The 72,089-nt window shown below is 25.2% G+C and overlaps 1 protein-coding gene across 1 annotated transcript; it reads left to right on the top strand.

Moving 5' to 3' along the window:
- The first annotated feature begins 19,252 nt into the window (after positions 1 to 19,252).
- LOC145839224 (cyclin-dependent kinase 4-like) lies at positions 19,253 to 45,159 on the top strand. The gene is made up of 10 exons (XM_082946828.1): positions 19,253 to 19,257; positions 25,090 to 25,212; positions 26,656 to 26,776; positions 29,396 to 29,563; positions 31,847 to 31,956; positions 32,947 to 33,003; positions 36,192 to 36,414; positions 38,515 to 38,671; positions 42,385 to 42,472; positions 45,026 to 45,159. The coding sequence occupies exons 1-10, from the start codon at positions 19,253 to 19,255 to the stop codon at positions 45,135 to 45,137; spliced, it is 1,164 nt and encodes a 387-aa protein (XP_082802954.1). The 3' UTR covers positions 45,138 to 45,159.
- The last annotated feature ends 26,930 nt before the right edge of the window (positions 45,160 to 72,089 follow it).

The raw sequence follows: 72,089 nt of genomic DNA, 5'->3' as shown, positions 1-72,089 counted from the left end.
ATACAACCTACCTACAAGGAAAAAGTTTTTATAAAAAATGCTATACGGGCGAGAAAATATGTTATAAACTATCTCTAAATTCAGTTTAGTTATTTTCCTTATTTTTCATACATAACTTAAACTTTTAAACTTCAACTTTAATGCTTAACACCAAATTTTAGTTGTATAAAATATATAAAATTAGAGAATTAAAATTACAGATAGTGCATGGTGTCAAAAATACTAGACTCTTCTGCATTTGCTTTTGTTTCCAGTTTGCAACTTTTTCTCATGTCTTTAAAACTTCAGCTAATTACATAATTTTCTAAATCAACATTTCTTCAACAATTATCCGCTAACAATTCCATATGGGTGGCAAATAATCAGCTACCAACAATTTAGCAGCAACAATTAGCAGAAGTTTGTCGAGTGGTGTCTATTCAGCACAATCCACTAACAGCACAAGTAGATGCGCTAACAGCACAACAAACACAAGGGTTGAATAAAGCAGCTTAATTTGCCTCCCCCAAAGAACCGATCTCACAATAGACAAAAAGAAGCTAATTGCGTCGCTAATTACCTCCAACGCCAGCGTCCAATATAATCCAGCGCGATAATTGCCTCTGAAACAGAAGTTTTTCCCACACTGAAACATATGTTTTCCGTTGAAATTTCCACACACGTTTGAGTGCTTTCGATTAGTTTGAACTTTATTGTATCAGCAGGGGATGATACGTTGATATTGTTGTGTAGCGGCTGTAATTAATTTGCAGGTTTTGCGGAAACCTTTTGATTGTATTTTCGAGTGCCCCCATCACACACAGATTAAAGGGATAAAAATATTTTGTCGCTTTTCAAACTTTTATTGGAATTTCGGCTTTTATATAAAACGATATGATTAAATGTAATTTCATTGTTTGATGTTTTTAAGCACCGTATGATCCATTGTCTGACAAATTGGCTGAAGTTATTAATCTAAATCGTTTTTTAATGATGATTGGATTATGTAAGTAATGAAATAAATGCTTATATTAGCAAAAATCTACAGATGTTAATTTTTACAATTGTTTATAAATTTTACTAATGCCTTGTTTGTTTAAATAAGTTTCTTCTATATAAGCTTTCTCAAAAGCTAAAAACTTTTGGAATAAATGTATAAAGTAATAAGTATGATTAAAGTATATAATAATATTTACAAATAAATTGAGCAAAAAACAATATCTTCCTACTAATATTCTTAGGAATTTTTTCCACTTAAGGTTTCTTCATGTTTGTAACAAACCTGTCAGCTAAAAAAGTTCAATTTTTTTATCCAGCTATTAATAAATACTATCTGATAAAAAATTAAATAAAACTAAATCTTTGATTAAATTAAAAACTATACAAATTGATAATATTCTACAAAAAAAGCTTTAAGAGAGGACATAACTTTTATTTTTAAAAGAATTTTTTCCAAACTACAGTTCAGTTTTCCTTATACTTGCATTAAACGTGTCAATGCAGTGAAAATTTCCAACTTTTTTTTCAACAATTTTCATCACATCCATTGTGCAGGGAAAATTCCAAGCATTCATTCCGAGCAGATAAAGCACATTTTCTCTCATAAATATGCTGATAACGAATTGTTGTTTGGTCGTTTTTGTGATAAAAAACCTTTTAAGGTCAATTTGACATTAAATTTTCACAACGCAGATATCCAATGAATGGCCTTTGCTCTTTTGTAAGTGAAAAAAGTATAAATTTTTAAATAAATTTTTCCAAAGACAATGTTTTTTTTACGAAAATAAAAATATGTTTTGTTGTGTTAGGACTTTTTATAAAATAATATATTTATGAGTTTTTCGAAAAATAAAAAGAATAAATTTACCAAGTAAAATATAATTTGAGTGGTATTATTTTTAATGAAATAACACGAAATCCACATATAAAGTAATTTCTTCGAAGTCTATTTTGCAACTTTCTGGCTTCAAAAGGAAATCATGATTTTTTTGCAATGCAGTGAAACTTTGATGTAAAACAAAGAAAATTTGCTATTATTCAACTTCCCTACCTTTGAAAATTGTACTAAATATGCAAATTTTAATGTTTTATATGCAATTGAACATTAAAAGTGTGAGTGTAATGCGTTGGCGAAATTATTTATGATTATAAGATTATATTATTAAATCTTATATGATTATAAGAAAAAAAGATATAAATTAAGTTTTTAGTTAATACTTTGCCGTTAAAGTTAAAAAAAGTTTTATTAAAAAAAATTGGTTGAAATAGTAAAAACCATATATTTATATGTAATTTTAATTGTATAAAATCTATTTATGTATTTTCAATAATATAGTTCCTTTAAAACAATTTTATATAATATTAAAGTGTCATGTATTAAACTAAAACCTTAGTTAAGTATATAACAAAATGTTATTTATTAAGATGTTTTTATTTTATTTTGATAACCTTATTATTATATTGAATGAAGTCATAAGTTACCATTTTAACTTTGTAATACAATCTGAAATAAACAAAACAAAATATTTCTGTGAACTTAGTTTGAAACAAGAGCTTTTAACAAATTTTTCTTCGTATAGTTTTACTTAACCAAAAATATAATATTAAGCAAAAATTTAAAGAAAATTCTGAATTTTTATTTTAGCTCCTTAAAATTCCTTTAAAAAATGCAAATACAAGTATAATATATCTTTCATTGAAGTACTTATCGAAAATAAGTTAAAATAAATTTAAGTCACAAGATATTCAACGATTAATAAAAATATTGGTACAGTATATTTACAAGAATTTTAAAATATTTAAATTGCAAAGAAGTTGATAACTTTTATAAAATATTTTAAATCATCAAACAAAAACAACACAAAAGAAAAAGAAGCCTATCAGTATATTTCTATCAAATTAATTTAATCTTCTCAGTTTTTTGGGAATTCCCCCGGTTGACAAGTGGCCAATGAGATGTCCGTACAGAATGTCGATGCTGGAGGGTTGCGGCGGCGGTAAAGACGTGAAAAAGGTGATTCCCCGGATAAGAGACGACCACGATGCAGTACACTTGCTGAAGTGGATGTTAGAATTTAGTGGAGAGGACAGACCTTCGGCCAAGCAGGCTTCCAAACACAATTACTTCAATATGCTAAATGTTTGTTTGATAATTAATAATAACAAATTTATATAAGCTTCCAAACATAATTACTTCAATATGTTGAATGTTTGTTTGATAATTAAAAATAATAAATTTATATAAGCTTCCAAACACAATTACTTCAATATACTAAATGTTTGTTTGATAATTAATAACAATAAATGTATATAAGCTTCCAAACACAATTACTTCAATATGCTAAATGTTTGTTTGATAATTAATAATAACAAATTTATATAAGCTTCCAAACACAATTACTTCAATATGCTAAATGTTTGTTTGATAACTAATAATAATAAATTTATATAAGCTTCCAAACACAATTACTTCAATATGCTAAATGTTTGTTTGATAATTAATAATAATAAATTTATATAAGCTTCCAAACACAATTACTTCAATATGCTAAATGTTTGTTTGATAATTAATAATAATAAATTTATATAAGCTTCCAAACATAATTACTTCAATATGCTAAATGTTTGTTTGATAATTAATAATAAATTTATATAAGCTTCCAAACATAATTACTTCAATATGCTAAATGTTTGTTTGATAATTAATAATAACAAATTTATATAAGCTTCCAAACACAATTACTTCAATATGCTAAACGTTTGTTTGATAATTAATAATAAATTTATATAAGCTTCCAAACATAATTACTTCAATATGCTAAATGTTTGTTTGATAATTAATAATAACAAATTTATATAAGCTTCCAAACACAATTACTTCAATATGCTAAATGTTTGTTTGATAATTAATAATAACAAATTTATATAAGCTTCCAAACATAATTACTTCAATATGCTAAATGTTTGTTTGATAATTAATAATAAATTTATATAAGCTTCCAAACATAATTACTTCAATATGCTAAATGTTTGTTTGATAATTAATAATAAATTTATATAAGCTTCCAAACATAATTACTTCAATATGCTAAATGTTTGTTTGATAATTAATAATAATAAATTTATATAAGCTTCCAAACATAATTACTTCAATATGCTATATGTTTGTTTTATAATTAATAATAATAAATTTATATAAGCTTCCAAACACAATTACTTCAATATGCTAAATTTTTGTTTGATAATTAATAATAAATTTATATAAGCTTCCAAACATAATGACTTCAATATTTAAATGTTTATTTGATAATTAATAAAAAAATTATATAAGCTTCCAATCATAATTACTTCAATATGCTAAATGTTTGTTTGATAATTAATAATAACAAATTTGTATAAGGTTCCAAACATAATTACTTCAATATGTTAAATGTTTGTTTGATAATTAATAATAACAAATTTATATAAGCTTCCAAACATAATTACTTCAATATGCTAAATGTTTGTTTGGTAATTAATAATAATAAATTTGTATAAGGTTCCAAACACAATTACTTCAATATGCTAAATGTTTGTTTGATAATTAATAATAAGAAATTTGTATAAGCTTTCAAGCATAATTACTTTAATATGTTAAATGTTAGAAAAATTTAGTTAATAATAGTTCGATATTATTTTTGAGAACTATTTTATGTCTTAGAAAACTGGCAATATGTAAAACCCATCCATATACTTAAATATAGTCTTTTTTTAATAGTGACTAGTTCCTAAAAGCCAATAGAAATTTATTATTCAGTAATAGACATAAAGTTCATTTTTAAATCTTTCATATAAGAACCATTATAATTAAAAATAAAATACCTTGACTCCCTGAGGGAATCAGTTTATTGAATAATCATAAAATAATAGTACTTGTGGGATATAGTAAATTGTGATAATAGTTCTGTTGATAAAAGTTCAATTAATTGTTTATATATACTGAAAATATTGAGGAGTGTTTAAGTTTAGCATTGTAATATATCATAAAAAACTACTAATATAATTTTGCTAGGCAGTATAAAGTGTTAAAGAAGATTTATGTAGTTCTTATACATACAAAAAAAAATCTTTAATGTTCTTGTTTTAAATTAATCATTAGTGTTTTTGACTGGTAAACTAATGCTTTAGTTAATAATATGTTTAATTCTGTTTTACGGATTAAAATTCAAAACACATAATTTTGTTTAAGGTCAATTCTACTAATAAGCGTAAAATTACTTTAAAGACAATTTAAGCTGGTTTTTTGAAGAACAAAAAAATGTTTGATGTGCGAAATGGTTTAGATATGAACATTATTGAAAATACAAAAGTTTCTCATTGAAAGTGCAATAATAACCGATAACAAGCGACCGTATCTTATTAAATCTGACAAAATGTGATAAAAAATAGATTATGCTCTTTGTAAGCCGGGTCAGAACTAGCAATCTGCATTAAACAGTTTGAAAATGTTTTTTGTGAGATATTTTATGCAAAAATTGTTTATAGTGTTTTTTATCTGAAAAATATATTTGAATATTAATACATTACAAAATATTAATGTATGATTTGGAAAGTAAATTATTTTTATATATTTTTTTTCGTTTAAGATTGATTTAAGTTAAAACAAAACTAAAGTATTGCGTGGAAAATTATTTTCTCAAATTCTCATATAATTGACCAAATTTGTTAAGAAAACGAGAAATAGACATATATAAATTTCATTAAAAGTTCTCAATGATATCATGTGTTTTTATATTAAAAAGTAAATTTGCAAAGTATCAAGTTCTTATGAGAATATCCGAATAAAATGTCCATTGCTGATTTAATTTCGCTTTAAAATACAAAGTAAACTTCAATTTGCCTAATGGGTGTTTGAATGGTGTTTTCTTTAATTACTTTTGCTGAAAGCTTTTTAAAATAGAAATAATTCTGTGAGAAAATAATTTGGTTTACACAATGTTTTTAAAATATTTATTTTTGTAATATTGGTAAACTTTTGTTAACAAAAAACACTTTGCCCAGTTTAATTAGATAAAAAACTAGTTTGTTAATATTGGTAAGTGTAAGATTTATAAAAAAACAGTTTAAATACAAGCTACATGTTTTATTTATTAAACTAAAAAATTGAATTTAACGCTGTATAGGGTAATAAAACAAAACTAAGAACATGTTTTGTTAAAAAAAAGCAAATTTTAGTAAATAACCAAACAATATTGCACTGGTTTTAATAAAACAAGAACAGTAAATCTAAAAAAATACAAGTAAGATATGAAAAAATAAATAAAATATTTAGAAAAAAGAGGTAAAAACTTATCATTAAACTAATATATTAAAACTCAGTTAGTTTTTTTTGTAACTTAGTTGACAGAATGAGCCAATATAATAATTTTTTTCAAAACCTGTAAAATAGCGCATTTATTGAAATAAATAAAAACAACACAGCCATTCCACATACCAGTACAGATGGGAGACCCGTGTGTTGACATCCTGCCCAGCAATTTGGTGGAAAATCAGCACAATATGCAGCCTTCTAATAACACCAGGTGCCATCAACTTGTCAACAGAAGACTCAGTTTCTCCAATACTAATAGACCTACCTGTGAGTTGAATATTTTTTAAGTTGTTACACTTGTTTTTTATATGTACTTTTTAGATTTACATTAAATAAAGAAACAATTTAGCTATATTATTTTTTTTCTTACCCAAATGGCAATCTAGACATAACATATACAGTTTAATTATATATTTTATGGTTTTTACTAAAAAACATAGATTGAACAAATTATTAAGTCCAAATAAGTAACTATTATCATGAAAAGCTTGAAGCTCGTAAATAAATAATATTTTAATGATTTTTTAATAATAAAGATTTTTTTAGAAATTGCTTTAAACACCTCACACTTCTAATTATTTCTAATACTATGGAAAAGTTAAAAATCTAAAAATTATGATCTTAGTACTTTGTACCTGTCATTAAAACGTTTGAAGTTTGTGCAAAAGTTGCCAAAACTTTTAATTAGGATTAAAATTATGACATCTTAATTCACTTTCTCATTCATATGTTGCCATTGTCGTATTAAATTATTAAACTGAAACCCTGAGAGCTATATTACATCATTTATTTCACTTTTAATTTATAATGTTTTCTAAAATATGTTTTTTTAGTTACTTAAAATAGTTGAAGTAATCCTTGTCAAGAAAAAAGGTGAAAAAACAAATGTAATACATCAACAAATGGTAGTTATGTTTTAGTATAAAAATGCTACTAATTCAATGAATATTCAATAATAGTCAAGTTCAATCAAGTTAAATATTATTTTATAACCGTTATACAATAAAATATATAACTTATTAACTTTTGAAAAGGCCGTTTAAACTTATTTATTAGCTTTTAATAACCTTTAAACTTTGATAATCTTTGTCAGATTATATAAAACTTATAGTTTTGAATTGAGCCAAAGTTTATGTTATTTTGGTGAATTTAGTTTAATAATAGTTTTCAAAAACATAAAAGATATGTATGTGAAGCTTGTTTTGTAATCTTACACCACCGTACACATTGTTGCAATGCCGAAATTACGTTATTTTTATTCGTTACATGAAATTCTCAATGCCACGAAAAATTCTTGATTAAATTCGCTTGTTCGATTTCTCAATCGCTCACTCACAGCAATACTGCTATTTATAAATTTCAATTACTTATTACGCGCACTGCACATGGTACATGGATTTATAGGCGGGCCAGTTAGCCAAAAATGACGACATTAAACCTTCGATTCGCGTCACTTTTTTTGAAATGTGAGCTGACGGACTTTTTGCAAGTTTTTCTGAGTATTGTTTTTGTGGAAATTGAAAAATAAATGTAATAAAATAGCTGCAAAAATTGCTTGGAATTTTGTTATGTAAGAAAGTGGTTTGTTCTATAAAAAACTTTTGCCGGACTTTTTCAACTTTTTCTAGGTACAATAATGTCATATTAAAGATTCAAGAACTTCAAAAAAAAGGTAAATGATTGTTTAAAAAATTGTTATGCAACCACTTAGTTGAAATAATACAAAAGTATTTGAAAAGGTTACAAAAATAGTTAAGTTATCATTATGTTTTGATGAAATATGTCATGCATAAAAGTATTTTTTTGGAAAATGTATTACTTACTAAAATAAAAATTATTAAAAAAAATTCTACCGAGTAGCCATTATGAAAAAGAATTCAAAAAATAATTTTAAAGAAAGAATTTTTTTTATTTTTAACAACTTGTATTTTTTAATACGTAGTTAAATGAAAAATTTACATAAAATAATTAAAAAGTTAAATATTAAAAGAAAATCTATTAAGTAATAAAGCATTAAAGATGTTTCATTATAAATAATAAATTGTGTGACAATGTTAACAGTATTAACGCAAACTTCCTTGATTTAACAAAATTTCCAAGTTAATAGTTGACTTCCATCATTTCACAACATTTAAGAAATAAAAGCTGAAATCCATTGATTTTTTTCCTAGTATACTTTATTCAAAAAAAAAAAATTAAAAAAAAAATTTAGAAAACTTGAATTTTCTTTTATACAATTTTTTCTACTTAACCTTCTAAGTCTTAGAAAATTTAAAGTTTAAAATTGTGCTTTGATTTGTAACAAAAAAAACTTGTAAAACAAAATTAAAATGAAAAATAGAATTTGAGTTTCCTTGTTGCAATGTTTTCTACTTAACCTTCGAAGTCTTTGAAATTTTTCAATTTTATTTAGTAAACTTTGCAGCGGAAACCCAGGCCATCACTTTGGTTAACCACTTAAAACGAGCATAAAATAAAAAAAAGCTGTTAAAAATGTCCACCAGCAATTTATATTACACTACTCTGCTTTGTTGGGTGGGCATTGTGCTGAAAAGTACTTGCGAATATTTCAGTGTTAGAAAACTTGAATAAACTTTTGCCTTTGTGCTTAAACTTTTCAGCGTTAACTTTTGAACCTGCGAAATAGCAATCAATTGAAAAAGTTTTAGTCTTTTGCGGTGAATAATGTTGCTTTTTATAACTTGAAATAGTTTTGTCTTGTACTTTTTAGGAAGTTCTTCTGTAACTTGAAATATTTTTGTCTTGTAAAAGATAGGAAGTAGATGTTTTGTGCATATGCCCGGATACAAGTGTTTACAAATAAAAACTCTGCTTTCAACTGCTCAAAACTTTTTTTATTAATATTTTTCTTTGTACTTTGAAATTTATTGCTGTGCAAATGTTTGATTTTGAAGAAGAACAAATATCGCTGGGTAAATTTGATTTAATCAAGTTTTTTTTATTACATTGGTAAGTTTAGCAAGTAATCAAATATAAAAAGCAAACAATACATTAATTAAATGAATTTAAATTTTATAGGAAAAATGCTTAAAAACGTAACTTTGGTATTTTAGCTCAATAATTTATGTTTTAGTTTACAAAGCGTTATTTTCAAGCTTTCAAAAAAAAAATAATTTGAATTAACCAAAACAATATACTATAATGTGGGTTGAATAAACTTTTGAAGTGGAGATTAAATTCGAGCAGGTAAAACAATAAACTTTCATCTCAACAGTAAATTGTCCTTATCGCAATCAACAATCTCTTTATATGTTGTGAGATGCAGTTTCATCAGATTAACTTGCTTCGGGGCTACCGTGCAATATCGATAAAATTTCTCTTTTGTAAATATGCACTTGATGAGATGGTTAAGGCTTAATTTGATTAGAGCTCGAGTTATACTTAAGTTGATTTTTAATACTTCCTGGACACAAATAAAAAAGGATCTGTTGAGTATATGAAGTCTCTAATGCGAAAAATTAATTAAAATATTACTAGTAGAGCATTTGTAAGTATTTAAAGTACATTTCCGATTATACTAAATGTTATTATAGATTGTATTACGTAAATTAATGTAAAATTTACAGTAAAGTGTTAAAAAACAAGTTTTTTTCTGAGATAGATTTTAAGTAAAAAACGTAGTGAAAAAAGTATAAATTACAAAGCATAACCTTCACTATTTTTGCAAAATTTATATAAATAAAGCCAAACATCAGTTTTTATAAAACATTTTAACTTGTGTAACATCGGTAAACATTTGGGCGTTGAATATATTTAACACACAAAATGTTAATTGATGTATTTCTTACATAAAAAACTCTCCTATAATAAAATATAAATTAAGTTTAAAATAAAATAAGTATAGCATAAACTCATTTATACTTGAATTTTTTTATTTTACTTAACTTAATTTAAGTAAAAAAAGTATCTGTATTAAAAACACACTAACAAAAAATAGTGTTAAGATTTAGAATAATATCTAAATATTTATTCATCAAATTAAATTGTTTTCTAACTTAATTTTTAAACCATTTTGTATAGAATTATATTTTTCAGCAACAATAGACCACAATGTAGAAGGATGGCAACAAAATAGGAAACAAAACAGAATTATTTCCCCTACAAGTCTTAACTGTGAAGAAAGGTAAAAAGAAGATTATAAAATAAAGTAAATTAAAATTATAACTTTTAGAACATTAATAAGCTTTGTCAAAGCTAAGTTATCTACTTTATTAAAGCATGCAATCATATTTTTATAAAAGTAGGAACTACTTTAATACATTTAGTTAAAAGATAGTTATATATGTTGAATTGATATAATATATAAAGATTTAACATAAATAAATCAACTTTAAAAATAATATTACTTAAATTTTATTAGTATTTAAGGTCGGAGTAAAAGTCTCATGGTAACTTAGTAAAAACTGAAACATTTATGATAATATAAGTAAAAAAAAAACGTTTAATTTAAAAAGAAAAATACGTCATATATTGTTACGTACATTAGTTTCACATCTTAGAGAAAATTTTCTAATTGTGGCAAAAATTTTGCAACATTTTCACCTTTAATTTAACAAGAATTCTTGGTAGAAGGAATATTTTAAGCTGCAAACCACCACATAATAATCTCCGTCATACATTTTTCATGGATGGCTTGCAACAAGACTAAATTCTTTATCATTTGTTTGCTAAAAGTATTCTCTTTACCCTTCTTTGCTTGTAGTTACAAGCCTTTCGTTCGTTTATAAAAATAAATTATAAGGTTTTTTAGTTAAAACATTTATTTTAAGTACCAAAATATAATATTAAATTGTAATTTATTGTTTGAAGTGATAAAAAGTACTTTTTATTGAATATAATTTAAAGGTCATACTGTGTTTTTAAATATATGAAAAAAAAACTAAAAACTAGCGTAGTTTGTATTAAATTGATTAAATTATATTCAATTAAAAATTGCAATAAAAGTTTATTACATACAATTACCTGTTTAAAACTTTATTGATGTGAAGTTGTTTTTTAAACTAATTAAGAAATAAAATTACTCTCAATTAAAAATTTATCAGTCGAAAACATCAAACAAGTCTTATGACTTAAAGCTTATTTAACAATAACACGGTTTCAAAATATTAAACATTATACAAAACAACGTCGTTTATTCTTTTAACAGTATTTAATTTTATTCTTCTCATGAGAAAATTGCTTATTATATTTATACTCAAAACAGAAAAATAAAATTAAATTTTCCTATATAATGGGAAGTAATATGAGCTTAAGTAAATTTATTTCGAAGATAATGTAGGCCAGTATTTCTTACAATCTACTTTATTTTTATTGTTTAAAGTATTACTTTGATTAAAACAAACTTGAATAAAATAGTAAACTATATTTTATGGACTTAAGTATTAAGAATATACTTAATCTATAGATTTTTATAGAAAAACACTGGTTATAAAAGTACTTTCATATAAATAATATTTGTTTTGATACCACACACTAAGGATAACTCAGGATAGTTTAAAAATTAAAAGAAATCTTAGACCAGTTATTTTATGGATCTTAAAAATTATTTAGTTGATCCAGTTTCAATATTTTGAAATTTTATAACCAATTTAGTTGAACAACTAGATTTTTGATAATTTTGAAAGGAGTTAAAAATAGTTAGCTGTGTATAAAGGCATAAATACACAGCTTTTATTTTTATTGTTTATAGGAAAAATGATTATGAGGTACAAGTAGTTAAAAGTATTTTTTTAAATAACTTTAGAAAATTTTAGGGCAATAGTTTTAGGTCACTCAGAATAGTTTTTTTTTAAATTAAATGAGATAACTCTGTAAAACTATGTACAATTTATGCAAAATCTCGCATTTAAAATATAACAGTAAATAAGGCTTTTATCGTAGAATTTTAAGTATTAAAGTAATAAATTATAAAATACTTGCAAACAGTTTATTTTCGAATACTTTATAGAGTTGTGCTTATCTGATTTTAAACATTAGTTATATATTTAACCCTGTAAAATGTCTTAAAAAAATAAAACTGAGTACTTAACTCAGTGTTCTATTTTACTTAAACATTGATTTAAAACAAAAATATTAAAGCACACATCATAACAACTCAATATTATTTTCCATAGCAACCACCTCAGCTACCTTGACAACCAGAAATACAACCAGATCGAGCAACCAGTGTTGCCTGGCAACCAGCACGAGCGCTCAACCAGCGAGGCCAGCAACGTTTCCAGGTGATTACGTCATACAAATACCTCCTACGTCATATCGCCTCCTACAAATAATGACGTCACAATTATGCTAATGGTCGGCTGCTAACCCTCAAAAGTTAATTAATTTTTCATTCAACTATTTTTCTTCTATCTCAGCGAAAAGCAGCTTTTTCTGGTTATTGATTTTTTTTTTTTGAACATACCTGTAGTACATTCAGATTTATGTGAAGAAAAATGTACGATCTTCTGGATATTTGTTTTAAAAAATGTGTCGTTGTCAGTTATTTGTTTTGTTTATGTTTGTTGAAAGTAGAAAAAAATTGTTTATTTTTGGTTTAATGTCATTTATACGTCGTTGTGTTTTTTTTCCTCCTGACCTTTACTTTTATAACTAATTGAGGCATTATAAATAAATTACTATTAAAAGTTGAATAATCTTTATCAGTATTGAATAAACTTAAAATTTTAGATTAATAAGCACATTTTCTTAGTTAATGAAGTTTTGCACATGTTAAATCAAAACTAGATAAAAAAATTTACACAAAAAAAAAACTTAGCCAAAGAATTTTTCGCTTTGAACACCTAAGATACCTTGTCAAACTCATTTTAGCATTTTATTCTTTTATTAAAATTATTTTTAAGAGACAATCACTTAGCCATCAGTTGTTTTGAAAGCTCCCTATACTATATTTTACTATTTTACAGACCAACTATATCGTATGTTGAGTGTCGTGACTTTTACTCTAGATAATTTCAAACATTTTAGATCATGCATTTTAAATTTAGCCTTATTCTTAGTTATTTGTTTGCCTTATACTTACTTTATTGAAAAAGTTCTTTCTTTAAAATAGTCTGCCTTCTATATCTAGTATCATTATTATTAGTTCTTTTCCTCTTACTAGTTTGTTTGGCTTGCATTACAAAGCTGTTATAAAAAGCTTTTCAAATTGTTATTGAACTACATATATAGTTAGCTGCCCCGCAATGCCGTTATGACCCTTTTACACAAAAGTTGTTGAAAAGTTCTTCTTTGAGGAGTTTTTGACTTTTAGCTGCTTCTAGAAGAGAGAGCAGAGCTCGTTTAAAACATTTTCCCTTTTATAATAGCACGCTTTTGATTGGGGTGTTTTTTTGAGGGTTTGAACTAATACATTTATTTTCCCCCTAATATGATTGTCATGCTTCAAATTAAATGTTATCAAACTCTTTGCTTTGAAAAAGTTTTATAAAGCTTCACTTTTTAATGAGTTCTTTTAGTACTCATGTGTTTTAGTTTTGAGTATCTCAATTTAACAATCAAACTTTCAACTCAAAGTAGTAGGTCTTGAAAAAGAATAAGTTCTACATGGCGTAGACCCTACTACTGAGAAGTTGATTTGAAATTTATTTCTACAATTCGTTATTTCTACATTTTTCGTTATTTCTACAATTCGTTCAGCTTTTATTTTCAGTTCTTTTACTTTCGCCGAAAACTGCTGGTTTAGTTTGTTGTAAAATAGCTTCTTTATACAATAAATTGTAAAATATATTCTTTTCTTACCTTATCAATTATAACTTAGAGATTTCTACTTTTTTACAGCAAGCTAGCTACATACTCTTTACTCTTTTTGTTTCTATTGACAGTAACTCAGATAAAAAGTTAAATAATCATTTAAATAATATTAGTTTTGACTAAAATGTATTTTTTAGACGTTTTCAAATACCACAATAGCCTTGTTCAAAATATCGTTGTACAGTTTTGATGCACAGAAATTTTTATTTTTCGTGCCAAAAAGTAGTTTTTATAAAAAAGCCTTTTTATTTTACAAGATATATACAATATTTTTATACCTCCCTAGATAAAATTAACAAATTGTGTTTCTTTCATTGTTATATGCTACTACATAAAAAGTTTTCACCAAAATATGGTGCTAGAAAAATACAAAATTTTATCAAATTAATTTAAAAAGTTGTTATGCTTCTTTTATCAATTTCGTTTCTTGTTTTTTTTCGGTGCTTTTGACGAAGTTTGAATATAGTTCTTTTATTTGTTGTTGTTTTTTTTTTCAATCTTAATAAATTTTAACTAGCTCCGCAAAAAAAGTTATTTGTATTTATTTTCGTAAATTTATTTAGCTCAGCATAAATAATCCAGTAAACTTTCCTTATTTTTTTTCATTGGTCTACATAGATTATCTATAAAAAATATTTCTATAATTCATTGATAATAAATCAGTTACTAAGGACTTTTGTAATAAAACTGTTTGTACCTACAGTTTTTAATTTGAAAAATGAATCTAAATAAATTGGTATGTAAGTTAAGAAATTTTACAGTTTTATAGGTTTAAGAAAAACTAAGTTTTATGTAATATATTTCTAAGTAATCGTGAACTTGTTACTTAAAAAATAAAAAAATAAATATGTGGTCATTTAGATCAGGATCTTAAATTTCATAATAAACAACTTAGCAGAAATTAAAAAAAAAACATTTTGTTTCTATGTTAGATATCGCCCCCTACTAACTAAATACCCTAAAAAACGAATCAGCTCCCGAAAAGCAATAAAGTCGACTTTAGAAAGCCCTATTTAAGAAATTAAATACACATTTTATTCATGTAAAAAATGTGAGAAACAAGGTGCTGGGTAAAATAAGTTTTATGTTGTGGCGTAAAACTGCTGCTATTCAGTATTGCATACATATAAGATAGACTTTTTATAAGATAAAGCTTAATAATAACTAGACGCCTTGCTGAAAAAAATTAGAACTCTCAGGTGTTTGGGAGAAATTGGCCAGGTATACTAAAATAAGTTCTCAGCAAGTCATAGTTTTTAAAGTTTTACATTAAAATGAAAAACAAATGTAATTAAGAGCAATTTTGTAACTAATTAAAAATGAACTTGGTAGTTGAGTTAACTCAGTTGAAAAAAGTTCACTATAATTATGAAATTGTTTAGTTTTTCTTCTATATTAAGTTGTTTCTAGCTAAGCGACGAAGTACTTCAACCTCTTATTGAAACAAAGTTTTATAAGTGTAATATAAAATTTAAATATTTTAATTTTTAGCAGGGATTTTAAAAACGTCTTTCAGGGTTTTAAAAGTCGATTTTTTTTTGTATGAAATTAATTTTACGGTTAAAAGTTGTATATAAATGTATAAACTACCATCTACCACTAAAAGGCTTTTTTCTAAGCTATCAAAATACAATTTAATTATGACTCAATTTCAAAATTTAATGGTAAAAGCTATTCTATCATAGCTTAAAGTTCTATAATTAGATAGACTTGTCACTTAATCTTTAAACATAAATGAAGTTTTAATTAAAATTTAACATAAACGCAGTTCGAATAACTGAATGTCATGTATGCCTTAGCTGATTTGAATATTATAAAGTATTTAAGCATATATATGATATCCTAGGCTTAAAAAACTAAACACAAAAGTATCAAAAAATAATAAACTTGTTTATTAAAAGCAATATGAAGTATATAGTATTTTACTTTAACTACAATGGACACATGTATGTATAGTTTAAAATGTAATAAAAAATGAAACGTAACTACTAATTAACAACATTTAAGTTTATAAGTTATGTCTTATTGTTAAACTTAATTACTCAAATGAAAAAACATACAGGTTTCATTTAACATACACGTTAAATAGTCAGTTTTTCAATGAAAACTAGCTTTATTTTATTATAGAGGTTTTAATAAATCAATAACTTAAAAGGGTGCACGACTATTCAAATTCGGACAATTCAAATTCCGACAGTTCAAATTCAAAAAATAAATTGAAACGGCAACAAATAAAAAATAATGCATGTTTGTCAAATATAAAAATTACACACTTAGGTTCTTTGAACATCTACAAAATATGTTTTTATTTTTGCGAAACATTAAATATTTTTCGAGATATGTCTTAAATAAAGTGAAAAACATATTTATTTTAAGTAATTTAGAAAAATCTTAAACAATATTTAATAACTTGCAAGAAAGAAAAAAATGGCTCGTAGATATTAGTAGAACCTACATATGTACTTTTTATAATAGACAAATATAAATTACTTTTTTATTAATGGCTGTTTCAATTTTTTTTCAAGAATTTAAATTTTCGGAATTAGAACTGTCCGTACTTGAATAGTCATGTAACCAAGTTAAAGTCCATGGGAAAATTTTAATTTTATTAAAGTTGGTTGCAAAACAATAGTTTTTATTTTAAATCATAATTAAAAAAATAAATAAATATACTTCGATCACAAATAATATGTGTACACTTGTGTACATATTATTATATAGGTTATCTAAAGTGGGTGACATCAGCCCCTTAAGAGTTGTTTAGACTGTTATTGGGCAATAGTTATCAAAAAACCAAAAAGTAAATGGGTAAATAAAAGTTAGAAAGGGGTATATAACATCATTATTATATTACTGCGTTATTAAGCAAAGTATTTGTAAATAGGAGACAAACTATTTAAAATTCCAGAAATATATTATCGAAACAAAATTTATATTTTTTAATAATGCTGCAGTCGAAAAGATACAGTGATTCTTGGATATATACAACAGTTAACAATTCTTGTTCAATTTTGAGAGACTATTTTTATAATGTTTGAAAATATAAAAAAGTTAAAAAGTTTTTATTCCTAAGTTAACGTCTTTTAGAAGATTCAAAGCATAGAGTGTCTAGTGTATAGTTTTATTGTTTTTACAGTAAATTTACGAAACGCCTTCAAAATAGAAAAACAAATCACTTGATTTGAATTATCTAACAAAACTAGTGATAACAAATTTATCCAAACTTAATATAAAATATTCATGGCAAAAGTACCTATTTAAAGTTTTGTGTTCAACCCAGACATCAATAGCTGTGTTATGATGTTGTACTAAGGTTTAAACTTTTTATTAGATGTGTGTATTTTAGATCAAAAACTTCTTTACTTTTCATTACGTACTTATTTATGGCCTGTTATATTAATGAATAAAACATTTTCACCAGTGTTAATTTCCTTTTTAATAAACTTAAACAAACACAAATGTAGCTAATTTTTTAGTTCTTTTATTAAAATTTAAAATAAGGTTTTTGCACTTGTAGTAGTGTAAATTTGTTGGTAAACAAAATCTAAACTGAGCCAATTCAAAATAATTTGTAAATGGCAAAAATAAGGCTTATTGACTAGGGTGCATCTGTTGTCCCTCAAAATAGAAAGTTTTGGAATTTTGTTTAGTCAATTTTTTGTATTATCGCAAATCACATAGTTAGACAACGCAAAAAAATTAGCTTCCTAGCTATAAGCCTGTTAGAGCTAAACACTTTTGAAAATTTTGCTTTATATTTGTAAATTAAAAACAGCGAAATGAAACTATTTCACTAAAAATCTATCTTCGGCCACATTTTTTGAGATAATACTTCAAACTTTTAAGAAATGTTCATTGGAGTGTTTAGAAAACTCTGTCGAAATAAAATTTATAAAAATCAAATAATAAAAAAATATAAAAAAAAATCTTTATTACAGAAAAATCTTTAAAAAGAGTTTTATTACATCAGATAAAGAAAACAACGATGAATTGGCTTTTCTTGACGTTTTAGTTAAAGGACACAAGAACAAAATTTCGACATCTGTTTAAAGATAGACAAACTTTACTGGGAACTATTTAAACTTTAATTCATTTTGTAGTATAAAATGAAAGACAAATGTGATAAGAACGCTCTGCCATCGAGCACATAAAATCAGTTTAAAAGAATTATTTGTTGATGAAATAAATCACATATAACTAATACTTAAAAAGTTGCTATTCACAAGAACTTGTAATAGAATAATTAATTTAAAGCTTAAATCTTTAAACAAAGTAAAGCAAGCAGACCAGAGAAATCTTCGATAACTTTATTTTTACCTATTGCCAATAAAAAATCAAGAGTTATGGAGAAAAAATCAAGTAATTAATAAGTAAATCTTTTCACTTAACAAAATCGAGAGTTATTTTCTTATCTAGATTCATTGATTAGACCTGGGGACAAAGATCCGACGTCAGAATATAAAGAAATTATGGTAGTTTACCATTTTGTTTACTTCTGTGAAGATAGATATGTCGGTATGACTTCAAAGCAATTTGGTATAAGAAATAGAGAGCATATTCCAAAAAGTATTGATGATTTTTGTAAAATGAGTAAAAATAAAACAAATTTTAATGAGTAGTAAATGCTTTAAAAAGATATGCTTTTGTAGAACACCTAGTTAATAACCTTGATTGTGCAAATAATTATAATTAGAAAAGATTTAAAATTATCAATAATTGTTTCAATATTTTAATTAGTTAAAATTGAGGCTATGTGTATTTAAATAAGAAAACAGAAGCTGTGTAAACATAAATATTGTTATTATACATTTATATTTTTATCAATAGTTTTAAAGGTTGTTACCTTAATTTATTTATTTTTTAGTTGCATTGTAATTAAAGGTTTATATGTATTGTTAATTACCCTTTGCTCAACTATTATTTTTTTACATTGATTACCTTTTGACTATATAGCTAGATTTGAACAATTGCTGAGAAAAGAACTGAAGAGTTAAGCACTAAGTATATATTGTTATAAAATACAAGTAATGTGTATTGTTTTGATATAAAAAAACACTTAGAAATTAATATAAAGAAAATAAAATTGATCAGAACAACTAAATATGCAGCAAATTTAAAGATTATTTTCACGTTAAAACAACTAATAACACCATGTGGTAAAGATCTGGTATATAAAAAAAAACTAATTGACCATTTTATTCGCTTTTTAAAAGCCAGCTAGATCGGATTGAGAACAATACAACTAATAAAAAAGGTAAAAAACATGTCCAGAAAAGCACAATGAGCTACTGCTGTTCAAAAAAAAAAGTTTAGTATACCGGTAAAAGTTTTAAATGCTTCAAAAGGTTCGTTTGTTGTAGAACATTTGTATACAACCTAACGTGTGCATACAGTTAAAATTTAAACAGACCTTTAGTATTAGAAAAACAATATATATATATATTTATTTAAACCTGAACATATTTGTACACTTCGTCTTTTATTACTCTTTAAATTACTTTACGAGTATTTTGTTACTATAAAAATTTAAATAATCTTATCTCCTGCTAGCTTTGTCATTTTCTGATCAGAATAGCTTTAAGTAAATATTGTTTATTAAATTGTGTTTCCTTTTATTCTTTTAATAGTATTATATTGCGTCAGAAATGGTTTCAGGAATGATCAGGAAATGTATCTGATTTATAACAGGAGGCACATTTACGTTTAGTCATAGCTGAGCAAGCTATCGATTTAAAAGTAAAAGTATTTTTTATACAAATCAAGCCTAGCGTATCAAGATAAGGTACGTTTATATCAGTATAATATATTTGATTTTTTTATTATTTAAGTTAGCTATCAAGTTAAGATGAGTAACACTGTCAATATATTTAGTTGTTTTTTTATTCACTAGATATTAGAACAACAAATATATGAAGAAAGTACTTTATAGTAATTGTGCATTGAAAATTTTACTTGAAGATCAAAAAATGTAGCTACAATACAGGGTATTTTAAATATTTAATGCATATTTTTATATGATTTCTCAAATGCAAACATTCCGAAATTGAATATAATTTGTTTTTTACTTGGTTATAATAAAAAGTATAATGTTAAATTATAGTTTATTGAACGATAAAAAAGACGCTCAAAATATTAAGTCTTAGAACCTGGTGCACGAAGAACCTAAAATTGCATTAGAAATTGTTCCAAGAAAAAGCCTAGTAAACCAACTGTTTCATTTTAGAAGGCTTTTATTAAACTCAATTATTGCGTTAGTTATACCATTCTCGGTACTTTCTAGAACTTTTTAACAGAATTAAAACCTTAAAAAAAAATTTAACTAAAAACTAGTTAAAACGTCTTAAAACACCATTAAGAGTGTGATTATCTTCTTCTATCAGCTATTTAATGAAATAAAATTTTAGTATAAGAAGAATTAGTTATATTGTTATAAATTAATTAAAGACCTTAACAACTATATAAAACTTAAGAAAACTTTAAGTTATTTAAGTTAACACCTTCAGTGTGTTAATTTTAGAGTATAAAATTTGTCATTCAGATTTAAAAATTAAAATAAATTTCAAAAATTTCATGTTACTTTTAATGTAGTTAGAACCTTAATGAGTAAATTAAGTTTAAGACAACCTAAAATATAAAACAGAGAGTAAGAATTATTTAAATTGGAAGTTTTTTGTTTAAAAAGAAAACTTTGAGTTTTATAATTTTTAAATGCTTCTAAACCTGAGTTTTACTCTTTACAATATTTTGGCAAAGTATAACCTATCTATACGATCAGATTATGAAACTCTTAATTCTCTCGAAATACTGAGTAGGCAAGGTGCCCACTAGTGATGTCTCGCCAATTATGTAATCACGCCACAAACGTTCACTCACAAGAACGTTTATATACGTAGAGCTGTTTTATTAGGAAGCATTCATTCCATTGATAAACGTATCACGTTAGGAAGTAAGTCATCTTTTATAATCTCATGCGGAACATCATACTGGAAAGTAAATGTACTTCAAGCTGTGAATTTTAAGCGTTTTACTTTTAATATACCATTCATATTTGCCACTCAAGTTTCATAACATGCACAAAAAAGTGTCGGGTTCTACTTTAAATATATAGTTATTGCTTACTTTTCCTATATAGTTTATAATTATTTATAAGAGTTGTGGTTTATTTTAAATGAGATTAGCTGATGCGTTTTTATGAGGTAATGATACTTTTGTTTAATTTCTAAATATCATTATGTAAACACTGCTAATAAGACTGTTAAAACTTTAATTTTCATTCTGGTTGTTGCAAAACAGTAGGTTAGTTTGATGTAATTAATTGAATAAACATTTTTTTATTTTCTATCTCAGAATCTTTGATTACTTGTAATAAAGAAAAGAAAAATTCTACTCTAAAATTAAAATAATTCAAATAAGAATTAATGTTTTTTTTTGTAATATGATTTTATACTTGTAGATTAAACTTTCACATGCTAGAACATCTTTTAATTTACAACCTTAATTTAATGTCACCATGCAATAATTAAGTTCCCCAGAGACAAAAGTTAATTAAAATCTTAGAATCAAGCTGAGTTTACACATTAAAACACTTTCAGTCTTCGTATGTTGAATGCTTGATTAAAGTTGAAAGACAAAAGTAAAAACGATAACTTCCTAGATTTACACAAAAACTGCTATCAAAACAATTTTGTCTATACAAACATTAAAATAATTGCTTTTGGTTTTTTTAATAACCTATTTGATTGTGTTGAATAAAAATTCAAGGCCTTTTGTAATGAAAGCTTATTTATTCAATGACAAAAATTTACTGATAAGTATGACATAGTGTTATATCAAGTAATTTCTTGATTTTCATCCACTGAAAACGTCATACTTAAGCTTACATAAAAGCTATTAATAACTTTTAAATGTTGACAAGTGCACACAAAAGTATAAATATACAAAGTCAATAAAGTGTGAAAACAACCTCACAAAGATTATAACTTCTATGTTAAACTCAACACAAAGAAGATAATATAAAAAATAAAAAGTTTACACAAAAAAAAAAAAATATCCTCAGTTTTTTAAATGATCAAAGACAAAATTTTATATGTTAATAATACAAGAGTTTACACGAAAAATAACAATTCATCAAAATCAAAAAAACCATAAAACATCAAACAAACAAAATTTATTAAGAATTTAATTTTTATTTGATTTTAAAATGTTAATTGAAAAATTGATCATAAAATTTACTACACAAAATAACACAACTTACATAAAATCATTTATAGCTATAAAATATTAAGCACACAAAAAAAAAATTAGGAAATAAGGTAAACTAAAAAATTTAATTAAAAATATTCTTTTTGATTATTGTTAAAAAGTTTACCTAAAATATATCAGAAAACAACACCACTTGTAAAAACACAACTTACACCCAAAAGTTATTAATAACTAATAAAATATTAAGCACACACGAAAATATTCTAGTTAAAAAACCACGCAACATTTCAAACATCAAATATTTGAAAGCCTTCTTCTTCTACTTATATGAAGCGAGAATGTTTGCATTACACAGCGCACAGAGCTCGCTGAGAAAACAACCCCTGCTCGTATGTACCTTCTCGTAGTGTGTTTGCCTTGAGAGAGGAGCATCCTGTGTTCAAACTTTGATATCAACATCCGCTGCAGTTCTAAGTAGCTAAGCTGTTTGGTTTTGTTCGGTAAATTCTCACTGTGTGCTAATTAGCTTTTAGATTATATCAAAGCAAAAAGTAGCTGAGCTGTAAAAGGCTCAAGAGCTTATTTGGTCATGTAAAATTTAAACGTGTTATTAAATTTATATTTTATTACATACATTTATTTTTCCAATATAACTTACCACAAAAAATATATATCACACAAATTTCGCTTTGATCACGAGTTTGGAAAAAAAAAATCAAAAATGCGATACATCAGCCAGTTTCACTTATAACACAAAAAATGCTGTGTGGCCGGGTTTTTGTGTAAGTAACAAAACGTGTACGTCCAACACGAAATAAGCTTTAAAATAAAATCAAGAGATAAGTTGCCTTGATAATTTCTTTATGCTTTGTCAGTGCAGTGCGCGCTGCTTAAGTTAGATAAATGACTAATCTGCTCGAATAGAGCGTTTAGAAAAAGTTAATTTCATCATGCTATGATCTGGCTAATTTATTTTGTACCGATGATTAGCGGGTTTTAAAATTTGGTTGTGGGCAGTTTAAGTTTTTTGATATTTATTAACTTGTAAAAAGTATTTTGTTTGCTTTCAACTCAAGTTCATGTATTACATTCTCACGCCCAAACGTTAACATTTTAAAATCAAATAAAACCTTTAAACAAATACTTGAAAAAACGAACCTAGCGAAAATGTGTAATGAGTAACGGTATTTTGTAAATATATCACTGTTTTATTTTGATACATCTTATAAGCAGAACCCGGGTCAGAAGTCGTAAGTTAAATCTGTAGACACGCTAAATATTTACACCTCAACACGGTTGAAACTTGCAGCAGACGTTTATAATCCACCGACGCGAAGTATTTGAAGCGTATTTCGCTTGCTAGCTCGCTTGTTCGCATGCGTTGTCGGACTTCCAGGAAAAAGTTTTTGTGCTTCTATTGTGTGCGCGTAGGCGTTTATGTTGAAAATTATTTACATTCGCAAACATTGCACGAAACTTGGTATACTTTGTGCTGTAATTTTTGTAAACCTTCCTGTGTGTGTGGAGTAACCATTTACCTTTTGTCTAGAGGATTTATTGGCTTCCTTTTGTGCAGGTCGAAACCGTCGATTAGGTTATGACTCAACCAAATTAAGAAATTATATCATCATAAACAGGGAAGTAAGATAGATACTCGGGTATCTCTTTTGCTGAACAAAGTGCTTGATTGAACACTATTTTAAAACTTTAGTGAGTAAAGTTATGACTGCAAACTTAGCCAAATAAAAATTAAAATATTTTAAATAGAATAATGTATTTTAATTTTAAAGAATGAGTGTATATAAATCAAGTATATGAAAACGTTTTAAACAGTTTTGTCTAATTTAAGTAACTTTTTAACTATTTCGTTTTTGATTTAAAAAAACTAGTTATTATAATTGAGCTCATTTAACAAATAAATTGTATATTTCTTTAAGGAAATAAAATATTTAGCTAGTTGTCAAACAATAATCTTACTGTTAAAGTAAAAAATTCAAGTAGTATAAGCATAAACTTCTAACTAGCAGCATTTCAAACTACATGCATTGAAAGTTGGCACTGCTTGGTACAACGCATGTGTATTAGTGCTGAAAAATTTAAAATTTACTGTAAATAATGAAACTATAACTTGTACACGTATACACAAATATGGTGCAATGCTAAATAGAAAACTTCGATAAATTTTTGTTAGACATATTTGACTATTTTTAAACCAGAAAATAAAAAATGCTGTTTAACTGTTTTGACTAAACTTTATTAATTTGTTTATTACCTGTCATCTTATAATAAAAATGTAATCCAAAAAATTCATGTTTAATCCCCAATACCAAAGTATTCATGTTTAGTTCAACAACATAATTCTAGCTGCATTTATAACTAGCTTATATTAAAAAAAAGCAGTTAATTATGTTTTTTAACCATATGCTTAAGTTTTATCTGTAAATAAGATCTTAAATGTTACTTGTAATCATAAAAATTTGAATCAAATATTCTAGTTTATTCATGTTTATTTCAACGTTTCAACAGCACAATTTTAACTACATTCATAACTAGTATCTTGTTTATTTTAGCTTGTATACAAAAGCTTTTTCTAAGTATTAAGTGTCAGCTTATATATATATATATATATATTTTAATGGTATTAATGTTTATTTATTCAATATTTAATACAGCACAGTTGCACTGAAGCATTTGAAAAAACAACTCAAATTGTGTAAGATGTAACAATTAAATAATTTAACGTTTACTACTTATTTAAAATATTTATGATTATTTAAACCTTTTAGCACGGTCGCACTGAAGCATTTGAACAACGTCTCAACCGCTCAAAACGGAATCTCACTGGCCATCATGAGGGAAATATTCCTGCTGAAAAGACTGGCTCACTTCGATCACGAGAACGTCATGAGGTGAGCTATGACGTCATAAAACGTTTTCCGGAACCCATGAGTTATAGATCAGATAAAAAATTTGAAGTTTCAAGTGATAATTTGATTTGGTTAGGCGAGGAATAACATGTGTAAGATCATGTGGGAATTACACATATTTTGACATTTAATGACTTATATGGTCAGCCGAACAAAGGTTTTCTTTAATTAAATATTAGATTGGGAGGGGAAATATTAGTTTTGTGGTGAAATAACGTTTTCAAAACGTAATAATCATGCTAGAGATCTAATTTTTACCAAATTCAGTACTTGTTTCGTAACTTAAATTTTTCAAAGCTTACGTACACTAAGTCTGTAAGTATATGGCAATGTTAAGGCTAAAAAATTTGAATTTAAATACAATATTTAAATACAAGGCGTTTCAAAATGACATATTACGGAATACTGTATAAAGTATGTGGGAGGGACAAAATAATTGATGTGTACTTTTCTGGTAATATTTCCCTGTGACCTTTCAACAAAAGACGTATTTAGATGTGTGTTCAGTTAAACTTTGCGTGAAAATATAAGTTATTTTAAGCTTTGCACGGTTTTGCTCATGCCTACAAGTTTAATTACGTGAAAAAGAACTATAAATGTCTGCGAGATCGATCGAAATTTCAAATTACGACATTTTTAAGTTTTTATTTCTATTTTTGATCTTCTTAAAAGCTACTAGTCTTTTATATACGTAATTTCTTTTGAAATTTTCTTAAGCCTTGAAAAAGTTTTTGTGTGAAAATATTAAATAGGTAAGAATGTTACGTCTACAAAATATCAATTTAATTTTGAGACAACAAGTTCTTATGAAATATGAATTTTTGTTTTATTATTTAGATTAAAGTTTAATTTAACAGATTCTGAGTTGAAAACAAGTCTAGTTGTTTAATTTCATAACTTCAAAGGTGCTAAAATGTCTGGAAAATTGAATAATCTATTCTAGGTAAAATGCAAAAATCATGTAATAAAAATTATGACAAAGTAACCTTTTGTTCTTAAAACCGGTAGCTTTTAATCAAAGGAATTCAGCACTTGATAATCTTGTTGAAACTTGATAAATTTAATTAAACTCCTTGAAAATTACTTGAATAAATGTCACTTTACATCAATGTTAAAACCAGTGATGTCACAATTATCTTCAAATTCAAGTTGTTTTGAAACAGCAAACTTCGCACTTCACTTTATTGCTTTATTATGCATTTAATCAGTAACATACTGATTAGTGTATTTAAAATATATTCATTATTAAAAGTTTCATTATTTTTAAGAAAAATGGTTCAAAATTTACTTATTATCAAAAAGTTTCCAAACCCCAACTTATGATAAAGTTTTGTTACCTATAACTTACCAAACTTTTGAATTTAATAAATAATCTTAAAACTATCACTAAATTAACCTATGCAACAACTTATGACGTCACAACAGGTTACGAGACGTGATATGGGGGGACAACTGCATGGTGATGGTATTCCCTTTTCTCGAATTCGATCTTTCAACTTACATGGATCAGCACAGACCCCACGGCATTGGTGCAAGAAGAATTAGGGTATTTATTTGTTTATAAATTAATTACAAAAAATATAAATAAAAATAATTAATGTGAATTTTTATAGTTATTGTTAGTTACTCTTTTATATAGTTACTATAGGTTTAAATATCGTTTAATTTAAAAACAGTAATTTAAGTATTATATTTGTAAGCTTGTTTATTGTGGCATTTGATGGGAGAGTTATAAATTAAAAAAGTTTATGCTTATTAAACGGACTAACAATAAGTGTAATGTTTAAATCACTAAATATGCTTGTGTAGTTGAATTATTAATATCAGTATTTAAAAAATACCTTTGCCCTTTACAAAAATAGGCCATTTATCTTGATGATTTATAAGTTAAGAATTTGAAAATGTGCAATATTGCAATTTTACAACTTATGATTTGTGAGAGCAAAGCCGTAAGTTTTTATATTCATTTAACGAAAAATACACTGAAAATGTTATACACCAGACCACCTAATGTTTCAATTGTAAATTGCAATAACACCCACATATTTACTTTTATTCAAACATTTCTAAAATTTTTTGAGCTTGGAAAGTTTCAAGGCGTTCGAACACATAAGAAGTGAATTTTTCAGTTTCGTAATTATACGAGCCAATAAACCATAAAATACATCGGGCTTAAACACCATGAAAGTTTATACACAGAAAAATCATATGTACAAATAAAAAACCAACAACTAAATGTCAAGCCATTGTTTTTGCTAGTAGGCTAAAAATAAACAAGTTTTAGTGGAACAGTTTTAGTGAACAGTAGTTTTAAGCAGCATGATGAGTAATTCCATTATTACAAGGATATTTTCTCAAACGAAGTAAAACAATGAGGGTTCCACTGGCAAGTTTAAATCACAATGACTTATGACTCACCGACTCTGTTTACGTTTGAAAAGCCTTTCAACGTGCCATCAACTCTTTTAACTTTTCCCCTGATTTTATCTGCGGATTTTGTTTACAACTCTTCTCTGTTTGGACTCGTGATTTTTTTGACTTTTTCGAAATTCTTTCCTGTTGAGTGGATAGAGCGATTCTTATTGTACATTTTCAAACTCCCTTGAAAGCTTTTTTGTTGAGTTTTAAAGAGACTTGTTGAGATTAGAGTGTTTTAAGAGTTCGCATCCTAATCACACATGAAGTTTTCAAGTGCTAGTAAAAAGTTTTTTATTACTTTGTAAGTTTTTGTCAGAATTTGTTATGAGTTGTATCGAAAATATTTTTTAATTCCATTAGCAATGAAACAAGTTGTTGTTAAATTTAAAAACACCTAATTGTTTATAATAATAAACTTACTTATTGTTTAAAAACTAATTAATTTAATTTTTTAAAGATTGTTGATAGCTTCTAACTGAACATATTTTTATTACTTTAAGTTTCTCAATAGTTTCAATTAAAAACATTAAACAATATGTCTATCATCAACTGAAAGTATAAAGAGAGTATTTTTAAGTTTATTTTATAATTAGCTACAATTAAGCTGCAAAGCTCAACTTAAAATCCAATTAAGTAAAAAATAACCAGATTTACCAACCATAAAACTTTTAGAAACTGATAATGTATTGTACATATATTGTGAAATAATATATCGGTTATAATGAGATCTGAATTCAAAATTTGCAAAATAAGTAAATTTGTAATTTGGCTGTTTATAATTTTTGTGGATTTATTATAACCAATTGTGGTTTTCAATAATTTAAAGATTGTGTATTTAAAAAAATGATGTTGTAAAAGTATGAATTAATTTAAATTACATGAATTTATTATTACATTGTAAAACAGAATAAGGTGTTAAATTTACACATAGTAACTAAATGGACAACTAAATTTACAAGTTTTTTTTAAGTAACATAATATTAAATCTGGCTCATTAGTTTACAAACAAAGACTGAAATACATAATACAATAAAATATAACAATATAGGAATTACTTGGGTTGGACTTCTTGCACATTAAATATAATTAATTAAATATTAATCAGTTATCATTGAAACAAATGTATTTGGGTTGGATTTCTTGCACATTAAATATAGATAATTAAATACTAATCAGGAATTATTGAAACAAATGTTGTTTAAGTTGGACTTCTTGCACATTAAATAAAAATAATTAAATATTAATCAGGAATTATTGAAACAAATGTTGCTCGGGTTGGATTTCTTGCACATTAAATATAAATAATTAAATATTAATCAGGAATTATTGAAACAAATGTTGCTCGGGTTGGATTTCTTGCATATTAAATATAATTAAATATTAATCAGGAATTATTGAAACAAATGTTGCTCGGGTTGGATTTCTTGCACATTAAATATAAATAATTAAATATTAATCAGGAATTATTGAAACAAATGTTGCTCGGGTTGGATTTCTTGCACATTAAATAAAAATAATTAAATATTAATCAGGAATTATTGAAACAAATGTTGCTCGGGTTGGATTTCTTGCACATTAAATATAAATAATTAAATATTAATCAGGAATTATTGAAACAAATGTTGCTCGGGTTGGATTTCTTGCACATTAAAATAATTAATTAAATATTAATCAAGAATTATTGAAACAAATGTTGCTCGGGTTGGATTTCTTGCACATTAAATATAAATAATTAAATATTAATCAGGAACTATTGAAACAAATGTTGCTCGGGTTGGATTTCTTGCACATGCACAAAGTGGTTCATCGCGATATCAAGCCGCAGAACATACTGGTCAGTAAGAACCACAAGGTTAAGATTGCTGATTTCGGATTATCGAGGATCGTCACTTCTACCAATGTCCTCACACCAGTGGTTTGTTGTTTGTATATATATATATTGAAATATAATAAAAAATTGATAAAATTTTTCTAATGAGATTATATCAACTTAAATTTTACAAAAACATTGAAAACAGTTTCTATGAAGTTGATTGTATGGTACTAGTAAGGTGTCTTAAATTTAGTTTACAACAAATTAATAAAAAGTACAAATTTTTTCCTCAACTGTTGTACTTTATATTAAAATAGAAACTTATAAATTTTAATAAAGAGAATGTGATAAACTTTTGGTTGATTGAATTAGATTGGTAAAATGAAATTTTCTTCATTATAAAAAATTAAAATAAGAACAGTAATTTAACTCATCAAGAAATATTAAACACATAATAAGATTATATTAAAATAAAGTTAGATCTTTAAAATAGTTTCTTAAAGATGATTATTTTAACAAACGTAAAATTTTTATTATGTAGTTACCATCAGCTATACTACGAATATCACTGAACAACTTTGATTTAACCTTTTTTAATTTTAAGGTTTTTTACTAAATTTTAGATATACATATAGTCAGAAGTATTTATTTTTATATACTAATTATAAAATTATACTTGAATTGAGAAAGGTATTATACTAAAAGATTCCAAATATTTAATGCTTGTTTAATTTATTATAATATGTTATTTATGATTTTTTTAAGCCGTTTTTAATTAAATCTGTTACCATTTAGCAGTGAAATAAACATTATAAAAATATAATTAATAAAATAAAATAGACAATAATTTTGGTGTTTAGTTATTTCCTATTGAAATTAAGTAATTTCAAGTAATATTTTATTTAACAAAGTATGTGTGCTAATTACACGTAAACAACATTTTCCTTCCTACGCTCTTATCTTTGTTTGTATCCACAACTATGGTGTTTATAACATAAATAATATACCACTAATTACTTGTTTGTGCAAGCTTATTGCTTTTCTTAGAGTAGTTTTACAAGTAAATAGTAAAGTTTTTTAAAGCGTCACATTTATTTTTTGAACTGTGGAAAATAAAATTAATAAGTAAGCTTACATTTAGTATTTTTAGATAGCGTAGAAACACTAGAAATAGTTTGATAAATGTTAATTTTTGATAAAACTAACGCTAACTATTTTATATATCCAAGAAATAACCAGCTAAATCTTTTTTTTACTAACAAATGTAAAGTCAAATAATGGTTATGTAAAGCGTAAATTTAAACGCAGCATTCAATAAAGTACATCAAAAAGCTTTCAAATTCTAATGGCAGTTTTTATATATCTAGTTTGTAGGTCACGAACCTTTTTTTTTTGTAAATTATCCTAGCTTTGGCTTCTATTCAACTCATGAAATATTCATTATTCACATTTAGTTTTTGAACTGTGGAAAATAAAACTATTAAGTTAAGCTTACATTTAGTACTTTTGGAAACACTAGAAGTAGTTTAATAAATATTAATTTCTATTTTAACTAACACTAACTCTTTTATATATCCAAGAAATAACCAGCTAAATATTTTTTTTACTAACAAATTCTTTTAGTTAAGTATTGGTTATGTAAAGCACAAATTTAAACGCAACATTCCAATTCCATATAGAACATCAAAAAGCTTTCAAATTCTCATGGCAGTTTTTATATAACTAGTGTAAATGTTACGTGCCAGTTTTCTGTAAATTATCCTGGCTTTAGCTTCTATTCAACTCATGAAATGTTCATTATTCCATAGTCAATGCCTTACAATACTCTTTAAGCTTTTTTTAAACAAATTAAATTTTTCACCCAGATACTTGAGCTTAAGTAAATAAAGGAAACATTGCCACATGTATTATATATAAACTGTGAAATTTACACGAATATAAACGTGTGTTAACACTATCTGTACATATATATGTAGGTTGATATGTAAATTCCTGGGGTTCTTTAAACAAATTTAATTTTTCACCCACAAATAAAATTTTAAGTAAATTAAAAAGACAAAGTTTCGTATCGAGTGCAATATTTTCTTCAAATAATTATTTTGGTGATAACAGTTAAGTAACATTTTATTCAAATGTAAAAGTTGGTACTATTTGTAGTGTAAACTTTAAGTGTAAACAGACCAGTATTAAAAAAAAATATTTTCAGGTGATGGTAGTTTAATAATATGTTTTTTTACTTAAGTGTTATTAAGGTTAGTAATATTCTTTATACTTCATTTTCAGGTAGTAAATGTGAGGTAAAACAAATTTTAATATTTTGAGGTTGTAATATTTAATTAGTATTTTAAATGGTAACATTTAGTTATATTTTTTGAAATGTCATAGGTAGTAACAGTGTGGTACAGGGGTCCTGAGGTGTTACTTGAGCAGGAATACGACTCAAAAGTTGATATTTGGAGTATTGGTTGCATCATGGCTGAAATGTACAGACTTGAGTTAGTTTTTTGTTATGATGTGATTTATTTGAATTAAGGAAATGTTTTTAACATAAAGCTATGAACGTTTATACATAAGTTAGGTTTTAGCAAAAAGTCTTCAAGTACATATTAATAAAATAATAAAATGTACTATCATTGTATTTTTCTATTAAGTGAAATCTCTACTTTAAATTTTTATTCTATTCATAGTTTAATATCCATGTATAAACAGTTGCGTAAAAATAGCTTTATATCATATTTAGAATATTAAGACTCATACTTAAAAGCTTCACCTACTCTATGCTAAATTGACAATCAAAAGCCATCTATTCATTATAAAAGAACCATCTATTTTTGAGTTTATTAAACAAAAGAAATGATTGATGCGTTTGTAGGAGTTAAGTTAAAGGGATTATATTTTTATCAGATATATAGAAGTTTTTATCAATTAATTACATTCAATAGCTAACGTGTGGTTTTTTAAATAATTTGTTTAACCACAGTATGGGTGGTATTTTCCTATAATAAGAAGATTACTAATTTTATTTTAATTATCTGTAGGTCAAAAGGTTATTATGTATAAACAGAAAAAAATTAAGATTATCTTTAAAACTCTATAAATTTCAAAATTAGAACATTAAAACTGATCTTAAAACGTCACTAAAGTATATTTAGTTCTAAAATACACTTCAGTTGAATATTTAGAATTTGTTGAGGTAGAACTTTAACTTTGCAGTTAGGTGTGTTAATTGTTGTGCAAATTACTCCCTAAATAATTGGATTTAAATTCATACAAGTTAAACTCACCTTTTGAGTTAACATTTTTTATTTTCATCTAACTTAATACATATGATATGATTACATTTTACACTCTAAGTTTTATTAAAACAAGAAAAAAAAGCCTAAATATAACTTTGTTGTTAGTTAAAACAAAGTTATGCCTTATAAAATTATGAAAAATTGTTTCAATATATTAGTTGTAAAAATATAAATTTAATAAATTTTCAGGCCACTTTTTCAAATCCATGGAAACAGTGATGCCAACCAACTGAGAGCCATTTTCTCGTAAGTTATTAGTATTTTTTTATTTAAAATAAATTTTAAATATTTTAAATATTTAAATTAAATAAGTAATGGTTCCTAACGCACATATGTGGGAAAATACAACAAAGTGTAAACAGATATTTTGAAATATTTGAGGTATATAAGTTGTTATGAAACCTGCGAAACTAAAATTTTCAAATTTTCTCTATTCAGATAAAGATTATAATACCAAAGTCTATTTTTGGGTTAAAATTCTTTATAGATCATTAGTTTTTAACGCGATACAACCTAAATAAAGGAAAAATTTTATATAGAAAAATGCTAGATGGGTCAGAAAATATGTTATAAACTATCTCTAAGTTCAGTTTAGTTTTTTTACTTAATTTTCATACACTACTTGAACTTTTAAATTTCATCTTTAATGCTAAAACCAACTTTTTTTATGTAAAATATGTAAAAATAGAGATTTAAAATTACATTTATTGCATGGTGTCAAAAATACTAGAGTCTTCTGCATTTGCTTTTATTTCCAGTTTAAAACTTTTTCTCACGTCTTTAAAGCTTCAACTAATTACATAATTTTCTAAATCAACATTTCTTCAACAATTATCCGCTAACAATTCCATATGGGTGGCAAATAATCAGCTACCAACAATTTAGCAGCAACAATTAGCAGAAGTTTGTCGAGTGGTGTCTATTCAGCACAATCCACTAACAGCACAAGTAGATGCGCTAACAGCAGAACAAACACAAGGGTTGAATAAAGCAGCTTAATTTGCCTCCCCCAAACAACCGATCTCGCGACACAATAGACAAAAAGAAGCTAATTGCGTCGCTAATTACCTCCAACGCCAGCGTCCAATATAATCTAGCGCGATAATTGCCTCTGAAACAGAAGTTTTTCCCACACTGAAACATATGTTTTCCGTTGAAATTTCCACACACGTTTGAGTGCTTTCGATTAGTTTGAACTTTATTGTATCAGCAGGGGATGATACGTTGATATTGTTATGTAGCGGCTGTAATTAATTTGCAGGTTTGGCGGAAATCTTTTGATTGTATTTTCGAGTGCCCCCATCACACACAGATTAAAGGGATAAAAAATATTTTGTCGCTTTTCAAACTTTTATTGGAATTTCGGCTTTTTTGTTAAACGAGTTGATTAAATGTAATTTCATTGTTTGATGTTTTTAAGCACCGTATGATCCATTGTCTGACAAATTGGCTGAAATTATTAATCTAAATCGTTTTTTAATGATGATTGGATTATGTAAGTAATAAAATAAATGCTTAAATTAAGAGCAGAAATCTACAGATGTTAATTTTTACAGTTGTTTATGATTTTTTTTAATGCTTTGTTTGTTTAAATAACATTCTTCTATATAAGTTTTCTCAAAAGCCTCGCTCTCTTAGCGTTAATATTTTAAAATAATAAGTGTGATAAAAGTAGATCAATAATGTTCACAAATAAATTCAACAAAAAACAATATTTTCCTACTAATATTCTTGAGAATTTTATTTCCACTAAAATTTTGTTCATGTTTGTAACAAACCTGTCAGCTAAAAAAGTTTAATTTTTTTTCCAACAATAAATAAATACTATCTATCTAATAACAAATTAATTAAAACTAAATATAGAATTAATAGTTTTAATCATTAAAAACTTTACAAATTGATAATATTCTACAAAAAAAGCTTTAAGAGAGGACATAACTTTGGTTTTTTAAAGAATTTTTTCCAAACTACAGTTCAGTTTTCCTTATACTTGCGTTGAACGTGTCAATGCAGTGAAAAATTTCCAACTTTTTTTCCAACAATTTTCATCACATCCATTGTGCAGGGAAAATTCCAAGCATTCATTCCGAGCAGATAAAGCACATTTTCTCTCATAAAATAAGCTGATAACGAAATGTTGTTTGGTCGTTTTTGTGATAAAAAAACCTTTTAAGGTCAATTTGACATTAAATTTTCACAACGCAGATATCCAATGAATGGTCTTTGCTCTTTTGTAAGTGAAAAAAGGATAAATTTTTAAATAAAAGTTTTCAAAGATAATGTTTTTTTATACGAAAATAGAAACATGATTTGTTGTGTTAGGAAATTTTATTAAAGAACGTATTTATAAGACTTTGCAAAAAATAAAAAAATAAATTTAAAAAGTAAAATAAAAATTTAGTGGTATTATTTTTAATGAAATTACACGAAATCTACATATAAAGTAATTTCTTTGAAGTCTATTGTGCAACTTTCTTGCGTCAAAAGGAAATCATGATTTTTTTGCAATGCAGTGAAACTTTGATGTAAAACAAAGAAAATTTGCATTTATTCAACTTCCCTACCTTTGAAAATTGTACTAAATATGCAAATTTATATATTTTATATGCAATTGAACATCAAAAGTGTGAGTGTAATGCGTTGGCGAAAATAAGTTTGTATGATTATAAGAAAAAATAAAATATAAAATAAGTTTTTATCTAATACTTAGCCGTTAAAGTTAAAAATAGTTTTATTAAAAAAAATTGGTTGAAATAGTAAAAACCATATAATTATATGAAATTTTCTTTGTTAAAAATCTATTTATGTATTTTCAATAATATAGTTGCTTTAGAACGATATCATATAATAATAAAGTATCCTGTATTAAACTAAAACCTTAGTTTAGTATATAACAAAATGTTATTTATTAAGATGTTTTTATTTTATTTTGATAACCTTATTATTATATTGAATGAAGTCCTAAGTTATTATTTTAACTTTGTAATACAATCGGAAATAAACAAAACAGAATATTTCTGTGAACTTCGTTTGAAACAAGAGCTTAAACTAATTTTTTCTTCGTATAGTTTTACTTACTGAAAATATAATATTAAGCAGAAATTGAAAGAAAATTCTAAATTTTGTTTTTCAGCTCCTTAGTGTTCCTTTAAAAATTACCAATTCAAGTATAACATATCTTTCATTGAAGTATTTATAGAAAATAAGTTTAAATAAATTTAAGTCACTAGAGTGAAAATACTAGAAAAAAACTAATCAAATGTTCAACCATTTATGTAAATATTGGTACAGTATATTTATTAGAATTTTTAAATAACTAAACTGCAAAGAAACTTGTAAGTTTTATAATATCTGTCGATTCATCAAACAAATACAACACAAAAGAAAAAGAAGGCTATCAATATATTTTTATAAAATTAATTTAATCTTTTCAGTTTTTTGGGAATTCCCCCGGTTGACAAGTGGCCAATGAGATGTCCGTACAGAATGTCGATGCTGGAGGGTTGCGGCGGCGGTAAAGACGTGAAAAAGGTGATTCCCCGGATAAGAGACGATCACGATGCAGTACACTTGTTGAAGTGGATGTTAGAATTCAGTGGGGAGGACAGACCTTCAGCCAAGCAGGCTTCCAAACATAATTACTTCAATATGCTGAATGTTTGTTTAATAATTAATAATAACAAATTTATATAAGCTTCCAAACACAATTACTTCAATATGCTAAATGTTTGCTTGATAATTAATAATAATAAATTTATATAAGCTTCCAAACACAATTACTTCAATATGCTAAATGTTTGTTTGATAATTAATAATAACAAATTTGTATAAGGTTCCAAACATACTTACTTCAATATGTTAAATGTTTGTTTGATAATTAATAATAATATTAAATTTATATAAGCTTCCAAACACAATTACTTCAATATGCTAAATGTAAGAAATATTTAATTAATAATAGTTCGATATTATTTTAGATAATTTTTTAAAGAAAATAGCAATAAATAAAAACATATCCATAATATTTTTATGATGGTGACTAGTTCCTAAAAGTCAATTGAATATTTTATTTAGAAATAGACATAAAGTTCATTTTTAAATTTTTCATATAAGAACCGTTATAATAAAAAATAAAATACCTTGACTCCCTGAGGGATTAAGTTTATTGAATAATCATAAAATAATGGTACTTGTGGGATATAGTAAATTGTGATAATAGTTCTGTTGATAAAAGTTTAATTAATTGTTTATATATTACTGAAAATATTGAGGAGTGTCTAAGTTTAGCATTGTAATATATCATAAAAAACTACTAATATAATTTTGCTAGGCAGTAAAACGTGTTTAAGAAGATTTATGTAGTTCTTATACATACATAAAAAATCTATATGAGTTCTTGTTTTAAATTAATCATTAGTGTTTTTGACTTGTAAACTAATGTTTTAGTTAATAATACGTTTTAATTCTGTTTTACGGATTAAATTTCAAAACACATAATTTTGTTCAAGGTAAATTCTTCTAATAAGCGTAAAATGACTTTAAAGACAATTTAAGCTGTTTTTTTGAAGAACAAAAATATCTTGTATGTGCGAAATGGTTCAGATATGAACATTATCGAAAATACAAAAGTTTCTCATTGAAAGTGCAATAATAGCAGATAACAAGCGACCGTATCTTATTAAATCTGACAAAATGTGATAAAAAATAGATTATGCTCTTTGTAAGCCGGGTCAGACTAGCAATCTGCAATAAACAGTTTGAAAATGTTTTTTGTGAGATATTTAATGCGTGAACTAAAAATATAATGTTTATAGTGTTTTTATCTGAAAAATACATTTGAATATTACTATATAACAAAGTGTTAGTATATGATTTAGAAAATGATTTATTTTTGTACAATTTTTTTATTGTAATATTAATTTAAGTTTTATTTAAAACACAACTAAAGTATTGCGTGCAAAATTATTTTCTCAAATTCTCATATAATTGACCAAATTTGTTAAGAGAACGAAAAATAGACAAATATAAATTTCATTAAAAGTTCTCAATGATATCATGTGTTTTTATATTAAAAAGTAAGTTTGCAAAGTATCAAGTTCTTATGAGAATATCCGAATAAAATGTCCATTGCTGATTTAATTTCGCTTTAAAATACAAAGTAAACTTCAATTTGCCTAATGGGTGTTTGAATGGTGTTTTCTTTAATTACTTTTGCTGAAAGCTTTTTAAAATAGAATTAATTCTGTGAGAAAATTATTTGGTTTACACAATGTTTTTAAAGTATTTCATTTTGTAATATTGGTAAACTTTTGTTAACAAAAAACACTTTGCCCAGTTTAATTATATAGAAAACTAGTTTGTTAATATTGGTAAGTGTAAGATTTATAAAAAAACAGTTTAAATACAAGCTACATGTTTTATTTTTTAAACTAAAAATATCTTTTAACGCTGTATAGAGTGATAAAACAAAACTATATACATATTTTAATAAAAAAAGTAAGTTTTAGTAAATAAGCAAACAATATTGCACTAGCTTTAATAAAACAAGAACAGTAAATCTAAAAAAATACAAGTAAGATATGAAAAAATAAATAAAATATTTAGAAAAAAGAGGTAAAAACTTATCATTAAACTAATATATAAAAACTCAGTTAGTTTTTTGTGTAACTTAGTTGATACAATGAGCCAATGTAATCACTTTTTTGCAAACCTGTAAAATGGTGAATTTATTAAAATAAATAAAAACAATTCACACAGCCATTCCACATACCAGTACAGATGGGAGACCCGTGTGTTGACATCCTGCCCAGCAATTTGGTGGAAAATCAGCACAATATGCAGCCTTCTAATAACACCAGGTGCCATCAACTTGTCAACAGAAGACTCAGTTTCTCCAATACTAATAGACCTACCTGTGAGTTGAATATTTATTAAGTTGTTATACTTGTTTTCTATATGTACTTTTAGATTTAGATTCAATAAAGAAACAATTTAGATATAGTAATTTTTTCTTACCCAAATGGCAATTTAGACATAACATATACAGTTTAATTATATATTTTATGGTTTTTACTAAAAAACATAGATTGAACAAATTATTAAGTCCAAATAAGTAACTGTTATCATGAAAAGCTTGAAACTTGTAAATGAATAGCATTTTAATGATTTTTTAATAATAAAGATTTTTTTAGAAATTGCTTTAAACACCTTAAACTACTAATAATTTCTAACACTATGGAAAAGTTAAAAATATAAAAATTATGAGCTTAGTACTTTGTACCTGTCATTAAAACGTTTGAAGTTTCTGCAAAAGTTGCCAAAAACTTTAAATTAGGATTAAAGTTATGACATCTTAAATCACTTTCTCATTCATACGTTGCCATTGTCGTATTAAATTATAAAGCTGAAACCCTGAGAACTGCATTACATCATTTATTTCACTTTTAATTTATAATGCTTTCTAAAATAAATTTTTTTATTTAATTAAAATAGTTGAAGTAACCCTGTCAAGAAAAAAGGTGAAAAAACAAATGTTATACATCAACAAATGGTAGTTATGTTTTAGTATAAAAATGATACTAATTCAGTGAATATTCAATAATAGTCAAGTTTAATCAAGTTAAATATTATTTTATAACCTTTATACAATAAAATAATAAAATATATAACATATTAACTTTTGAAAATGCCGTTTAAACTTATTTATTAGCTTTTAATAACCTTTAAACTTTGATAATCTTTGTCAGATCATATAAAACTTAAAGTTTTGAATTGAGCCAAAGTTTATGTTATTTTGGTGAACTTAGTTTAATAATAGTTTTCAAAAACATAAAAGATTTACATGTGAAGCTTGTTTGGTAATCTTACAGCAACCGTACACATTGTTGCAATGCCGAAATTACGTTATTTTCTCACTCACAGCAATACTGCTATTTATAAATTTCAATTACTTATTACGCGCACATGGTACACGGATTTATAGGCGGGCCAATTAGCCAAAAATGACGACATTAAACCCTCGATTCGCGTCACTTTGATTGAAATGTGAGTTGACGGACTTTTTGCAAGTTTTTCTGAGTATTGTTTTTGTGGAAATTGAAAAATAAATGTAATAAAATAGCTGCAAAAATTTTGCTTAGAAATTTATTATGTAAGAAAGTGGTTTGTTCTATAAAAAACTTTTGCTGGACTTTTTCAACTTTTTCTAGGTACAATAATGTCATATTAAAGTTTCAAGAGCTTCAAAAAAAAGTTAATGTTTGTTTAAGAAATTGTTATGCAACCACATAGTTAAAATGATAAAAAGGTGTTTGAATACATCTAGGTGTTAAATATTAAAAAAATAATCTTCTTTGTTTTGATAAAATTTATCATACATAAAAGTACTTTGATGAAAAATTTATTACTTATTAAAATAAAAATTAATTAAAAGTTATGTATGAGTAGCTATTGAAAAAAAAAACTCAAAAATCAATCAAAGGAAGAAATCTTTTTAAAATTAACTGCGTTTGTTTTTTTAATACAAAGCTAAATGATAAATATACATAAAATATTTAAAAAGTTAGATATTGCAAAAAATCTATTAAGTTGTACATTATTAAAGATGTTTCCTTTGAAATAATAAATTGTGTGAAAATGTTAACAGTATTAACGCGAACTTCCTTGATTTAACAAAATTTCCAAGTAAATAGTTTACTTCCATCATTTCACAACATTTAAGAAATAAAAGCTGAAATCTATTGAATTTTTCCTGGTATATTTTATTAAAAAAAAATCATAAAAAGTAAATTTAGAAAACTTGAATTTTCTTTTATACAGTTTTTTCTACTTAACTTTCTAAGTCTTAGAAAATTAAGAAAACTTTAAATTGTGCTTTGATTTGTAAAGTATACTTTCAAAAAAAAAAAAGTAAAACAAAATTAAAATGAAAAATAGAATTTGAGTTTCCTTGTTGCAATGTTTTCTACTTAGTATTCGAAGTCTTTGAAATTTTTCAATTTTATTTAGTAAACTTTGCAGCGGAAACCCAGGCCATCACTTTGGTTAACCACTTAAAACGAGCATAAAATAAAAAAAAGCTGTTAAAAATGTTCGCCAGCAATTTATATTACACTACTCTGCTTTGTTGGGTGGGCATTGTGCTGAAAAGTACTTGCGAATATTTCAGTGTTAGAAAACTTGAATAAAGTTTTGCCTTTGTGTTTAAACTTTTCAGCGTTAACTTTTGAACCTGCGAAATAGCAATCGATTGAAAAAGTTTTAGCCTTTTGCGGTGAATAATGTTGCTTTTTATAACTTGAAATAGTTTTGTCTTGTACTTTTTAGGAAGTTCTTCTACAACTTGAAATAGTTTTATCTTGTAAAAGATAGGAAGTAGATGTTTTGTGCATATGCCCGGATACAAGTGTTTACAAATAAAAACTCTACTTTTAACTACTCAAAACTTTTTTTATTAATATTTTTCTTTGTACTTTGAAATTTATTGCTGTGCAAATGTTTGATTTTGAAGAAGAACAAATATCGCTGGGTAAATTTGATTTAATCAAGTTTTTTTATTACATTGGTAAGTTTAGCAAGTAATCAAAAATAAAAAGCAAACAATAAATTAATTAAATTATATTAATTTTTTTAGGAAAAAAAACTTAAAAATGTTACTTGGGTATTATAACTCAATAGCTTATGTTTTAGGTAACCAAACGTAATTTTTAAACTTTCAAAAAAGTTAAAAAAAAAAAAAAGTAAGTTGAATTAACCAAAACAATATACTATAATGTGGGTTGAATAAACTTTTGAAGTGAGATTAAAAGCGAACAGGTAAAACAATAAACTTTCATCTCAACAGTAAAATGTCCTTATCGCAATCAACAATCTCTTTATATGTTGATGCAGTTTCATCAGATTAACTTGCTTCGGGGCTACCGTGCAATATCGATAAAATTTCACTTTTGTAAATATGCAGTTGATGAGATGGTTAAGGCTTAATTTGATTAGAGCCCTAGTTATACTTAAGTTGATTTTTAATACTTCCTGGACATAAGTATAAAAGGGTCTGTTGAATATATTAGTACTCTATTATGAGAAATTAATTAAAGTATTGTTTGTTAGTATTTGAAATACATTTTAGATTATATTACGTAAAATATTTTAGATTTACAGTAAACAATTTAGTAAAACATTTTTTTTTCTGAGATATATTTAAAATAAAAAATGTAGTGAAGTGTAATGTAAATTACAAAGCATAACCTTCACTATTTTTACAAAATTTATATAAATAAAGCCAAACATCAGTTTTTATAAAACATTTTAACTTGTGTAACATCAGTAAACATTTGGGCGTTGAATATATTTAACACACAAAATGTTGATTGATGTATTTCTTACATAAAAATCTCTCCTATAATAAAATATAAATTAAGTTTAAAATAAAATAAGTGTAGCATAAACTCATTTATACTTGAATTTTTTTATTTTAGTTAAGTTAATTTAAGTAAAAAAAGTATCTGTATTAAAAACACACTAACAAAAACAGTGTTAAGATTTAGAATAATATCTAAATATTTATTCATCAAATTAAATTGTTTTCGAACTTAATTTTTAAACCATTTTGTATAAAATTATATTTTTCAGCAACAATAGACCACAATGTAGAAGGATGGCAACAAAATAGGAAACAAAACAGAATTATTTCCCCTACCAGTCTTAACTGTGAAGAAAGGTAAAAAGAAAATTAAACATTAAAGTAAATTAATATTATAACTTTTAGAACATTAATAAGCTTTGTCAAAGCTAAGTTATCTACTTTATTAAAGCATGCAATCATATTTTTATAAAAGTAGGAACTACTTTAATACATTTAGTTAAAAGATAGTTATATATGTTGAACTGATATAATATATAAAGATTTAACATAAATAAATCAACTTTAAAATTAATTTACTTAAATTTTATTAGTATTTAAGGTCGGAGTAAAAGTCTCATGGTAACTTAGTAAAAAATGAAACATTTATGATAATATGAGTAAAAAAAAACGTTTAATTTAAAAAGAAAAATACGTCATATATTGTTACGTACATTAATTTCACATCTTAGAGAAAATGTTTTAATTGTGACAAAAGTTTTGCAACATTTTCACGTTTAAATTAACAAGAATTCTTGGTACAAGGAATATTTTAAGCTGCAAACCACCACATAATAATCTCCGTCATACATTTTTCATGGATGGCTTGCAACAAGACTAAATTCTTTATCATTTGTTTGCTAAAAGTATTCTCTTTACCCTTTTATACTTGTTGTTACAAGCATTTCGTTTATTTTGAACAAGCTAAAAATTGTTTAATTAAAACATTTATTTCAAGAACAAAATATAATATTTTAATGTATTTTTTTGTTTCAAGTTGTAATAAAATATTTTTTTATTCGATATAATTAAAGGTCATACTGTGTTTTTTTATAAAAACAAAAAACCAAAATCTAGCGTTATTTGTATTAGATTAATTAAAATATATTCATTTAAAAAGTGCAATAAAAGTTTATTACATACAATTACCTGTTTAAAACTTTATTGATGTGAAGTTGTTTTCTAAACTAATTAAGAAATAAAACAATTCTCAATTAGAAATATATCAGTCTAAAACATCAAACAGGTCTCATGACTTAAAGCTTATTTATAACAATAACACGGTTTCGAAATATTAAACATTATACAAAACAACGTCGTTTATTCTTTTAAGAGTATTTAATTTTATACTACTCATGAGAAAATTGCTTATTAAATTTATACTCAAAACAGAAATATAAAATTAAATTTTCCTATATAATGGGAAGTAATATGAGCTTAATTAAATTTATTTCGAAGATAATGTAGGTCAGTTCTTCTTACAACTTTAAATTTATTTTGTATTAATTGTTTAAAGTATTACTTTATTAAAACAAATCTTAATTAAATTGTAAATGATATTTTATGGACTATGGTATTAAGCATATACTTAATGATGAAAAACAATGTTTATAACAGTACTTTTATACAAATAATATTTGTTTTGATACCACACACTAAGGATAACTCAGGATAGTTTAAAAATTTAAAATAATTTCAGACCAGTTTTTTTTGCTGGATCTTGAAAAGTATTTAGTTGATCCAGTTTCAGTATTTTGAAATTTTATAACCAATTTAGTTCAAGAAATAGTTTTTTATAGATTTTAAAAAGTTTTTTTAAAACTTTTATTCAGTCTTGCTGGTAATGCTTGAGAACTTGAAGCATTGTAGCTTTTTTGAGAAATTAAAAATTAGTATTCTTCATGATTTGAATTAATGTTAAAATGAAGCAGTTTAAAGATATATCAGTTTAAATAGGCGTTATAAAGCTTTATCACAACTCACTAATTTTAGTCATAACTAGAAATTATTATATAAATTTTTTTTAATGTCTTTAATTCATAGATATAGTTGTTTGTTATAACATAGATTGTTTCTCATAGTATTAGCGAATTCATTAAGCTCTCTGGTTTTTTCAGATGTTTTTTAGAATTATGTTAATATTTTGAGTTTAATTCTGTTACTGCATTTAGGACAAAGAACATTTGTTAAGAAAAACATTGAAGTTAGTATGCATTCAAGTGAGTACTTAATATGGTTATATTAAAGTTATTCAAAAAAAAAAGAAAGTTTAAACTACTCTCTTAAAAATAAAGCAACATGGTTACTTTTAATTATACACATACTTTTTATAAGGATAATAATTAATTTAAAGGTTGAATATTTTATTTATATATACTAACTTCTTAGATGTTAGTAGATATTAATTGCTTTGAACGTAAATATACAGCTTTTCATTTTTATTGTTTAAAAGAAAGATGATTATGAGATACAAGTAGTTTAAAAGTATTTTTCTAAAGGAATAAAAATAAAATAGGATAATAGTTTTAGCTCACTCAGGATAGTTTTTTTGAATTAAATGAGATAACTCTGTAAAATTGTGTTAAGTTTATGCAAAACCTCGCATTTACTTTATAACTGTAAATAAGGCTTATATCGTAGAATTTTAAGTATTAAAGTAATAAATTATAAAAGAATTGCAAACAGTTTATTTTCGAATTGTAAATAGAGTTGTGCTTATCTGTTTTAAAATATTAGTTATATATTTAACCCTGTATAACATCTTATAAAAATAAAATGTGAATATTTTTCTCAGTGTTTAATTTTACTTAAACATTGATTTATAAAAAATAAAAAAGCACACATCATAAAACTCAATATTGTTTTCCATAGCAACCACCTCAGCTACCTTGACAACCAGAAATACAACCAGATCGAGCAACCAGTGTTGCCTGGCAACCAGCACGAGCGCTCAACCAGCGAGGCCAGCAACGTTTCCAGGTGATTACGTCATACAAATACCTCCTACGTCATATCGCCTCCTACAAATAATGACGTCACAATTATGCTAATGGCCGGCTGCTAACCCCTCAAAAGTTAATTAATTTTCAACTATTTTTCTTCTATCTCAGCGAAAAGCAGCTTTTTCTGGTTATTAATTTTTTTTGTTATTTTTTTTGAACATACCTGTAGTACATTCAGATTTATGTGAAGAAAAATGTACGGTATTCTGGATATTTGTTTTAAAAAATGTGTCGTTGTCAGTTATTTGTTTTGTTTATGTTTGTTGAAAGTAGAAAAAAATTGTTGATTTTTGGTTTAATGTCATTTATACGTCGTTGTGTTTTTTTTTTCCTGACCTTTACTTTTATAAATAATTGAGGCATTATAAATAAATTACTATTAAAAGTTGAATAATGATCTTTATTAGTATTTAATAAACTTAAACTTTTAGATTAATAAGCACATTTTCTTAGTTAATGAAGTTTTGCACATGTCAAATCAAAACTAGATAAAAAATTTACACAAAATAAAAACTTAGCCAAAGAATTTTTTGCTTTGAACACCTAAGATACCTTGTCAAGCTCATTTTACCATTTTATTCTTTTATTAAAATTATTTTAAGAGACAATCACTTAGCCATCAGTTGTTTTAAAAGCTCCCTATACTATATTTTACCATATTGTTTTACAGACCAACTATATCGTATGTTGAGTGTCGCGACTTTTACTCTAGATAATTTCAAACATTTTAGATCATGCATTTTAAATTTAGCCTTATTCTTAGTTATTTGTTTGCCTTATACTTACTTTGTTGAAAAAGTTCTTTCTTCTTTAAAATAGTCTGCCTTCTATATCTAGTATCATTATTATTAGTTCTTTTCCTCTCACTAGTTTGTTTGGCTTGCATTACAAAGCTGTTATAAAAAGCTTTTCAAATTGTTATTGAACTACATATATAGTTAGCTGCCCCGCAATGCCGTTATGACCCTTTTACACAAAAGTTGTTGAAAAGTTCTTCTTTGAGGAGTTTTCGACTTTTAGCTGCTTCTAGAAGAGAGAGCAGAGCTCGTTTAAAATATTATCCCTTTTATAATAACACGCTTTTGATTGGGGTGTTTATTTGAGGGTTTGAACTAATGCATTTATTTTTCCCCTAATATGATTGTCATGCTTCAAATTAAAGGTTATCAAACTCTTAGCTTTGAAAAAGTCTTATAAAGCTTCACTTTTTATGAGTTCTTTTAGTACTCATGTGTTTTAGTTTTGAGTATCTCAATTTAACAATCAAACTGTTCAACTCAAAGTAGTAGGTCTTGAAAAAGAATAAGTTCTACATGGCGTAGACCCTACTACTGAGAAGAATAGTTTGAAATTTATTTTTACAATTCGTTATTTCTACATTTTCGTTCAGCTTTTATTTTCAGTTCTTTTACTTTCGCCGAAAACTGCTGGTTTAGTTTGTTGTAAAATAGCTTCTTTATATAATAAATTGTAAAATATATTCTTTTCTTCCCTTATCAATTATAACTTAGAGATTTCTACTTTTTTACAGCAAGCTAGCTACATACTCTTTACTCTTTTTGTTTCTATTGACAGTAACTCAAATAAAAAGTTAAATAATCATTTAAATAGTATTAGTTTTGACAAAAATGTATTTTTTTAGACGTTTTCAAATACCACAAAAGCCTTGTTCAAAATATCGTTGTACAGTTTTGATGCACAGAAATTTTTATTTTTCGTGCCAAAAAGTAGTTTTTATAAAAAAGCCTTTTCATTTTACAAGATATATACAATATTTTTATACCTCCCTAGATAAAATTAACAAATTGTGTTTCTTTCATTGTTATATGCTACTACATAAAAAGTTTTCACCAAAATATGGTGCTAGAAAAATACAAAATTTTATCAAATTAAATAAAAAAGTTGTTATGCTTCTTTTATCAATTTCGTTTCTTGTTTTTTTTTTCGGTGCTTTTAACGAAGTTTGAATATAGTTCTTTTATTTGTTGTTGTTTTTTTTTCAATCTTAATAAATTTTAACTAGCTCAGCAAAAAAAGTTATTTGTATTTATTTTCGTGAATTTATTTAGCTCAGCATAAATAATCCAGTAAACTTTCCTTATTTTTTTTCGTTGGTCTACAAAGATTATCTATAAAAAATATTTTTATAAAACATTGATAATAAATCAGTTATAAAGTACTTTGGTAATAAAACTGTTTGTACCTACATTTTTTAACTTGAAAAATAAATCTAAATAAATTGGTATGTAAGTTAAGAAATTTTAAAGTTTACAGTCTTATAGATTTAAGAAAAACAAAGTTTTATGTAATATATTTCAAAGTAATCGTGAACTTGTTATTTAAAAATTAAAAAATAAATATGTGGCCACTTAGATCAGGTTCTAAAAATTCATAATAAACAACTTAGCAGAAATTAAAAAAAAAAAACATTTTTTTCCTATGTTAAATAGCGCCCGCTACTAGCTAAATACCCTAAAAGACAAATCAGCTCCCGAAAAGCAATAAAGTCGGCTTTAGAAAACCCTGTTTAAGAAATTAAATACACATTTTATTCATGTAAAAAATGTGAGAAACAATGTGCTGGGTAAAATAAGTTTTATGTTGTGGCGTAAAACTGCTACTATTCAGTATTGCATACATATAAGATAGACTTTTTATAAGATGAAGCCTAATAATAACTAGACGCCTTGCTGAAAAAAATTAGAACTCTCAGGTGTTTGGGAGAAATTGGCCAGGTATACTAAAATAAGTTCTCAGCAAGTCATAATTTTTTAAATTTTTACATTAAAATGAAAAACAAATGTAATTAAAAGCAATTTTGAAACTAATTAAAAATAAACTTGGTAGTTGAGTTAACTCAGTTGAAAAAATTTCACTATAATTATAAAATTGTTTAGTCTTTCTTCTATATTAAGTTGTTTCTAGCTAAGCGACGAAGTACTTCAACCTCTTGCTGAAACAAAGTTTTATAAATGTAACTTAAAATTAAAATATTTAAATTTATAGCAGGGATTTTAAAAACGTCATTCAGGTTTTTCAAAGTCGATTTGTTTTTTTTATTAAATTAATTTTACGGTTAAAAGTTGTATATAAATATATAAACTACCATCTACCACTAAAATGTTTTTTTCTAAACTATCAAAATACAATTAATTTATGTCTAAACTTCAAAATTTAATGGTAATAGCTATTCTATTATAGCCTAAAGTTCTATAATTAGATAGACTTGTGACTTAATCTTTAACTATAAATGAAGTTTTAATAAAAATTTAACATAAACGCAGTTCGAAGAACTGAATGTCATGTATGCTTTAGCTGATTTGAATATTATAAAGTATTTAAGCATACATATGATATCCTAGGCTCCCTTGAACTAAAAAACTAAACACAAAAGTATCAAAAAATAATAAACTTCTTTATTAAAAGCAATATGATTTATATAGTATTTTACTTAAACTACAATGGACACATGTATGTATAGTTCAAAATGTAATAAAAAATAAAACGTAACTACTAATTAGCAACATTTAAGTTTATAAGTTATGTCTTATTGTTAAACTTATGTTCTCAAATGAAAAACATACATGTTTTATTTAACATACACGTAAAATAGTCAGTTTTTCAATGAAAATTAGTTTTATTACAGAGGTTTCAATAAATCAATAACTTCAAAGGGTGCACGAATATTCAAATTCGGACAATTCAAATTCCGACAATTCAAGTTCCGACAGTTCAAATTCAAAAAAAAAGAATAAATTGAAACGGCAACAAATAAAAAGTAATGCATATTTGTCAAATATAAAAATTACACACGTAGGTTCTTTGAACATCTACAAAATATTTTTTTTTACTTTTGCGAAACATTAAATAATTTTAGAGATATATCTTAAATAAAGTAAAAAACGTATTTATTTTAAGTAATTTAAAAAATCTTAAACAATATTTAGGAACTTGCAAAAAAGAAAAAAATGACTTGTAGATATTATTAGAACCTACATATGTACTTTTTTTAATAGACAAATATAAATTACTTTTTTTCTTACAGCGGTTTCAATTTATTTTTAAGAATTTAAATTGTCGGAATTAGAACTGTCCGTACTTGAATAGTCATGTAACCAAATTAAAGTCCATAGATAAGTTTTAATTTTACTAAAGTTGGTTGCAAAACAATAGTTTTTATTTTAAATCATAATTTTTAAGAAAAAATAAATACACTTCGATCACAAATAATATGTGTACACTTGTGTACATATTATTATATAGGTTATCCTAAAGTGGGTGACATCAGCCCCTTAAGAGTTATTGGGCCTAATAGTTATCAGAAATGCAAAAAGTAAATCGGTAAATAAAAGTTAGACAGGGGTATATAACATCATTATTATATTACTGCGTTATTAAGCAAAGTATTTGTAAACAGGAGAAAAACTATTTAAAATTCCAGAAGTATATTATCGAATGAAAATTTATGTTTTTTTAATAATACTGCAGTCGAAAAGATACAGTGATTCTTGGATATATATAATGGTTAACAATTCCTGTTCAATTTTGAGAGACTATTTTTATAATGTTTGAAAATATAAAAAAGTTAAACAGTTTTTATTTCTAAGTTGACGTCTTTTAGAAGATTCAAAGTATAGAGTGTCTAGTATATAGTTTTATTGTTTTTACAGTAAATTTACGAAACGCCTTCAAAATAGAAAAACAAATCACTTCATTTGAATTCTCTAACAAAACTAGTGGTAACAAATTTATCCAAACTTAACATAAAATATTCATGGCAAAAGTACCTATTTAAAGTTTTGTGTCTAACCCAGACATCAGTAGCTGTGTTATGATGTTGTACTAAGATTTAAACTTTTAATTAGATGTGTGTATTTTTAGATAAATTGGCTTTTCTTGACGTTTTAGTTAAAGGACACAAGAACAAACTTTTGACATCTGTTTAAAGATAGACAAACTTTACTGGGATGGGAACTATTTAAACTTTCATTTATTTTGCAGTATAAAAAGAAAGACAAACTTGATAAGAACGCTCTACCATCGAGCACATAAAATCTGTTTAAAAGAATTATTTGTTGATGAAATAAATCACATAAAATTAATACTTAAAAAGTTGCTATTCACAAGAAATTGTAATAGAACAATTAATTTAAAGCTTAAAACTTTAAACAAAGTAAAGCAAGCAGAATAGAGAAATGTTTGATAACTTTATTTTTACCTTATGCCAATAAAAACTCAAGAATTATGGAGAAAAAAATCAACTAATTAATAAGTAAATCTTTTCACTTAACAAAATCGAGAATTATTTTCTTATCTAGATCCTTGATTAGACCAGGGGGCAAAGATCCGATGTCAGAATATAAAGAAAGTATGGTAGTTACCATTTTGTTTGCTTCTGTGAAGATAGATATTTCGGTATGACTTCAAAGTAACTTGGTATAAGAAATAAAGAGCACATTCCAAAAAGTATTGATGATTTTTGTAAAATGAGTAAAAAGAAAACAAATTTTAATGAGTAGTAAATGCTTTAAAAAGATCTACTTTTGTAGAACACCTAGTTAATAACCTTGATTGTGCAAATAATTATAATAAGAAAATATTTAAAATTGTCAAAAATTGTTTCAATATTTTTAATTTAGTTAAAATTGAGGCTATATGTATTTTAATATGAAAACAGAAGCTGTGTAAACATAAATATTATTGTTATACATTTATACTTCATCAATAGTTTTAAAGGTTGTTACGTTATTTTATTTACTTTTTAGTTGCATTGTAATTAAAAGTGTAAATGTATTGTTAATTACCCTTTGCTCAACTATTATTTTTTTTTACATTGATTACCCTTTGACTATATCAGCTAGATTTAAATAATTGCTGAGAAAAGAACTGAAGAGTTAAGCACTAAGTATATATTGTTATAAAATTTAAGTAATGTGTATTATTTTGATATAAATAAACACTTTGAAATTAATAAAAAGAAAATTAAATTGATCAGAACAACTAAATATGCAGCAAATCTAAATATTATTTTCACGTCAAAACCACTAACAACACCAGGTGGTAAAGATCTGGTATACATCTAAAAAAAGTAATCGCCCATTTTATTCGCTTTTTAAAAGCCAGCTAGATCGGATTGACAACAAAACAACTAAGAAAAAAAGTAAATAAACATGTCAAGAAAAGCATAAAGAACTACTGCTGTTTAATTTAAAATGTTTAGTATACCGGTAAAAGTTTTAAATGCTTCAAAAGGTTCGTTTATTGTACAACATTGGTATACAATCTAACGTGTGCATACAGTTATAATTTAAACAGACCTTAAGTATTAAACCTGAATATATTTCTACACTTCGTCTTTTATTACTCTTTAAATTACTTTATGAGTATTTTGTTGTTATATAAGTTTAAATAATCTGATCTGCTGCTAGCTTTGTCATCATCTGATGAGAATAGCCCTAATTAAATAATTTTGATTAAATTGTGTTTCATTTTTTTTCTTTTAATAGTATGATATTGTGTCAGAAATGGTTTCAGGTATGATCAGGAAATGTAACTGTTTTATAAAAGGAGGCACATTTACTTTTAGTCATTGCTGAGAAAGCTATCGATTTAAAAGTAAAAATATTTTTATACAACTCAAGTCAGCGTATCAAGATAAGGTACGTTTATATCAGTATAATACAATTGATTTTTATCATTTAAGTTAGCTACCAAGTTGAGTAAATCTTTCAATATGTTCAGTTGTTTTTTAATACACTTGATCTTAGATAACAAAAACATGAAGAAAGTACTTTATAGTAATTGTGTATTGAAAATTTTACTTGAAGATCAAAAAATGTAGCTATAATACAGAAAAGGTTATTTTTAATATTTAATGCATATTTTTGTATGATTTATCAAATGCAAACATTCCAAAGTTGGATATAATTTGATTTTTGCTTGCTTCAAATGCTTATCAAGACTTTTGGTAAATAAAATAAAAAGTATAACGTAAAATTATTGTTTATTGAACGATAAAAAAGACGCTAAAAATATTTAGTCATAGAACCTGGTGCACGAAGAACCTTAAATTGCACTAGAAATTGTTCCTGGAAAAAACCTGGAAAAACAACTGTATCATTTTAGAAGGCTTAAATTAAACTCAATTATAGCACTAGTTATACCATTTCTCGGTACTTTCTACAATTTTTTAACAGAATTAGAACCTTTAAAAATAACTTAACTAAAAACTAGTTAAAATGACTTAAAACACCATTAAGAGTGTGATTATCTTCTTCTATCCTTTATTTAATAAACTAAAACCTTACTTAGAATTTAGTCGTATTGTTTTAAATTAATTTACAACTATATTAGACTTAAGAAAACTTTAAATTAGTTAAGTTAACACCTTCAGATTGTTAATTTTGGAGTATAAAATCTGTCATTCTGATTTAAAAAATAAAAATAAATTTTAAAATCAATTATGATACTTTAAATGTAGTTAAAACCTTAATGAGTGAATTAAGTTTAAGACAACCTAAAATATAAAACAGTGAATAAAAATTATTTATATTGGAAGTTTCTTGTTTAAAAAGAAACTTAAACCTAAAAGTTTTACTTTTTACAATATTTTAACAAAGTATAACCTATCTGTACGATCAGGTTATGAAACTCTAAATTCTCTCGAAATGCTGAGTAGGCAAGGCGCCCACTAGCGATGTCTCGACAATTATGTAATCACGCCACAAACGTTCACTCACAAGAACAATTATATAGATTGAGCTGTTTTATCAGGAAGCATTCATTCCATTGATAAACCTAAGTATCACGTTATGAAGTAAGTCATCTTTTACAATCTCATGCAGAACACCATACTGGAAAGTAAATTATTTTAAGCTGAAAATTTTAAGCACTTTGATTTTCATTTACCATTCATATTTGCGACTCTAGTTTCATAACATGCACACAAAAGTGTCGGGTTCTACTTTAAATATATAGTTATTGCTTACTTTTCCTATATAAATTTATAACTATTTACAAGAGTTGTGGTTTATTTTAAATGAGATTAGCTGATGCGTTTTTATGAGGTAATGGTACTTTTGTTTAGTTTCTAAATATTATTATTTAAACATTGCTAATAAGACTGTTAAAACTCTAATTTTTATTCTGGTTGTTGTGAAACAACAGGCTAGTTTGATGTAATTGAATAGAATAAACCTTTTTTTATTTTCTATTTCAGAATGATTACTTGTAATAAAGAAAAATGTTGTTATATATATTTTATTTTTATAGTCTCAAATTAAAAAAATTCTAGCAAAAAATAATTTTTTTTCTGTAATATGATTTTACATTTGTAAATTAAACTTAATTAGTGTAAAATGAAAACTTGTTAGAATATCTTTTAATTTACAACCTTAATTTAATGTCACCATGCAATAATTAAGTTCCCAGGAGATAAAAGTTAATAAAAATATCAGAATCAAGCTAAGTTTACACAATAAAACACTTTCAGTCTTCGTATGTTGAATGCTTGATTAAAGTTGAACGACAAAAGTAAAAATGATAACTTCCTAGATTTACACAAAAACTGCTATCAAAACAATTTTGTCTATACAAACATTAAAATGATTGCTTTTGGTTTTAATAACCTATTGATTGTGTTGAATAAAATTTTAAGGCCTTTTGTAATGAAAGCTTAGTTATTCAATGAAAAATTTTTACTGAAAAGTATGACATAGTGTTATATCGAGTAATTTCTTGATTTTCATCCACTGAAAACGTCATACTTAAGCTAACATAAAAGTTATTAATAACTTTTAAATGTTGACAAGTGAACACAAAAGTATAAATACACAAAGTCAATAAAGTGTGAAAACAACCTCACAAAGAATATAACTTCTATACTCAACACAAAGAAAATAATATAAAAAATAAAGAGTTCAAACAAAAAAACTACAATTTTTACCCTCAGTTTTTTAAATTATCAAAGACAAAATTTTATATCTTGATTATACAACAGTTTACACGAAATATAACAATTTATCAAAATCAAAAAAGCCATAAAATATCAAACAAGCAAAATTTATTTAGAATTTAATTTTTAAATTGTTATTAAAATGTTAATTGAAAAATTGGTCATAAAATTTACTACTTAAAACAATACAACTTACATAAAATCATTTATAGCTATGAAATATTAAGCACACAAAAAAAAAAGAAGGAAATAAGGTAAACTAAAAAATTTAATTAAAAATAATTTTTTTTGATTATTGTTAAAGAGTTAACATGAAATATATCAGAAAACAACACCACTTATAAAAACACAACTTACACCCAAAAGTAATTAATAACTAATAAAATATTAAGCACAAACGAAAATATCCTAGTCAAAAAACCACGCAACATTTCAAACATCAAATATTTGAAAGCCTTCTTCTTCTACTTATTTGAAGCGAGAATGTTTGCATTACACAGCGCACAGAGCTCGCTGAGAAAACAACCCCTGCTCGTATGTACCTTCTCGTAGTGTGTTTGCCTTGAGAGAGGAGCATCCTGTGTTCAAACTTTGATATCAACATCCGCTGCAGTTCTAAGTAGCTAAGCTATTTGGTTTTGTTCGGTAAATTCTCACTGTGCGCTAATTAGCTTTGAGATTATATCAAAGCAAAAAGTAGCTGAGCTGTAAAAAGCTCAAGAGCTTATTTGGTCATGTAAAATTTAAACGTTTTATTAAATTTATATTTTATTACATACATTTATTTTTCCAATATAACCTACCACAAGAAAAAATATATCACACAAATTTCGCTTTGATCACGAGTTTGGAAAAAAAAATCCAAAAATGCGATACATCAGCCAGTTTCACTTATAACACAAAAAATGCTGTGTGGCCGGGTTTTTGTGTAAGTAACAAAACGTGTACGTCCAACACGAAATAAGCTTTAAAATAAAATCAAGAGATAAGTTGCCTTGATAATTTCTTTATGCTTTGTCAGTGCAGTGCGCGCCGCTTAAGTTAGATAAATGACTAATCTGCTCGAATAGAGCGTTTAGAAAAAGTTAATTTCATCATGCTATGATCTGACTAATTTATTTTGTACCGATGATTAGCGGTTTTTAAAACTTGGTTGTGGGCAGTTTAAGTTTTTTGATATTTATTAACTTGTGAAAAATATTTTGTTTGCTTTCAACTCAAGTTCATGTTTTACATTCTCACGCCCAAACGTTAACATTTTAAAATGAAATAAAACCTTTAAACAAATACTTGAAAAAACGAACCTAGCGAAAATGTGTAATGAGTAACGGTATTTTGTAAATATATCACTGTTTTATTTTGATACATCTTATAAGCAGAACCCGGGTCAGAAGTCGTAAGTTAAATCTGTAGACACGCTAAATATTTACACCTCAACACGGTTGAAACTTGCAGCAGACGTTTATAATCCACCGACGCGAAGTATTTGAAGCGTATTTCGCTTGCTAGCTCGCTTGTTCGCATGCGTTGTCGGACTTCCAGGAAAAAGTTTTTGTGCTTCTATTGTGTGCGCGTAGGCGTTTATATTGAAAATTATTTACATTCGCAAACATTGCACGAAACTTGGTATACTTTGTGCTGTAATTTTTGTAAACCTTCCTGTGTGTGTGGAGTAACCATTTACCTTTTGTCTAGAGGATTTATTGGCTTCCTTTTGTGCAGGTCGAAACCGTCGATTAGGTTATGACTCAACCAAATTAAGAAATTATATCATCATAAACAGGGAAGTAAGATAGATACTCGGGTATCTCTTTTGCTGAACAAAGTGCTTGATTGAACACTATTTTAAAACTTTAGTGAGTAAAGTTATGACTGCAAACTTAGCCAAATAAAAATTAAAATATTTTAAATAGAATAATGTATTTTAATTTTAAAGAATGAGTGTATATAAATCAAGTATATGAAAACGTTTTAAACAGTTTTGTCTAATTTAAGTAACTTTTTAACTATTTCGTTTTTGATTTAAAAAAACTAGTTATTATAATTGAGCTCATTTAACAAATAAATTGTATATTTCTTTAAGGAAATAAAATATTTAGCTAGTTGTCAAACAATAATCTTACTGTTAAAGTAAAAAATTCAAGTAGTATAAGCATAAACTTCTAACTAGCAGCATTTCAAACTACATGTATTGAAAGTTGGCACTGCTTGGTACAACGCATGTGTATTAGTGCTGAAAAATTTAAAATTTACTGTAAATAATGAAACTATAACTTGTACACGTATACACAAATATGGTGCAATGCTAAATAGAAAACTTCGATAAATTTTTGTTAGACATATTTGACTATTTTTAAACCAGAAAATAAAAAATGCTGTTTAACTGTTTTGACTAAACTTTATTAATTTGTTTATTACCTGTCATCTTATAATAAAAATGTAATCCAAAAAATTCATGTTTAATCCCCAATACTAAAGTATTCATGTTTAGTTCAACAACATAATTCTAGCTGCATTTATAACTAGCTTATATTAAAAAAAAGCAGTTAATTATGTTTTTTAACCATATGCTTAAGTTTTATCTGTAAATAAGATCTTAAATGTTACTTGTAATCATAAAAATTTGAACCAAATATTCTAGTTTATTCATGTTTATTTCAACGTTTCAACAGCACAATTTTAACTACATTCATAACTAGTATCTTGTTTATTTTAGCTTTTATACAAAAGCTTTTTCTAAGTATTAAGTGTCAGCTTATATATATATTTTAATGGTATTAATGTTTATTTATTCAATATTTAATACAGCACAGTTGCACTGAAGCATTTGAAAAAACAACTCAAATTGTGTAAGATGTAACAATTAAATAATTTAACGTTTACTACTTATTTAAAATATTTATGATTATTTAAACCTTTTAGCACGGTCGCACTGAAGCATTTGAACAACGTCTCAACCGCTCAAAACGGAATCTCACTGGCCATCATGAGGGAAATATTCCTGCTGAAAAGACTGGCTCACTTCGATCACGAGAACGTCATGAGGTGAGCTATGACGTCATAAAACGTTTTCCGGAACCCATGAGTTATAGATCAGATAAAAAATTTGAAGTTTCAAGTGATAATTTGATTTGGTTAGGCGAGGAATAACATGTGTAAGATCATGTGGGAATTACACATATTTTGACATTTAATGACTTATATGGTCAGCCGAACAAAGGTTTTCTTTAATTAAATATTAGATTGGGAGGGGAAATATTAGTTTTGTGGTGAAATAACGTTTTCAAAACGTAATAATCATGCTAGAGATCTAATTTTTACCAAATTCAGTACTTGTTTCGTAACTTAAATTTTTCAAAGCTTACGTACACTAAGTCTGTAAATATATGGCAATGTTAAGGCTAAAAATTTGAATTTAAATACAATATTTAAATACAAGGCGTTTCAAAATGACATATTACGGAATACTGTATAAAGTATGTGGGAGGGACAAAATAATTGATGTGTACTTTTCTGGTAATATTTCCCTGTGACCTTTCAACAAAAGACGTATTTAGATGTGTGTTCAGTTAAACTTTGCGTGAAAATATAAGTTATTTTAAGCTTTGCACGGTTTTGCTCATGCCTACAAGTTTAATTACGTGAAAAAGAACTATAAATGTCTGCGAGATCGATCGAAATTTCAAATTACGACATTTTTAAGTTTTTATTTCTATTTTTGATCTTCTTAAAAGCTACTAGTCTTTTATATACGTAATTTCTTTTGAAATTTTCTTAAGCCTTGAAAAAGTTTTTGTGTGAAAATATTAAATAGGTAAGAATGTTACGTCTACAAAATATCAATTTAATTTTGAGACAACAAGTTCTTATGAAATATGAATTTTTGTTTTATTATTTAGATTAAAGTTTAATTTAACAGATTCTGAGTTGAAAACAAGTCTAGTTGTTTAATTTCATAACTTCAAAGGTGCTAAAATGTCTGGAAAATTGAATAATCTATTCTAGGTAAAATGCAAAAATCATGTAATAAAAATTATGACAAAGTAACCTTTTGTTCTTAAAACCGGTAGCTTTTAATCAAAGGAATTCAGCACTTGATAATCTTGTTGAAACTTGATAAATTTAATTAAACTCCTTGAAAATTACTTGAATAAATGTCACTTTACATCAATGTTAAAACCAGTGATGTCACAATTATCTTCAAATTCAAATTGTTTTGAAACAGCAAACTTCGCACTTCACTTTATTGCTTTATTATGCATTTAATCAGTAACATACTGATTAGTGTATTTAAAATATATTCATTATTAAAAGTTTCATTATTTTTAAGAAAAATGGTTCAAAATTTACTTATTATCAAAAAATTTCCAAACCCCAACTTATGATAAAGTTTTGTTACCTATAACTTACCAAACTTTTGAATTTAATAAATAATCTTAAAACTATCACTAAATTAACCTATGCAACAACTTATGACGTCACAACAGGTTACGAGACGTGATATGGGGGGACAACTGCATGGTGATGGTATTCCTTTTTCTCGAATTCGATCTTTCAACTTACATGGATCAGCACAGACCCCACGGCATTGGTGCAAGAAGAATTAGGGTATTTATTTGTTTATAAATTAATTACAAAAAATATAAATAAAAATAATTAATGTGAATTTTTATAGTTATTGTTAGTTACTCTTTTATATAGTTACTATAGGTTTAAATATCGTTTAATTTAAAAACAGTAATTTAAGTATTATATTTGTAAGCTTGTTTATTGTGGCATTTGATGGGAGAGTTATAAATTAAAAAAGTTTATGCTTATTAAACGGACTAACAATAAGTGTAATGTTTAAATCACTAAATATGCTTGTGTAGTTGAATTATTAATATCAGTATTTAAAAAATACCATTGCCCTTTACAAAAATAGGCCATTTATCTTGATGATTTATAAGTTAAGAATTTGAAAATGTGCAATATTGCAATTTTACAACTTATGATTTGTGAGAGCAAAGCCGTAAGTTTTTATATTCATTTAACGAAAAATACACTGAAAATGTTATACACCAGACCACCTAATGTTTCAATTGTAAATTGCAATAACACCCACATATTTACTTTTATTCAAACATTTCTAAAATTTTTTGAGCTTGGAAAGTTTCAAGGCGTTCGAACACATAAGAAGTGAATTTTTCAGTTTCGTAATTATACGAGCCAATAAACCATAAAATACATCGGGCTTAAACACCATGAAAGTTTATACACAGAAAAATCATATGTACAAATAAAAAACCAACAACTAAATGTCAAGCCATTGTTTTTGCTAGTAGGCTAAAAATAAACAAGTTTTAGTGGAACAGTTTTAGTGAACAGTAGTTTTAAGCAGCATGATGAGTAATTCCATTATTACAAGGATATTTTCTCAAACGAAGTAAAACAATGAGGGTTCCACTGGCAAGTTTAAATCACAATGACTTATGACTCACCGACTCTGTTTACGTTTGAAAAGCCTTTCAACGTGCCATCAACTCTTTTAACTTTTCCCCTGATTTTATCTGCGGTTTTTGTTTACAACTCTTCTCTGTTTGGACTCGTGATTTTTTTGACTTTTTCGAAATTCTTTCCTGTTGAGTGGATAGAGCGATTCTTATTGTACATTTTCAAACTCCCTTGAAAGCTTTTTTGTTGAGTTTTAAAGAGACTTGTTGAGATTAGAGTGTTTTAAGAGTTCGCATCCTAATCACACATGAAGTTTTTAAGTGCTAGTAAAAAGTTTTTTATTACTTTGTAAGTTTTTGTCAGAATTTGTTATGAGTTGTATCGAAAATATTTTTTAATTCCATTAGCAATGAAACAAGTTGTTGTTAAATTTAAAAACACCTAATTGTTTATAATAATAAACTTACTTATTGTTTAAAAACTAATTAATTTAATTTTTTAAAGATTGTTGATAGCTTCTAACTGAACATATTTTTATTACTTTAAGTTTCTCAATAGTTTCAATTAAAAACATTAAACAATATGTCTATCATCAACTGAAAGTATAAAGAGAGTATTTTTAAGTTTATTTTATAATTAGCTACAATTAAGCTGCAAAGCTCAACTTAAAATCCAATTAAGTAAAAAATAACCAGATTTACCAACCATAAAACTTTTAGAAACTGATAATGTATTGTACATATATTGTGAAATAATATATCGGTTATAATGAGATCTGAATTCAAAATTTGCAAAATAAGTAAATTTGTAATTTGGCTGTTTATAATTTTTGTGGATTTATTATAACCAATTGTGGTTTTCAATAATTTAAAGATTGTGTATTTAAAAAAATGATGTTGTAAAAGTATGAATTAATTTAAATTACATGAATTTATTATTACATTGTAAAACAGAATAAGGTGTTAAATTTACACATAGTAACTAAATGGACAACTAAATTTACAAGTTTTTTTAAGTAACATAATATTAAATCTGGCTCATTAGTTTACAAACAAAGACTGAAATACATAATACAATAAAATATAACAATATAGGAATTACTTGGGTTGGACTTCTTGCACATTAAATATAATTAATTAAATATTAATCAGTTATCATTGAAACAAATGTATTTGGGTTGGATTTCTTGCACATTAAATATAGATAATTAAATACTAATCAGGAATTATTGAAACAAATGTTGTTTAAGTTGGACTTCTTGCACATTAAATAAAAATAATTAAAAATTAATAAGGAATTATTGAAACAAATGTTGCTCGGGTTGGATTTCTTGCACATTAAATATTATTAAATATTAATCAGGAATTATTGAAACAAATGTTGCTCGGGTTGGATTTCTTGCACATTAAATATAATTAAATATTAATCAGGAATTATTGAAACAAATGTTGCTCGGATTGGATTTCTTGCACATTAAATAAAAATAATTAAATATTAATCAGGAATTGTTGAAACAAATGTTTCTCGGGTTGGATTTCTTGCACATTAAATAAAAATAATTAAAAATTAATAAGGAATTATTGAAACAAATGTTGCTCGGGTTGGATTTCTTGCACATTAAATATTATTAAATATTAATCAGGAATTATTGAAACAAATGTTGCTCGGGTTGGATTTCTTGCACATTAAATATAATTAAATATTAATCAGGAATTATTGAAACAAATGTTGCTCGGATTGGATTTCTTGCACATTAAATAAAAATAATTAAATATTAATCAGGAATTGTTGAAACAAATGTTTCTCGGGTTGGATTTCTTGCACATTAAATAAAAATAATTAAATATTAATCAGGAATTATTGAAACAAATGTCGCTTGGGTTGGATTTCTTGCACATTAAATATAAATAATTAAACATTAATCAGGAATTATTGAAACAAATGTTGCTTGGGTTGGATTTCTTGCACATTAAATAAAAATAATTAAATATTAATCAGGAATTATTGAAACAAATGTTGCTCGGGTTGGATTTCTTGCACATTAAATATAAATAATTAAATATTAATCAGGAATTATTGAAACAAATGTTGCTCGGGTTGGATTTCTTGCACATTAAATATAAATAATTAAATATTAATCAGGAATTATTGAAACAAATGTTGCTCGGGTTGGATTTCTTGCACATGCACAAAGTGGTTCATCGCGATATCAAGCCGCAGAACATACTGGTCAGTAAGAACCACAAGGTTAAGATTGCTGATTTCGGATTATCGAGGATCGTCACTTCTACCAATGTCCTCACACCAGTGGTTTGTTGTTTGTATATATATATATTGAAATATAATAAAAAATTGATAAAATTTTTCTAATGAGATTATATCAACTTAAATTTTACAAAAACATTGAAAACAGTTTCTATGAAGTTGATTGTATGGTACTAGTAAGGTGTCTTAAATTTAGTTTACAACAAATTAATATAAAGTACAAATTTTTTCCTCAACTGTTGTACTTTATATTAAAATAGAAACTTATAAATTTTAATAAAGAGAATGTGATAAACTTTTAGTTGATTGAATTAGATTGGTAAAATGAAATTTTCTTCATTATAAAAAATTAAAATAAGAACAGTAATTTAACTCTTCAAGAAATATTAAACACATAATAAGATTATATTAAAATAAAGTTAGATCTTTAAAATAGTTTCTTAAAGATGATTATTTTAACAAACGTAAAATTTTTATTATGTAGTTACCATCAGTTATACTACGAATATCACTGAACAACTTTGATTTAACCTTTTTTAATTTTAAGGTTTTTTACTAAATTTTAGATATACATATAGTCAGAAGTATTTATTTTTATATACTAATTATAAAATTATACTTGAAAAGAGAAAGGTATTATACTAAAAGATTCCAAATATTTAATGCTTGTTTAATTTATTATAATATGTTATTTATGATTTTTTTAAGCCGTTTTTAATTAAATCTGTTACCATTTAGCAGTGAAATAAACATAATAAAAATATAATTAATAAAATAAAATAGACAATAATTTTGGTGTTTAGTTATTTCCTATTGAAATTAAGTAATTTCAAGTAATATTTTATTTAACAAAGGATGTGTGCTAATTACACGTAAACAACATTTTCCTTCCTACGCTCTTATCTTTGTTTGTATCCACAACTATGGTGTTTATAACATAAATAATATACCACTAATTACTTGTTTGTGCAAGCTTATTGCTTTTCTTAGAGTAGTTTTACAAGTAAATAGTAAAGTTTTTTAAAGCGTCACATTTATTTTTTGAACTGTGGAAAATAAAATTAATAAGTAAGCTTACATTTAGTATTTTTAGATAGCGTAGAAACACTAGAAATATTTTAATAAATATTAATTTGTATACAAACTAACACTAATTCTTTGATATATCCAAAAAATAACCAGCTAAATAGTTTTTTTACTATAAAAAGTTTAAAGTCAAATAATGGTTATGTAAAGCGCAAATTTAAACGCAGCATTCAATAAAGTACATCAAAAAGCTTTCAAATTCTCACTGGCTACTTTTATATATCTAGTTTGTAGGTCACGAACCTTTTTTTTTTGTAAATTATCCTAGCTTTGGCTTCTATTCAACTCATGAAATGTTCATTATTCACATTTAGTTTTTGAACTGTGGAAAATAAAACTATTAAGTTAAGCTTACATTTAGTACTTTTGGAAACACTAGAAGTAGTTTAATAAATATTAATTTCTATTTTAACTAACACTAACTCTTTTATATATCCAAGAAATAACCAGCTAAATATTTTTTTTACTAACAAATTCTTTTAGTTAAGTATTGGTTATGTAAAGCACAAATTTAAACGCAGCATTCCATATAGAACATCAAAAAGCTTTCAAATTCTCATGGCAGTTTTTATATAACTAGTGTAAATGTTACGTGCCAGTTTTCTGTAAATTATCCTGGCTTTAGCTTCTATTCAACTCATGAAATGTTCATTATTCCATAGTCAATGCCTTACAATACTCTTTAAGCTTTTTTTAAACAAATTAAATTTTTCACCCAGATACTTGAGCTTAAGTGAATAAAGGAAACATTGCCACATGTATTATATATAAACTGTGAAATTTACACGAATATAAACGTGTGTTAACACTATCTGTACATATATATGTAGGTTGATATGTAAATTCCTGGGGTTCTTTAAACAAATTTAATTTTTCACCCACAAATAAAATTTTAAGTAAATTAAAAAGACAAAGTTTCGTATCGAGTGCAATATTTTCTTCAAATAATTATTTTGGTGATAACAGTTAAGTAACATTTTATTCAAATGTAAAAGTTGGTACTATTTTTAAGTGTAAACAGACTAGTATCTAAAAAAAATATTTTCAGGTGATGGTAGTTTAATAATATGTTTTTTTTACTTAAGTGTTATTAAGGTTAGTAATATTCTTTATACTTCATTTTCAGGTAGTAAATGTGAGGTAAAACAAATTTTAATATTTTGAGGTTGTAATATTTAATTAGTATTTTAAATGGTAACATTTAGTTATATTTTTTGAAATGTCATAGGTAGTAACAGTGTGGTACAGGGGTCCTGAGGTGTTACTTGAGCAGGAATACGACTCAAAAGTTGATATTTGGAGTATTGGTTGCATCATGGCTGAAATGTACAGACTTGAGTTAGTTTTTTGTTATGATGTGATTTATTTGAATTAAGGAAATGTTTTTAACATAAAGCTATGAACGTTTATACATAAGTTAGGTTTTAGCAAAAAGTCTTCAAGTACATATTAATAAAATAATAAAATGTACTATCATTGTATTTTTCTATAAAGTGAAATCTCTACTTTAAATTTTCATTCTATTCATAGTTTAATATCCATGTATAAACAGTTGCGTAAAAATAGCTTTATATCATATTTAGAATATTAAGACTCATACTTAAAAGCTTCACCTACTCTATGCTAAATTGACAATCAAAAGCCATCTATTCATTATAAAAGAACCATCTATTTTTGAGTTTATTAAACAAAAGAAATGATTGATGCGTTTGTAGGAGTTAAGTTAAAGGGATTATATTTTTATCAGATATATAGAAGTTTTTATCAATTAATTACATTCAATAGCTAACGTGTGGTTTTTTAAATAATTTGTTTAACCACAGTATGGGTGGTAATTTCCTATAATAAGAAGATTACTAATTTTATTTTAATTATCTGTAGGTCAAAAGGTTATTATGTATAAACAGAAAAAAATTAAGATTATCCTTAAAACTCTATAAATTTCAAAATTAGAACATTAAAACTGATCTTAAAACGTCACTAAAGTATATTTAGTTCTAAAATACACTTCAGTTGAATATTTAGAATTTGTTGAGGTAGAACTTTAACTTTGCAGTTAGGTGTGTTAATTGTTGTGCAAATTACTCCCTAAATAATTGGATTTAAATTCATACAAGTTAAACTCACCTTTTGAGTTAACATTTTTTATTTTCATCTAACTTAATACATATGATATGATTACATTTTACACTCTAAGTTTTATTAAAACAAGAAAAAAAAAGCCTAAATATAACTTTGTTGTTAGTTAAAACAAAGTTATGCCTTATAAAATTATGAAAAATTGTTTTAATATATTAGTTGTAAAAATGTAACTTTAATAAATTTTCAGGCCACTTTTTCAAATCCATGGAAACAGTGATGCCAACCAACTGAGAGCCATTTTCTCGTAAGTTATTAGTATTTTTTTATTTAAAATAAATTTTAAATATTTTAAATATTTAAATTAAATAAGTAATGGTTCCTAACGCACATATGTGGGAAAATACAACAAAGTGTAAACAGATATTTTGAAATATTTGAGGTATATAAGTTGTTATGAAACCTGCGAAACTAAAATTTTCAAATTTTCTCTATTCAGATAAAGATTATAATACCAAAGTCTATTTTTGGGTTAAAATTCTTTATAGATCATTAGTTTTTAACGCGATACAACCTAAATAAAGGAAAAATTTTATATAGAAAAATGCTAGATGGGTCAGAAAATATGTTATAAACTATCTCTAAGTTCAGTTTAGTTTTTTTACTTAATTTTCATACACTACTTGAACTTTTAAATTTCATCTTTAATGCTAAAACCAACTTTTTTTATGTAAAATATGTAAAAATAGAGATTTAAAATTACATTTATTGCATGGTGTCAAAAATACTAGAGTCTTCTGCATTTGCTTTTATTTCCAGTTTTAAACTTTTTCTCACGTCTTTAAAGCTTCAACTAATTACATAATTTTCTAAATCAACATTTCTTCAACAATTATCCGCTAACAATTCCATATGGGTGGCAAATAATCAGCTACCAACAATTTAGCAGCAACAATTAGCAGAAGTTTGTCGAGTGGTGTCTATTCAGCACAATCCACTAACAGCACAAGTAGATGCGCTAACAGCAGAACAAACACAAGGGTTGAATAAAGCAGCTTAATTTGCCTCCCCCAAAGAACCGATCTCGCGACACAATAGACAAAAAGAAGCTAATTGCGTCGCTAATTACCTCCAACGCCAGCGTCCAATATAATCTAGCGCGATAATTGCCTCTGAAACAGAAGTTTTTCCCACACTGAAACATATGTTTTCCGTTGAAATTTCCACACACGTTTGAGTGCTTTCGATTAGTTTGAACTTTATTGTATCAGCAGGGGATGATACGTTGATATTGTTATGTAGCGGCTGTAATTAATTTGCAGGTTTGGCGGAAATCTTTTGATTGTATTTTCGAGTGCCCCCATCACACACAGATTAAAGGGATAAAAAATATTTTGTCGCTTTTCAAACTTTTATTGGAATTTCGGCTTTTTTGTTAAACGAGTTGATTAAATGTAATTTCATTGTTTGATGTTTTTAAGCACCGTATGATCCATTGTCTGACAAATTGGCTGAAATTATTAATCTAAATCGTTTTTTAATGATGATTGGATTATGTAAGTAATAAAATAAATGCTTAAATTAAGAGCAGAAATCTACAGATGTTAATTTTTACAGTTGTTTATGATTTTTTTTAATGCTTTGTTTGTTTAAATAACATTCTTCTATATAAGTTTTCTCAAAAGCCTCGCTCTCTTAGCGTTAATATTTTAAAATAATAAGTGTGATAAAAGTAGATCAATAATGTTCACAAATAAATTCAACAAAAAACAATATTTTCCTACTAATATTCTTGAGAATTTTATTTCCACTAAAATTTTGTTCATGTTTGTAACAAACCTGTCAGCTAAAAAAGTTTAATTTTTTTTCCAACAATAAATAAATACTATCTATCTAATAACAAATTAATTAAAACTAAATATAGAATTAATAGTTTTAATCATTAAAAACTTTACAAATTGATAATATTCTACAAAAAAAGCTTTAAGAGAGGACATAACTTTGGTTTTTTAAAGAATTTTTTCCAAACTACAGTTCAGTTTTCCTTATACTTGCGTTGAACGTGTCAATGCAGTGAAAATTTCCAACTTTTTTTTCCAACAATTTTCATCACATCCATTGTGCAGGGAAAATTCCAAGCATTCATTCCGAGCAGATAAAGCACATTTTCTCTCATAAAATAAGCTGATAACGAAATGTTGTTTGGTCGTTTTTGTGATAAAAAAACCTTTTAAGGTCAATTTGACATTAAATTTTCACAACGCAGATATCCAATGAATGGTCTTTGCTCTTTTGTAAGTGAAAAAAGGATAAATTTTTAAATAAAAGTTTTCAAAGATAATGTTTTTTTATACGAAAATAGAAACATGATTTGTTGTGTTAGGAAATTTTATTAAAGAACGTATTTATAAGACTTTGCAAAAAATAAAAAAATAAATTTACAAAGTAAAATAAAAATTTAGTGGTATTATTTTTAATGAAATTACACGAAATCTACATATAAAGTAATTTCTTTGAAGTCTATTGTGCAACTTTCTTGCGTCAAAAGGAAATCATGATTTTTTTGCAATGCAGTGAAACTTTGATGTAAAACAAAGAAAATTTGCATTTATTCAACTTCCCTACCTTTGAAAATTGTACTAAATATGCAAATTTATATGTTTTATATGCAATTGAACATCAAAAGTGTGAGTGTAATGCGTTGGCGAAAATAAGTTTGTATGATTATAAGAAAAAATAAAATATAAAATAAGTTTTTATCTAATACTTAGCCGTTAAAGTTAAAAATAGTTTTATTAAAAAAAATTGGTTGAAATAGTAAAAACCATATAATTATATAAAATTTTCTTTGTTAAAAATCTATTTATGTATTTTCAATAATATAGTTGCTTTAGAACGATATCATATAATAATAAAGTATCCTGTATTAAACTAAAACCTTAGTTTAGTATATAACAAAATGTTATTTATTAAGATGTTTTTATTTTATTTTGATAACCTTATTATTATATTGAATGAAGTCCTAAGTTACCATTTTAACTTTGTAATACAATCGGAAATAAACAAAACAGAATATTTCTGTGAACTTCGTTTGAAACAAGAGCTTAAACTAATTTTTTCTTCGTATAGTTTTACTTACTGAAAATATAATATTAAGCAGAAATTGAAAGAAAATTCTAAATTTTGTTTTTCAGCTCCTTAGTATTCCATTAAAAATTACCAATTCAAGTATAACATATCTTTCATTGAAGTATTTATAGAAAATAAGTTTAAATAAATTTAAGTCACTAGAGTGAAAATACTAGAAAAAAACTAATCAAATGTTCAACCATTTAAGTAAATATTGGTACAGTATATTTATTAGAATTTTTAAATAACTAAACTGCAAAGAAACTTGTAAGTTTTATAATATCTGTCGATTCATCAAACAAATACAACACAAAAGAAAAAGAAGGCTATCAAAATATTTCTATAAAATTAATTTAATCTTCTCAGTTTTTTGGGAATTCCCCCAGTTGACAAGTGGCCAATGAGATGTCCGTACAGAATGTCAATGCTGGAGGGTTGCGGCGGCGGTAAAGACGTGAAAAAGGTGATTCCCCGGATAAGAGACGATCACGATGCAGTACACTTGCTGAAGTGGATGTTAGAATTCAGTGGAGAGGACAGACCTTCGGCCAAGCAGGCTTCCAAACATAATTACTTCAATATGTTAAATGTTTGTTTGATAATTAATAATAATAAATTTATATAAGCTTCCAAACACAATTACTTCAATATGCTAAATGTTTGTTTGATAATTAATAATAATAAATTTATATAAGCTTCCAAACACAATTACTTCAATATGCTAAATGTTTGTTTGATAATTAATAATAACAAATTTATATAAGCTTCCAAACACAATTACTTCAATATGTTAAATGTTTGTTTGATAATTAATAATAATAAATTTATATAAGCTTCCAAACATAATTACTTTAATATGCTAAATGTTTGTTTGATAATTAATAATAATAAATTTATATAAGCTTCCAAACACAATTACTTCAATATGCTAAATGTTTGTTTGATAATTAATAATAACAAATTTATATAAGCTTCCAAACACAATTACTTCAATATGCTAAATGTTTGTTTGATAATTAATAATAATAAATTTATATAAGCTTCCAAACACAATTACTTCAATATGCTAAATGTTTGTTTGATAATTAATAATAACAAATTTATATAAGCTTCCAAACACAATTATTTCAATATGTTAAATGTTTGTTTGATAATTAATAATAATAAATTTATATAAGCTTCCAAACATAATTACTTCAATATGCTAAATGTTTGTTTGATAATTAATAATAATAAATTTATATAAGCTTCCAAACACAATTACTTCAATATGCTAAATGTTTGTTTGATAATTAATAATAACAAATTTATATAAGCTTCCAAACACAATTACTTCAATATGCTAAATGTTTGTTTGATAATTAATAATAATAAATTTATATAAGCTTCCAAACATAATTACTTCAATATGCTAAATGTTTGTTTGATAATTAATAATAATAAATTTATATAAGCTTCCAAACACAATTACTTCAATATGCTAAATGTTTGTTTGATAATTAATAATAACAAATTTATATAAGCTTCCAAACACAATTACTTCAATATGTTAAATGTTTGTTTGATAATTAATAATAACAAATTTATATAAGCATCCAAACACAATTACTTCAATATGCTAAATGTTTGTTTGATAATTAATAATAATAAAATTATATAAGCTTCCAAACACAATTACTTCAATATGTTAAATGTTTGTTTGATAATTAATAATAATAAATTTATATAAGCTTCCAAACATAATTACTTCAATATGCTAAATGTTTGTTTGATAATTAATAATAATAAATTTATATAAGCTTCCAAACATAATTACTTCAATATGCTAAATGTTTGTTTGATAATTAATAATAATAAATTTATATAAGCTTCCAAACACAATTACTTCAATATGCTAAATGTTTGTTTGATAATTAATAATAATAAATTTATATAAGCTTCCAAACACAATTACTTCAATATGCTAAATGTTTGTTTGATAATTAATAATAATAAATTTATATAAGCTTCCAAACACAATTACTTCAATATGTTAAATGTTTGTTTGATAATTAATAATAATAAATTTATATAAGCTTCCAAACACAATTACTTCAATATGTTAAATGTTTGTTTGATAATTAATAATAATAAATTTATATAAGCTTCCAAACATAATTACTTCAATATGCTAAATGTTTGTTTGATAATTAATAATAATAAATTTATATAAGCTTCCAAACATAATTACTTCAATATGCTAAATGTTTGTTTGATAATTAATAATAATAAATTTATATAAGCTTCCAAACACAATTACTTCAATATGCTAAATGTTTGTTTGATAATTAATAATAATAAATTTATATAAGCTTCCAAACACAATTACTTCAATATGCTAAATGTTTGTTTGATAATTAATAATAACAAATTTATATAAGCTTCCAAATACAATTACTTCAATATGTTAAATGTTTGTTTGATAATTAATAATAATAAATTTATATAAGCTTCCAAACATAATTACTTCAATATGCTAAATGTTTGTTTGATAATTAATAATAATAAATTTATATAAGCTTCCAAACACAATTACTTCAATATGCTAAATGTTTGTTTGATAATTAATAATAACAAATTTATATAAGCTTCCAAACACAATTACTTCAATATGCTAAATGTTTGTTTGATAATTAATAATAATAAATTTATATAAGCTTCCAAACATAATTACTTCAATATGCTAAATGTTTGTTTGATAATTAATAATAATAAATTTATATAAGCTTCCAAACACAATTACTTCAATATGCTAAATGTTTGTTTGATAATTAATAATAACAAATTTATATAAGCTTCCAAACACAATTACTTCAATATGTTAAATGTTTGTTTGATAATTAATAATAACAAATTTATATAAGCATCCAAACACAATTACTTCAATATGCTAAATGTTTGTTTGATAATTAATAATAATAAAATTATATAAGCTTCCAAACACAATTACTTCAATATGCTGTTTGTTTGTTAGATAATTGATAATAAATTTATATAAGCTTCCAAACATAATTACTTCAATATGCTAAATGTTTGTTTGATAATTAATAATAACAAATTTATATAAGCATCCAAACACAATTACTTCAATATGCTAAATGTTTGTTTGATAATTAATAATAATAAAATTATATAAGCTTCCAAACACAATTACATCAATATGCTGAATGTTTGTTTGATAATTAATAATAACAAATTTATATAAGCTTCCAAACATAATTACTTCAATATGCTGAATGTTTGTTTGATAATTAATAATAATAAATTTATATAAGCTTCCAAACACAATTACTTCAATATGTTAAATGTTTGTTTGATAATTAATAATAATAAATTTATATAAGCTTCCAAACACAATTACTTCAATATGTTAAATGTTTGTTTGATAATTAATAATAATAAATTTATATAAGCTTCCAAACACAATTACTTCAATATGTTAAATGTTTGTTTGATAATTAATAATAATAAATTTATATAAGCTTCCAAACATAATTACTTCAATATGCTAAATGTTTGTTTGATAATTAATAATAATAAATTTATATAAGCTTCCAAACATAATTACTTCAATATTTTAAATGTAAGAAATGTTTAGTTAAAAATAGTTCGATATTATTTTAGAGAATTATTTTATGTCTTAGAAAACTGGCAATATGTAAAACCCATCCATATACTTTTATAGAGTTTTTTTTTAATAGTGACTAATTCCCAAAAGTCAGTTGAATATTTTCTTTTGAAATAGGCATAAAGTTCATTTTTAAATCTTTCATATAAGAGCCATTATAATAAAAAATAAAATACCTAGACTCCCTGAGGGATTAAGTTCATTGAAAAATCATAAAATAATAGTACTTGTGGGATTTAGTAAATTGTGATAATAGTTCTATTGATAAAAGTTCAAATAAACATTTATATATTACTAAAAATATTGAGGAGTGTCTAAGTT

The sequence above is a fragment of the Thalia democratica genome, chromosome 6, assembly GCF_965202585.1.
Source record: "Thalia democratica chromosome 6, ktThaDemo2.hap1.1, whole genome shotgun sequence".
Lineage (NCBI taxonomy): Eukaryota > Metazoa > Chordata > Thaliacea > Salpida > Salpidae > Thalia > Thalia democratica.
This window is presented reverse-complemented; position numbering and strand designations above follow the sequence as displayed.

Excerpts from the sequence above, each read along its gene's own strand:
- LOC145839224 (XM_082946828.1), top strand. Across the intron at positions 31,957-32,946 it reads GCTGAAATGTACAGACTTGA|GCCACTTTTTCAAATCCATG; the intron begins GTTAGTTTTTTG and ends ATAAATTTTCAG. Across the intron at positions 42,473-45,025 it reads AGTCTTAACTGTGAAGAAAG|CAACCACCTCAGCTACCTTG; the intron begins GTAAAAAGAAAA and ends TGTTTTCCATAG.